Source organism: Nuphar pumila, chromosome 1 (assembly GCF_984573655.1).
Source record: "Nuphar pumila chromosome 1, dmNupPumi1.hap1.1, whole genome shotgun sequence".
Classification (NCBI taxonomy): Eukaryota; Viridiplantae; Streptophyta; class Magnoliopsida; order Nymphaeales; family Nymphaeaceae; genus Nuphar; species Nuphar pumila.
Window position 1 is genome coordinate 131,336,036 of NC_143249.1, and position 72,089 is coordinate 131,408,124.

Consider the following 72,089-nt stretch of genomic DNA (forward strand, 5'->3'; position numbering starts at 1 on the left):
CCTCTTAGGATCCAGAACCCAATTTTATATCGGATCTCAGATCTTAAATCCATTTTTAGATCCAATTTCATTCCCAATTCTAGATTTCGAATCCAATTCCCTTTTCAAATCTCATCTGAATTCCATAAATCCATATCTATTTTAGATTCAGTTTTAAGATCCAATTCCATTTCATTTCCAGATTCCGAATCTAAATCCACTTACAGATCATATATGGATTTCTTGACTTCATTTCTACACCATTTAGATTTCTCAGATCCATTCTAAATTTAAGATTTCCAATTTCAAAATCTAAACTCAATTCCATCTCAAGTATTTCATTTCCTTTCTTAAAATTCAAAATTCAGAATTCATTTCCAGCTTTGAAATTTCATTTTCAAAAGCTTCAAGTCATTCTCAAAATCAAGATCTATTTTTCCCAAACCCTGATTTATTTCAAAGACTTAGAACTTCTCTGATCTATCTCAAGTTCTAAAGTTAGATTCAAACATTTCTTCACTTCTTTTACCAAAGATCATCTCAGAATACTTGGAAATTTCCAAAACATTCTTTTCAAAAGAGCATACATTCTTGCATTGCACAAGTATGATTCATTGTGCATCTAGAGTTAGAATAAATTCTTAGATTATATTTAGGCAAAGCAAAAGGCATAGATTTGATCCTTGGTTCGATTACCCCTGGTAAAGGCGCCAGGAACGGTCGAACCTCGTACCGACGAGCGAATCCCGTCTCTCCATTTTCCCGCAAATTTTCAAAACGGAGGCGAGTTTATTTGCTAAATATTTTCAAATTAAGGTCAAGTGAGACCGCGCAAAAGAGTTCCTCTTCTCTCTCTTTCTTTCTTTCTTTTCTCTTCTCTCTTTCTTTTCTTTCTTTTATTTTCCTCCCTTCAAAAATGAGGAAAATAGAGGTTAGAAAAGGAAAAGAGAAGGAAGAGAGAGAAACCAACAAGAGAGAGGAAAAATTTTGCGATGATCACACTGGCCAAAATCTCAAACGGTCCTACGTATCTCGGACTCAACTTTCCTTTCTTACCGAAACGAAACACACTCTTAGTCGGTGAAACTCTGACAAAAACCATGTCACCAACTTCAAAAGACAACTTGCGTTGCCTCTTATCGGCATAACTCTTCTGTCTGTCTTGTGCTGCCTTCAAACTTTCTCAAATCTTCTGCACCTGCTGAGTGTAGTGCTGAAGAACAATCAGTGATTCTCTCGATCTATCGCTGATATTGTCCCATTAAGACGGTGATCGACAAGGTCTCCCATACAATGCTTCATACGGGGCCATCCCGATACTAGCATGGTAACTATTATTGTATGCGAACTCCACCAAACACAGATGTGAATCCCATTCACCCTTCCAGTCGAGCATACAGGCTCACAACATGTCTTTTAGCGTTCGAATCGTCCATTCGGATTGTCCATCCGTCTGGGGATGAAAAGTTGTATTGAACTTCAACTTCGTCCCCAAAGCAGACTGCAAGTGACCCCATAGTCACGATGTAAACAAAGGATCACAATCGGAAATAATCGATCTCGGCACACCATGCAGTCGCACAATCTCTCTAACATACAAGTCAGCTAGGCTCTCGAGAGATTGATTGATCCTGATAGGCAAGAAATGGGCAGACTTGGTGAGTCTGTCCACGACTACCCAAATCGCATCATGCTTACGTCTCGTCTGTGGTAAACCTACCACAAAATCCATCGTAACATCTTCCCACTTCCATTGAGGAATCTCGATTCTCTGCATGGAACCACTAGGACGCTGGTGTTCCGCTTTGACCTGCTGACAAGTCAAGCATCTTGCAACGTACACTGCTATCTCACGCTTCATGCGATTCCACCAATACTTTCGCTGTAAATCCTTAAACATCTTCGTTCTGCCTGAATGAATCATATATCTTGACATATGCGCTTCATCAAGAATCTCTTTTTTCAGCTCAAGGTCGCTCGGAACCCAAAGACGATCTCTCATACGAATGCTGCCATCATCTGACACACTAAAGAAAGAATTTGTTTGCTCTGTCAAGGCTAGAAACTTACCATACTGGTTGTCAAGCTTCTAAGCATCCACGATCCTCGGCAAAAACTCTGATCGAATGGTCAGACCAAACAATCTGATCGAACCGCCTCCAACTGAAAAAGGCTTCCAAACTACGAAATCCTCAATCAGCTTTTGGCTCCACATGAGACTAGCCAAAACACCACTCGATTTGCGACTAAGCGCATCTGCCACAACGTTCGCCTTACCAGGGTGGTAAGACAACATGAAGTCGTAATCCTTGATGAATTCGAGCCAATGTCATTGTCTCATGTTCAACTCCTTCTGAGAGAACAGATATTTTAGACTCTTGTGGTATGAGAAGACCTCAAACGATTCTCCATACAGATAATGTCGCCACAATTTCAGAGCAAACACGACTGCTGCTAGCTCCAAATCGTGTGTCGGGTAATTCCTATCATAGGTCTTCAACTGTCTAGAAGCATAGGCAATCACCCGATCGTGCTGCATTAGCACGCAACCCAATCCGGTACCAGAGGCATCCGTGTACACCACGAAACCACCTCTACCTGAAGGTAAAGCTAACACCAGCGAGGTCATCAGCTTTGACTTCAAGATCTGGAAACTGTCTTCACAAGCATTGTTCCACTCGAACTTGATACCTTTACGCAAAAGCTTTGTCAAAGGTAAAGCAATCCTTGAAAAGTCTTGGATGAATCATCGATAATAACCTGCCAATCCGAGAAAACTGCGAATCTCTAACACATTCTAAAGCTGCTTCTAGCCTAGAACTGTAAGACCCGTGAAACTTTCTGAGGAATTTACAGTTGCATTAAGTTGATATATATATATTTCGTGTGGTTATGACATTGAATCGCGTGATTAAGTGTAAATTGACTATGCTTTGTATTTCAGCTTTATGCGCGCGACCCAAATATCGTGTAAGTACACTGTGTAAGTAAGAAGAGCCTAATTCTGGACGAATTAACCTCTGAAAAATTAAGGGTAAGTTTGTAATGTATTTGTATGGTTTGCCCCCAAATTTGGGACCTATACGACGAAAAAACCCCGTCAGTGTATGTGAATTACGAGATTTGCTTAACGATAGTACGCGAATCGTAACGAGCATGTTTCTCGCAAACGAAGGGGAATTTCTCAAAGAAGCATTGAACATTCCATGTCAATTAAGATTATGAAAATAAATAAATTATTTATTGAGGTCGAATTTCATTTTTGAAATTATAAAATAACCATTTCCTTTTTAATAGTGCATTTTCGTCTTGGATTTGGATTCGGATCGACTAGAGGAGGTCCAAACCCATGTGGCACCCCCTCTAGTGGATGTTTTTGTCTATGGTGGACCATTGACCAGCTGGGTGGCATTCTTGCAAAAAAGTGCATGGATTTGGAAATAGTGCCACGATTGGCGATAGTCTTATTTCAAAGCTCATGATGAAGCTAAAGGCTCATCATGAGGGGCAATTTTCAAAAAGGGGAGCATGGGGCTGGCGCCCCATGGTCTTTTTGTAATTAATTTGATAGTTTTAAAATGGTGAAAAATGAGTGGCTGGATGGGGCGGCAAGCCTTGGGCAGCCCTTGTAAAATTTTCAAAGATTAAAGGCTTTTATGAAACCCCTCAATGGCGTTTTTGAAAACTTTTCTAAAACTTTTGAAAAGGGAGACATGCATTGGAGGCTTGGGCGGCTATGGGGGGGCGTGGATCACCCCAGCCCTCTATCTCCTCTCTTTTAATCTCCACCATCCATTCTACTTGACCTAAGTATTTAAACTTTCAAAAAGGAAGAGAGAGAAGGCCCTTGGATGATTTTCTCTCTTCTCTCCTCTCTCTTTCTGTGGCGCCCCAAACCCCGACCTTGGAAAAACTTGGAATTTTCAGTAAAAAAATTTTTTTTGAAAGGTTTACGTAGAAAAACCAGCGGAAAGCAGGTGTGGGAAAAACAACAAAGCCGCAAGTCTGGGCGGCCACCACAGATAAGTGCAACAAGTGGAAACAGTGTAACCAACGGTGTGTACAAAAGTGTAACTGTGAAGTAGAAAGGGGGAACACCCCAACAGTTTAAAGAGTTTACAAAATATAAGTACAAAAAGTACAAAACGGGGAATATATCCCAACAAACAACCAGAAACCCAAAAACCACCAGGTACAGGAACTGGAGGTAAAGTGTGTGGGTCCTCCGAGCCTCCATCGTGTATCATCGCATTCGCACTATACCTGTTCATCACCTACATCCCCATAAAACGGGGTCAGTCCTCTCGCGAGGTGGTGAAGAAACAACCACAAGCAGATATATATATATCATGTACACAGGAAAAGCAGGAAAAGCTAACAAGTGTAAGTGCATGTGTCAGGTATGTGTAAAGTGACAAGTACTAGCCAACAAGCTATAGCAACAGGGAAAAACAAGTAGCTAAATCAACGAACTGAACTGTAAGGTGAACTGAGCAGCAAGTAACTGAAGTAACACTGAAGTGACTGTAGCAAGTACTCCAGCAGTAACAAGTGCTGACAACAAGTAGAGTAACAACTGAAGTAAAGTCTACAACACAAGTAAAGCAACATCTACTCTAAGTCAGCTGTTTGGTTAGTTCTTAAGTTCTTCTGATTACTCCTTCGGGTACGCGAAGGAAACCTCGCATTCTGTGAGACATGCACCCGACGTCTGTTATTAAAAGTCTAGTGTGGTAACCGGGGAAGCTACAAACCGAGTCAACCTCATACGAGCAGCACACAGCTAAAAGAAAACACTCGCATAGGCAAGGATTGCAATTCATACTACTGCAGTAGTGAGGTCCTAAAAAGGCAACCTCGACCTCCTTAAATCTGAGTGACTGGAGGCCAAAGAATGCTATAGCTCCTGTCAAAACACGTGTCATAGTAACGACAAGTCACTCAGGGTTGTACCATCCACCCTCTCCCAAGGTGAACCATTTTGTGAATGGGGCGAAGCAGGTTTATCTTTTTTAGGCTCATGTTCATTCATACCTCACAACGAGGAATTTGCCTCGTAGTCCCTGCAGGGTATGCAAAACGAGGACTTGGCCTGCCCATTCACGTGCTCAGCCTCACACAGCCAACGGAGCACACCGCTCGTGAAAACTGTAAGACCCACAAATTTTTATGAAGAATTTACTGCTTAATTAATGTTGATATGTATGCTTATGTGTATTTATGAGATATAGCACATGATTTGATGAGAATTGATTGTGCTTTGTATTTTGGCTTTGTATGCGCGACCCGAAAATCGCGTAGTTTCACTTTGTAAGTAAGAAGTGTCTAATTCTGGATGAATTAGCTTCTAAAATTTTAAGGGTTAATTTATAATATAATTTTATGGTTTGTCCCTGAATTTGGGACTTATACGACATAAAAACCTCGTCAGTGCATGTGAATTATGAGTTTTGACCCAAGTTTGGACCCGAATCGTCATACGCTTAATTCTCGCAATTGGATGAGAATTTTCTTAAAAGGCTTCATGTATTTCGTATTAATTGGTGTTTAGCAGAGCACTAAATGATTTATCAGATTTTATTTAATATTTTAATGCATTAATCAAGCATTGTTTTGAAACATGTACATTGGCGATTTTGGATCTTGGATCCGGGTCACCTAGAGGACCCAAACCCTTTGGGCGCCCCTCAGGGGGGGACGATTTTGTCTATGTTTGACCAACTGGTCAAGGTTTGACCAGCTGGGTGGTACTTTTGAAAAGAATTGCATGAGTTTTGAAATAGAGGCCACGATTGGCCAAAGCTCTTTTCAAAAACCCATAATGAAGCATAGAGATTCATTATGGAGGGCGAGTTTTCCAATAAAGGAGCATGGGGCTGGCGCCCCATGGCTCTTTTGTAATATTTTCAAAGCCATTCAAATAACAAAGGTTGATTGGTTGGGTTGGATGGCAGCCCATGTAATTTTTATAAACATTAAAGGCCTTCTTAAATGGCGTTTTTGAAAGAAAAGTTGGAGATTTCAAAAGATGGACATGCATTGGGCGTGGATTCCTAGGGGAGGGGTGTGGAGCACTCCAGCCCTCCATCTAGGCTGGATCAACCTTATCCGTCCATCCCATTTAGACCTAGTTACTTAACCCTTGAAGAGAGAGAAGAGAGCCCTCTTGGGCAATTTTTCTTGGAGGAGTCTCTCTCTCTTCCCCTTCTTCTTCTTCTTCTCCAAAACTGAGTTTGAGAGTGAGGTTAGGGGTGTGTGTGGTGCAGTTCCAGCCGTGGTACCTTCTCCATTTCCTCCCTTTTCAAAGCCTCGAAGGTGAGACCCTCCTACTCATGTCCACAAGTGTGGTTTTCAATTGAGCATTTGGGTTTTTTTCCATTTGTCGACTTTCTTGAGCTAGTGTATGCATTTTTAAGTTTTTGTTTTGAGCAAGTTACATGTTCATGCATTCTTAGAAGTTTCCCTTTCATACATCAATGTGGGTTTGATTGAGCAAGGGTATGGGGGTGCTTGCATAACGGCATTTTTTGATTTAGCATCGTTGCATGGGTTTTGATGTGTGTTAAAGTAATCGGTACCATGAAATTATTCCAGACTTGGTTGCCTTGGGTTTTCCTCTTCACAGCCATGCATCGTTCATTTTCGTGGGTATGATTCACGGCAACCATGGTTCTGCCTTGTTTATGGCAGTGAACCGTTTTGCCAAGGCATTTTTCCTTTTTGGCATGGAGGCTTGAAGGCCGACCCCTTTCGGTCCAGCAAGCCACACCCAGCTGGGTCGGCCCCTTGAGGGGTTCGGGTGCTGCTAGACTGGGGAAGGCGGGCTGAGCCCTACTCTTCTTCTACCCCTCTAATTCCTGACTAGGCGTCCAGAAAATTCCTAGACGCCTGGTTGTTTTTGGGTGACCCCGAGGCCGACCACAAACGGGCCAGCCTGGGTGCCTTTTTGTTTTCTTCAATTTCGGTTGGCGTGGCCCTTAGCCGAGCCCACCAGCTTGTGCTCGTGTGGGTCAGGCTTGCCTCCGGCCTGACATGGTCTGGACCGTACACGGTCCAGACTTGTCAAACGCCCGCTCCAGATTCATTCAGTTTGGGCGTCAGCCCCTCACGCGCCTCCAGCGTGGGCATTCGGCCCTTGCTGCAGCTGCAGCGATTCGGCTGCAGCTGGGGGCAGGCAGCAGGCCTGCACCCCTTCTCATTTATGGTGCTCGCTGAAGCCAGCTGGGTCTGGACTCACGGTCCAGACCATGCTCAAGTTCGAGCACACCCGAGACAGCAAAGTGTTGTCCTTCATCGGTTGGATCTCGGCACTTGGGACGGCATGTCATGCTGTCTTCACATTTTGGGCCGACTCCGCAAGTGCTGCCCTAGATCGGGCCTGCAATGTGCGTGTTTGGTGCCCCATGGCACCAAGTGATAGTTTGGAGCAGATTCATTTTTGACAACACCAGCCGCAGCTGGACTTCTTTTCGTCTCATCTTTACTTGTTGTAGCACGCATGCGGACTGCAGCCCAAGGAGCTGCAAGTGTGTTTGGAGCGGGGTCCAATACCCCAACAATGTTATGGACATTTGACTCGTTGTGTCAAATGGATTGTGCTCGACGTTGATCAAAGCAATTTTAGATATATGTATTTTCCTCCCATTGTTATGCGATTTAGCTTTATTAGCAACCTCCGAGCTGCAGCCAAAGGAGGGCTGCAAGCATTGGTTAGTGAGGCTTCGGATTGCAGCCTATGCGGCTGCAAGGATGTACGTAGAGCGGGATTCAACACCCCATCAAGTGCACTAAGTGTTTGAACTTTTATACCCCGTGCGATGAGTGTGCGTGGTCTGATGCAAATTATGTAAACATGGTTATTATTGCAGGGGCGTGTTGTGCCCATATATATATGAGTAATGTGTGCCCGCCCTTGTGCACAAAGCTGCTTTGCACAGAACGCGAAAGGTCACCATGATACCTTGTCAATGGCTTTTTATAAATGAGATTTTTCGAAGTCAAGAGGCGGATAGCACCACTCTCGTCACTTGTATTTGACACCTTGGCACTTCATACTTAGTCATTTAAATGTATCATGATGACGCTACGTAAAGTAGTATGCAAACACATACTCGCATATGTACGAAATGAATGTAATCGCTAACTCATGTTAGTGAAATTTGAATGTTTGTCACCTAAGGAAAGTAGGCATAATCGTACTTGTTATGCCTTGGAGTGCACTATGGATATTGCAGTCGTACAAGACTTATGTGATTTAGCCTATGGATATTGCAGTCGTGCAAGACTTACACGACCTTGGAACTCCTTGGCGAGTTGTTAGCGAGATGAGCTCGCTTATGGTTGAAATAAATGGTTTATATACGTTGGCACTTGTTATCGTCGCAAAAATTTTCCCGTCTTCCCTTCCTTGCGGAAGAGAGGGGGAAACGCTTTCGCGATTCAAACTTGACCGGATTTTGAAAATTGTTTTGAAATACTCGCCTCCGTTTTGAAAATTGCAGGAAAATCCATGGGATGGGGCTCGACCTATCTGTACGAGGTTCGACCGTTCCTGCCGCCTTTAACAGGGGTAATCGAACCAAGGACCAAAATTGTGCTTGACTTAGTTAAATCATCAAAATCGTGTTCTATCCTATATGCACAAAGAATTCAGGCATGTGCTATGAAATTTTGGAAAATACAGCTTGGGAAAACATGATGTATGCTTGGAAAATATTTGGAGTTGAAAAGAATCTCTCAGGAAAAGATGAAAGTCAATTTCTCAGGAAACTCTGATGAAAAGACTTGAAATCTTGAGAAAGTTTATAAAGACTTGGGAAAATCATGAATGGTTGAAAATCCTGGGAAAATAGAAGTGATTTTTGAGAAAAAGGTGAACATTTGAAGAGGGAAACACTTCTTAGGAAAACTTGGACTTTGAGAGTTTTCTTAGGAAAATGATGGAAAATTTATAGGAAAATTCATTGGAGAAGGAAATTCAAAACTTGAGAAATTGAAATCCTGGGAATTTTACCCTTGAAATACTTGGAAATCGATTTTGATCTTTGAGAAAGATTGGAAAACTCTTTTGAAGCTCTTAAGAAAATGGCATTTTTAAGGGAAAATCAAGGGAAAACTTTGATTTTGGAAATCCCACTTAGAAGTTTCTTGAGAGACTAGTTTCCATGGAAAACTATGAAAACTTATCTTGGGAAAACCGATTTTGGGAAATCCTCAGAGTTTCTTGAGAAATCGCTTTCTTTGATAATGAAGTTTTCTTAAGAAAATCACGAGAAAACCAATGACTTCATGATGCAAATAATATGAATGAATGAATGCACTTTGAAAGATTTTCTAAGAAATTTGTTGGAAAAATGTGCATTAAGTCAAAATAAATCCTTCACATATCCTGACTGTGGCCATGAATATGTTCAGAGTTTAGTTGATTTAATGCACAATGCTTTGAAAATATTAGAAATATGATGTGCATTTTAAGATAGCCTAAGAGTGTAGGCTCAATGTGACTAGTAGAAAGATGATGGATCTGGGTCTCGTCCATATTCCGACTAGGGCCGTAAATATGGACTCCACCGAGTTCATCAACTCCCTAAGAGTTGGTGCACGTGCCATTCGTGTACATCCATAGTGCTTTTGAAATAAAAATGCATGAATCATATAAGCAGGATATTGCATAAATTTAAACTATATGATATGCATCCTAGTCTAAGCAGGAAATTAAAATCTTATTCCAAAATTTACATTATTACATCACTAAATAAATGAAATAAAAACAACTTGAAGACTTCAGCTCCTTCTTTTGAATGTCCCTGCCAAACTGGAAATGGGGTTAGTGTAGACCTGTAGGTTTTTCCAGAGTATTCCAATAATATCCGGGAATTATTGGATTTATCCAGATATACCTAACCTCATATCTCCTTGCCATAAACATATTAAAATAACATGGATGCAAGAAAATACGAAAATAAGAGTTTTGTCCTTTTGAAATCATGGTGAAATCGACTAAAATACTCCCATAAACTGATGACCTTGAAACAAATATACATATATATATATATAGATATTATTTCAAATAGGGGTAAGGATAAATTGATCATGAAGTCTTATGGAATAGGGTCATGTAGGATAAGGTCCGAAAATCATAAGGGTTTCTAAAATCGAAACTGATAAAATGCTAGTCCATCACCAGAAATCATGAGATTTAAGGGAGCTTCGTTAATGAACAAAGCCACCGATTTTGCTTTGATAGCTTTAAGATTCAAACAAACACTGGAAAAGCATAAATTTGAAAGAAAAAGAAAAAAAATTTAACATGAGTGAGCAATAGAAATATCGGTTTTCCTAGATTGATTGGAAAAGTATTAACTCTTTCAAAATTAGGAAATATTAGCATCATACAACAACATCTGCAATAGGGTTTGTACAAACTGTAGCAAAGGACTAACTCATGTGCAGCCGTATGCACCTGAACTATTGGCACAGCCATATATAGTGACACAGCAACCTACTATCCTAATACATATAAATGGTGTTGGACCTCAACCATCTATGCATAAAAAAAAATAAAAATAAAAAAATATATAAAAAAAGAACAGTTAATGAAGAATCATAAGCACAACCCAAGGGTCATTTCAACTGTAGACACAGCATTTGTCCATCCCAATCCGCATCCATGTCATACCCTCTTCAGGTTTATGCACCCAATGAGCAAATCCATTAGGATTCAATCTTCATCTTTTTGTAATAATAACAAAAACATTCAGCAGCATTCCAACTAAACAGAAATTTACCAAAAAGATCTGATTAATTTGACAAAAAACCATGAGATTTATCAATGGGCTAATATACTGCAGAGAGATACAAAGCAGTCATGCTACCTCACAACAATGTATGCTGTGTGAGTGAGAGACAGGGTTGACAATGGATCCGTAACCATATTACTTGTATACAACAATTTGCTAGCATCTTTATAAGCTGAAACCTGAGACATCGTAAGTTCTGGTAACATGGATCCACCATTTCGAAGACTACCTTTAGTGCTATTGGCAGCAGTTGGGCTGGATAGTGCGGAACTCTGTGATGACATGCGATTAGATGCAGGAACAACCAATGGAAATGGAGGATCACGAGCTGATGGAGGATCCACTCCTGGACCTGACTGACACAGACACACCTATGCAGGCCTTATACATGTACACAATGCTATTGCATGTGAAATCGTCTATGGAAAGGCAGCCTTTTACAGGTTTTAACTTAGATTTTTTTTTTTTTTTTTAGAGAAATCAAGAACCTTCAATCTGATGACACTAAGCTAAAAGACTAAGCACACGAATGAAAAGAGAGCTTGTGGAATTTAAACAACAAACAGAGATACAACGTATTTAAATAAAATATAAAAAAAATAAAATTCTGATAACAAATAACACAGGAGATCTGCTATTCTTATTGATATAGGGCATTGGAATGAGAGGTTCGGTCCATGAAAAGGACGAACCATCTCATCCAATTCATCTGATTGTAAAAGCCCTCCCATTGTCTCTTTTGAAATTGTTTGTAATGCTAAAGTTTAGACTGCTAATGGCCCTTCTCGACACTACCTTTTCTTCCAGCCGACGACAACAAGATCTGCATTAATAGATCTGAACAAAGGGAGGAAACGATATAGACTTACCTTGGGGTCTTCTGGCCGATTGAATCCGTAAATGAGGATCCCAGGGATTGGTCCCTTTCCGTCTGGCTCCTGGTAGATTGTCACTGCAGGCTGGGCGTTCTTATACTGTTCCTTGTAACTTTGTTGGAGGAAAATGGCAGAAAGAACAGATGAGGGGTCAAAGCAGTTTTGTCTGATGGGCACGGAGGAATGGAGGCGATGAGGGAAGCTCCAGAGATGAAAGAGGGTTCAACGATCTGCAATGGGCTTGCTGGAAAGGGGGGTCGAATCTTCAGAGGGGAGCAGAGGGTTTCTGCAAAGAGGACCTCCACAAGTCTTCTCCTGCTAGCCGAGAGGGGACTCCCTGAAGAAGAGGGCGCTGAGGGGTTAGGGAAAGAAATCAAAGGGGCGATGCTGGAGAGTTAGGGGAAAAAGAGAAAAAGTCCGCTTTTCGGGTGGCTTCAGCCCTCTTTTTAAAAAAGAGGTTCCGCCCTTTCAGCCCAAAGCTCGGGCTCCTTCGTGATAAGTTTTAAAAACTGATTTTTGAAACATTTCAAAAATTGTCGCCATTTGGGAGGGGCGGCTCCTTTCTTCCAGCAGATTTTTGAAACTTAGGAAAAATGGTGTCTTGGGTAGGGTTTCACGGTGGCTCCATCTTGGGGCTGAAAAGTAATAAAGTTAAAAAAAAAATGAATTTTGTTGTGGTGGTGCCACCTCTTTTGAGAAAACAAAATTTTGCCTTTCTTGGCAAGAAGCCTTAGTGGGGTGCCACCTACGTGGGCCCACTAAGTATTTTATAAAAATTTAAATCAAAATGAAAGGATTTTATAAATCGGTGCCACTTTCGAGTGGGCACTATTTTGGAAATAAGGGAAATTTCGAGAATTTGAGTGTGACACCACCTCGAGGCAGGTCCCCCGTCCTTTATTTGAAATAAGAGCCAAATGAGATATTTTGGAATTTTCACAATAATAGGCTAGTTTTGGAAAACACGAAGCCAAATTTGGCTTGATTTCAAAAGTTTGAAAGAAAATGGCTCTTCGGGGCGAAATTTTGAAAGAAGTAGGGAAATTCTGAGTCTTTTTGTAAAAATTTGAAATAGGATCTTATGAATTTTGAAATTGTGTCCCCATCTTTCCAACTGGCGAAATTCTGAAATGTCAAAACCATCCAGATTGTTTTCTTGAGAAAAACTTTTCGTAATTCAGGGTCCTGGGGGTAAAATGGGAAGAATTGATAATTTTAAAAACCCAGGGTTTTGAAATCAATTTTGAAAAGTTTTAAAATCAAATCTGGATTGACAATTTCGGAAAATCAGGAGTTCTGGATCTCAAAATGACATGCTGTGCAGTGAAATGATATGAAATGCTCGTGCAATGCTATGCAAAAGACATGTTCTACAAAGTTGCCATTCTGAACTTGAATTTGAAAATTCTGACTTTTGGTTAAGCATGAGATTTTGAGAATTTGCAATTTGAGGATGTCTCTGAGTCTAAATGGAGAAGTCTTGAGACTCGAGAATGGAATTTAGGACTCTCTGCAAGGTTCCATCTTGGAAAATGACCATTTTGCCCTTCCTTGGTCTTGGAGAACCGAAATGTGATGCTTGGTGGAAATGTCAAGAAGGTGAGTGAAAATTTGGGGTGTTTACAGATGCCCCTCTTTGCTACTAAGCCGGCTTGTGGCCGAGCTTAGTGGCAAAGAAAAACACTCCAAATTTGGGCTATACATATAAAAAAAATGCCCCAGTTAGAAGGATCTGACTGGGTGTGAAGAAATTAGCCCGAGGAAGATGGTAGATATGAAGCGAAGAATGGAGAGGAAAGACTCACTCTGTGAGAGCGAAATTCTGGTTTTTATGCCCTTAATCTGGATGGGGCAGAAGTACCTCATATGGAACGAAGCTCAGGTTTGACCCTTAACCTGATTGGGGATGGAATATCTCATAACATGAGATTCAGGTTTGTACCCTTATCCTGATTGGGCGGAAAATGAAATACCTCTTTGATTGAGGCTCAGGTTTGTACCCTTATCCTGATCAGGTGGAAAATGGAAGGAATCCTCGAAAGAAGAGACCACGATGGAACCTTCGGATTTTGCACAATAAATCCGACAGGGGTTTTGCAAAAGGAAGGAAAATGGGGTCCCTAAAGCTTGAAAAGGGGTTGATCTTGGACGTCTCATTGCTGAGACTAAAATCAGCTTTTGAAATTGCCTTTTGCGAGAAAATGATTGGTGGTTCGACCTCGAACCAAAATGGGACTGTCTATGGTGGGACAGTGGGGACACAGGGAAGTGTGCAAATCTGAGAGTTCATACTCTCAAAGAAGGGAAGGAATCAAGTCCTTAAGAGGGATTTAAAATTGGTGTCTAGATGTATCAAAAACAGACATCGAGCTCTCACTTCACGTCAGGATAGCTAGAAAATATTGTCAAAATATTGAGAATTTTGTTTGTTGATTCAAAGTTTTTGAAGATGTTGCACATTATTGCAAAGATATTCCTTACTTTCTACCCAAAGCATTACCTCCAAACAAGGTTCACTTCGTAGAATCGAGACTTGCAATCCAAATTGCTTGCAATTGACCTTCTTCAAGGAAGCTATCAATTTCCTTGATCTGAACAAGAAAGAGAATCTGATATTATGAAAGCAGTTGATGAAAGAGTATTGATAATAGAATTTCACAAATTTAAAGAGGATTCTTGGTAGATCTGGCAGTTTGATATCCTGAGGGCTTCTCTCATGATAATCTTTCTGCACTCTTTTGGCTCTCTTGTGTTTTAGTGGCATTCTCCTTCATTTTGGAGATGTTCTGACTTTTCTCTCTTTTCCTTTTCCTCTCTTTCTCTCTTTTGAAAGGGTACGTCACAAGATCCTTCAACTTGGAGATGTTTCGATCCCTCTTGGATGATGGGTTTGGAGATCTTTAGATGATAGCTGAAATTAAATATCTTTTAGGGATTGTCGAGAGGTTCATCGCATCTGCCTTCATCTCGACAGTGCTTTGGACTTTCCCTGGAAGGATCCGTCACAAACTCCGTCATCTTGGAGATGTTTCGAATCTTCTTTGGCCTCGGGGTCTACTCGCTTAATTCGCCTTCATCTTGACGACAAGTGAGAGATCCCTTTTGCGGATATTTAATTGCAGCTTAGGTGATTATGAGGAGACAGGGTTTTGATGAATACTCTCTTTTTCTAGTGCTCAGGATATTTTCACTGCCTCGTCTTTTCAAGAATAGTCTTTAAAGATGTGCCATTGACTGCGATCAATATCAATCATTTATGGCTTTGCAATAACACTGGATCTTCTTTGCTGGTCATATCGAGGACTTATCCTTCATCCTTTTGGTTGGCCAATAGGAAGAATTTGAAGTTTGAATCTTTTTTCGCAAAAGCTTCACTCTCTTGGAAGTAATGCTGAAGGTAGACTGAGGTAAAGATTTGTATAAAGATTCTGAAATCAACAATTAATTGATTGACAAATTGACAAAATTTTCTTGAAATCCTTGGTGAAAGTGAGTATTTGAAGTCCGGCTCAACACATCCGTGACGAAAATTCTCCTCTCTTTTTCCCCAAAAAGAGAGACTCAAACTTAGCCCTTACCTGAATGGGAAATGGGAAATACTCCTCTCTTCCCTGAAGAGGAGGTGTTTGCAAAACAGACTTTCGAAGAGAAATTAAGCTTTCGTCAAAGCTCCCTAATATTAGGCTTCTCTTATGGAAAGGGGCCCGATAATAGTGAGGTCTGAAAATTGGGTCATGAAAGGAACGAGTCCATCACACTCTCCCTGCAAAGAGGGTCCTTCATGATGAAAGTGGCCTAGTATGAAATTGGGGGGTCACAAGAAAAACGAGTCTCCGTCGAGCCTCTCCCTTAAAAAGGGTTCCTCGTGTGAAATTGGAAATCGTTTTGCAAACGGTTCACAAAGACGCGAGTCCCTTCAAACTGTAACGCCCCGGATTTCCAAAACAAAGCTAAGTTAAAATTTTCATGAATTTCTTTTTTTTTTTTCATTGCAGCGGAACTTAGAAAAGCTTTTAGCAGCGGAATAAGACGATAATGAGTCGTCAGTTTTAGAAAACCCCGAGCACGTTGCAGGTATGTGGCCAAGCAACTCATTGACCACCAAAGTGTTCCATTTTATCGAAAACCCCTTGTTTATTACAACATCACTGCTTGGAAAAGCAGTATAGGTTCAATAAAAGGAAGCAGTACAACTCTGTCTAGAGAAACCCTGGAACTTGATGCCGCCTTGCTCCGCATATCGCCACGCAGGTTCAACACCTGAAATCCCCATTAAACGGGGTCAGAACCACTGATGGTCTGGTAAGTAGGCAAACGCCTATCTATTCAACTCAAGTAAATGCATAGACCACTCAGGGTCGCAGTTCGTAATACGACGCTCAAGCCTCCATGACTTAGCGTATATCGCACAAGCCTCATCAGGGCTATGAGTTGAACATCCATGCAAGTCGTCATGACTTCACATAAGCCTCTTCAGGGCTGTGAGTTAGAATAACCTCTTAAGTCTCTACGACTTAGCCTTGACTTCCTCAGAGTCACGAATGGATGTCTAGCTCAAGCCTTTATGCTTGGCACATCCGTATCCTACGAATCTAAGGACAGCTCTCCGAGCTTCTCTTAGTCGTACGGATATCAATGGGGTTCTTTCCCAATCGGTCCAGTAGTATACCGACCATGACACCTTCACAAAGGTTATGCAGGACTGACTCAACAACGTCATCCACTCATACATTCAAAGTAGCGCTGTACCTAAGCTAATGCTTTGTTTCGATAATTGCACCTCCCCCTGGGCTTAGGGGACTCATATCTGGGCGACAACGCGACGATCTGGGGGTTGATTATTCTATGTATTTTAGATACCCCAGAGGCCTGTTGACCCCATCCCCCTAGTAGGACGGTACAACATACCGGAAGAGATCCTTACTAGGTATCCGAATGCATTCTACTACTGCAGTAGTTGGGTTCAATCCTTAGATATTTAAGGATAACCACGACCTCCATACCTCTGAGTGACGAAGGCCATCAATGAACTCTATCAGGTTCGGGTGAAATATATGTCACTCAAGGCTGCGCCATCACCGTCTTCCTCGGTGAGAAATTCTGAAAGGGGCCTGCCGGTCTTACAATTACTTGACGAACATTGCATGCCTATAGGGCAGCCTTTGAGAAGTATGTACCCGACCCCAATCAACCACACGGTTTTCACCGTGGAACAAAGGTTTTATTCATGTGCATTCTTAACTCTGCTCTCGGCACTTCGGCCTTGACGAGCACTTCACCTCTTTCGGTGGAAACAACACACTCCGGCTCAGCGGCCCTTACGAGTCTGGTTGTCTGATAATTCTCAATGAGCATGCACATGACTCGATCTCTACGGATCGGCTACTCGGCGTATTTTTACGCAACGAGCTCAGGACCTCGTCAAGGCGCTACCACTACTTTGGCGCAACGGCTCTTACAAGTATGATGCCCTTGCAGGTGTCAGGGAGACGAGTCATTCTGACATCGTTCCAACAAAGGACATCATTGTGCCACTTAACTGGTTTTGGCAGCTCTTCTGCCAACCATTCTGTCAACACCTTCTCTGCTCTACCGGCAGTGGTGCGACGAACCTTTCTACATTGTAGAAGGCGTTTCATAACTGGGTAGCACTTCTGCTACGTTCTTTCTGAGCCATTCTTAGCTCCTTCAGGAATTTCAGCAGCACTTCCTCTCTTTTACGGAGAAAGCATGCGTTTCTTTTATCCATTTCAGCGGCATCTCCCCTCTTTAGTGGGAAATCGCTACGCTTAACTCGGGAAATGGATGCGCACCGTTGTGCGTACTTTGCATCCATCAAGGTTGCAGGAACCTTGGGCCATAGCTAGGCCATACGTAATTGATTTAGTCTTTACGTAAAGAGCATTTTGCCAAAAGGCGAAGCCTTTCCAATAGGGGCTTCATTCGTCAAGCAGAATCTTGTACGAGGAGCGGTAAGGGAATCGCATGGGCGATTTTGGAGTTGATCTCCGTTTGAACGCTCACTTACGCGCCATATATGTAATATAAGCAGAAGCCTGTGCTTTATACAGCGGCGGCGTAAAGAAATGCATATACTATTGTTCAGGGTGTGTAACTGAACGAAATATTCTACATATATAACAAAGCAGAAGCCTTGGCATCGTTCGACGCGACGGCGTAAGTAAAGACATTGCAGAAAGCAGGAGCCTTGGCATCGTTCGACGCGACGGCGTAAGTAAATGCATAATCGGAAGTGCAGTAATCGGAAGTACAGAAAGCAGGGAGCCTTGGCATCATACGACGCGACGGCAAAGGTAAATTACATGGCCTGTGCGATATAAGACGCGTCGGCAGTATCAGCAGATATACACCTAGATCTGTATCCAACGATAGTTACGAGGCGAGCGAGTGAACACCGAAGTGTCCTAGAGGGCTCAACCAAGAACTAGGGTGAGATACTATTTTGAAGAACGCATATACTGCGTATTCGAACATATATATCCGACGATAGTTACGAGGCGAGCGCGTGAACACCGAAGTGTCCTAGAGGGCTCAACCAAGAACTAAAGCAAGATACTACTTCAGAAAGTATATTCTATATACAAACAGTCAAATACTTGAGAGAGATGGATCAACGAAGCGAACTTACTTCAAATCGTGGAAGAAACGGCTCCGGGTTGCTTCTTTGGCTTCGAGCCTTCCTTCGAGAGGTCAGACTAAGTCAGATGAAGCTGACTTAGTTGAGAAAGAGGTAGAGCAGGTCAAGCTACTCAACCTAAGTGGTTTGAACCTAACAGGGTTCAATCCAAGTCAACTAGGTTCAGCAGGTTCGAACTCGGCTCAAGTAGGCTAAGTCTGGGTTCAGAAACCCAAACCGGAATTAGGACTAAAAAGGACTTTGACTTTGACTTTAAACCCAACTAGGTTCAAGTCAAGTCAACTGGGTTTGGACCAGGTCAAGTGGGTTCAGACCCAGGTCAGGTGGGTTAGGACCAGGTCAGGCAGGCTCAGGCTAAGTCAGGCAGGCTCAGACCAGGTCAGGTGGGCTCAGGTGGGCTAGGCTAGGTAGGGGAGGTTTAGGAGAGAGAGAGAAGGCAAGAGAGAGAGGGGGGGTCGAAATTATGAGAAGAGAGAGAGTGGGGAGGGCTATTTATAGCCCAAACCCACCTCCTCTTGGGTTTTTCCATGCCCAAACTACCCCCTTGGCTTCTTTTTAATTCCAAGAGGTTCCTTGGTGTGGGGCCCACTTGGATATTCCATGGGATATTTTTGTGGGTCCCACCAGATATTTTCTGAGGAATATTTCTGTGGGTCCCACCAATATTTCCGTGGGTCCCGCAAGAATTTCGGGTTTTCGGCGATTTTTTTCCGAAAAATTCTGAGTACGCCATTCTCTTCGTATTGACGTAACTAAGAAAGTTGGCTCGTACGAATCTATTGATTTCGTTTAGTTAGGAAGTTATGGCTTCCCGAGTGTTTGAGCATATATTCGCGATTCGACGAATATCCTAAGTATAACTGGTTCGTACAAATCGATCTGATTTGTATTTCGGGTTCAGATGTTATTTTTACTTGAAAATGCCTCGTGAATTTCTTCAGAAAGATACTGAAAAATTGCGGGTCTTACATCATTACCCCCTTAAAGGAATTTCATCCGCGAAATTCAGTTAAGTGTATTAAGTGCGTAACTCGGGATATTTCTCCCATATGTTAGATTCATAATGTTATTCACTTAGTTCAACATCATATTTATTTCAATCATAACCTCATATCATGATTCTCGATCAATTGAGGTATGCTTCTCATATCTGAGTTCAAATTATGCTACAACCACGATAGTTTTGTTGAATCAATGTTCTTCCAACCGGCTATCAATATAGCCATCTTGTGTAACTATTCCATACACATAGATCATTCTTCTAGAGATTAACCATATTGGAATAAGTCCCCTGTCAGACTACCTGGTATTGGAAACGTACCTCCTCACAGATTCGCCCTCGTCAGACTCACCTGATATTGGATCAGTACACCCTCACAGAATCATACTAGCTAAGCTACTGATTTTGGAACATATACACTCGCACGGAGCTGTATACCCTCACAGGCTCACTCTGGCTAGACGATCTGATCTTGAATATGTAAAACCTCACAGGACTCTCTTCTTGGGAACAATTCCTCGATGGTTTATTTTATTAAGTAACTTTTAACGTTCTAATTACGCAAACTTAATTTTTCAATCATGGGGTCTATAGCCATAAATTTTGGGCATAAGCACTTAAGATTTTTATTTGACAAATCCAAAATTACTTTACAGAGCAAGGATACATATCTATCCAGATGACCGTACACAAGGTCATAAGCCACTTGTCTCAAGCATTCATTGGATCTTGTCTTTCAATTGCTTCTTACCCAACACAACTCTATCTATCAAGGTATTCAGATTCCTTGATACGATCGTTATCCGTGAGTTGTTCGGCTGTCACCGCATAGACACGACCTGCCACAGGTTTCTGCTCTATCCTGGGTAGTGGCAGTCGTTGTTGTTGTATTTGTTGAGAGGGTCCTCCAGATCCCATATTTCTTCGTTGAAGATCTGAGGCCTTCTTGCGGCATTCTGTTACACGATGCCCTGGTTTGCCGCAATACAGGCAACCCCCTGTATCGCGAGGACAAACCCCTCCGGGGTGATCTGAGCTACACCTCGGGCATCGAAAATTAGACTGTCGGTAGGGCTGATTGGCTTCTACCATCTGTAATGGCCGCTCGGCCGGTGGAGTAAAGTTGTTCTCCTGAAAATCCCTCTTATAAAAAGTTGGTCGTGATTCTTGGCCACCGGGGAACGTCCTCTTGTTGTTCCCATTACTTGCTACCGGTCGCTTTACTATGACCCCTTTGCATCGCTGCCAGTCTGCACTAATCTTTGAAGCTGCTGCCATAGCGGCTTGAAATGTTTGGGGCATGCTAGTTATGACTCGAGATCGTAGCCCTTCCCGAAATCCATTGATATATTTATCGGCCCTCTCTTGGTCAGTATCGAATAACCGAGAGCAGTACCGCTCAAGGTTCTGAAACTTGGTAGTATAGTCGATAAGACTCATACCACCCTGCTCTAGTTCCAGAAACTCCATCTTTTTCTTATTTCTGGAGTGCAACGGGAAGTAGTTATCCAAGAAAGTTCTCCGAAAGTCAGTCCAAGGAATGACTTCGACTTGTGAGAACTGGATAAGCTTAGTGGTATCCCACCACTTTCGTGCATTATCCTTCAGCCTATATGTGCCGAAGTTAGTCTTTCTATCCTCTGGTACTCCCAATACCAGGAATGCCCGCTCTGTTTCCTCGATCCAGCTTTCTGCAAGCTCTGGATCGGCACTGCCAACGAAAACAGGTGGGTCGAGTTTGAGGAACCTTTCATATGTTATTCCTCCAAGGTTCTCATTGCGAGGTGGGGCTGGTGCTTGCCTTGATTCACGAATGGCAGACACAAGCCTGTTGAGTGTCTCCAGCAGGAAGCCCTGCGTATGGGACTCCTCGCTCGGCATGGTTCTCCTCGTCCTAGGAGCCATTTTATCTATTCACACAAATACACCCAAATTAGAGAAAGTATAAGATTTATACTTACAGTGCGATACCGCAAACATGACGGATCTTGAACCAGGTTTCTCAGACTCATGCTCTGATACCAATTCTGTAACGCCCCGGATTTCCAAAACAAAGCTAAGTTAAAATTTTCATGAATTTCTTTTTTTTTTTCATTGCAGCGGAACTTAGAAAAGCTTTTAGCAGCGGAATAAGACGATAATGAGTCGTCAGTTTTAGAAAACCCCGAGCACGTTGCAGGTATGTAGCCAAGCAACTCATTGACCACCAAAGTGTTCCATTTTATCGAAAACCCCTTGTTTATTACAACATCACTGCTTGGAAAAGCAGTATAGGTTCAATAAAAGGAAGCAGTACAACTCTGTCTAGAGAAACCCTGGAACTTGATGCCGCCTTGCTCCGCATATCGCCACGCAGGTTCAACACCTGAAATCCCCATTAAACGGGGTCAGAACCACTGATGGTCTGGTAAGTAGGCAAACGCCTATCTATTCAACTCAAGTAAATGCATAGACCACTCAGGGTCGCAGTTCGTAATACGACGCTCAAGCCTCCATGACTTAGCGTATATCGCACAAGCCTCATCAGGGCTATGAGTTGAACATCCATGCAAGTCGTCATGACTTCACATAAGCCTCTTCAGGGCTGTGAGTTAGAATAACCTCTTAAGTCTCTACGACTTAGCCTTGACTTCCTCAGAGTCACGAATGGATGTCTAGCTCAAGCCTTTATGCTTGGCACATCCGTATCCTACGAATCTAAGGACAGCTCTCCGAGCTTCTCTTAGTCGTACGGATATCAATGGGGTTCTTTCCCAATCGGTCCAGTAGTATACCGACCATGACACCTTCACAAAGGTTATGCAGGACTGACTCAACAACGTCATCCACTCATACATTCAAAGTAGCGCTGTACCTAAGCTAATGCTTTGTTTCGATAATTGCACCTCCCCCTGGGCTTAGGAGACTCATATCTGGGCGACAACGCGACGATCTGGGGGTTGATTATTCTATGTATTTTAGATACCCCAGAGGCCTGTTGACCCCATCCCCCTAGTAGGACGGTACAACATACCGGAAGAGATCCTTACTAGGTATCCGAATGCATTCTGCTACTGCAGTAGTTGGGTTCAATCCTTAGATATTTAAGGATAACCACGACCTCCATACCTCTGAGTGACGAAGGCCATCAATGAACTCTATCAGGTTCGGGTGAAATATATGTCACTCAAGGCTGCGCCATCACCGTCTTCCTCGGTGAGAAATTCTGAAAGGGGCCTGCCGGTCTTACAATTACTTGACGAACATTGCATGCCTATAGGGCAGCCTTTGAGAAGTATGTACCCGACCCCAATCAACCACACGGTTTTCACCGTGGAACAAAGGTTTTATTCATATGCATGCTTAACTCTGCTCTCGGCACTTCGGCCTTGACGAGCACTTCACCTCTTTCGGTGGAAACAACACACTCCGGCTCAGCGGCCCTTACGAGTCTGGTTGTCTGATAATTCTCAATGAGCATGCACATGACTCGATCTCTACGGATCGGCTACTCGGCGTATTTTTACGCAACGAGCTCAGGACCTCGTCAAGGCGCTACCACTACTTTGGCGCAACGGCTCTTACAAGTATGATGCCCTTGTAGGTGTCAGGGAGACGAGTCATTCTGACATCGTTCCAACAAAGGACATCATTGTGCCACTTAACTGGTTTTGGCAGCTCTTCTGCCAACCATTCTGTCAACACCTTCTCTGCTCTACCGGCAGTGGTGCGACGAACCTTTCTACATTGTAGAAGGCGTTTCATAACTGGGTAGCACTTCTGCTACGTTCTTTCTGAGCCATTCTTAGCTCCTTCAGGAATTTCAGCAGCACTTCCTCTCTTTTACGGAGAAAGCGTGCGTTTCTTTTATCCATTTCAGCGGCATCTCCCCTCTTTAGTGGGAAATCGCTACGCTTAACTCGGGAAATGGATGCGCACCGTTGTGCGTACTTTGCATCCATCAAGGTTGCAGGAACCTTGGGCCATAGCTAGGCCATACGTAATTGATTTAGTCTTTACGTAAAGAGCATTTTGCCAAAAGGCGAAGCCTTTCCAATAGGGGCTTCATTCGTCAAGCAGAATCTTGTACGAGGAGCGGTAAGGGAATCGCATGGGCGATTTTGGAGTTGATCTCCGTTTGAACGCTCACTTACGCGCCATATATGTAATATAAGCAGAAGCCTGGGCTTTATACAGCGGCGGCGTAAAGAAATGCATATACTATTGTTCAGGGTGTGTAACTGAACGAAATATTCTACATATATAACAAAGCAGAAGCCTTGGCATCGTTCGACGCGACGGCGTAAGTAAAGACATTGCAGAAAGCAGGAGCCTTGGCATCGTTCGACGCGACGGCGTAAGTAAATGCATAATCGGAAGTGCAGTAATCGGAAGTACAGAAAGCAGGGAGCCTTGGCATCATACGACGCGACGGCAAAGGTAAATTACATGGCCTGTGCGATATAAGACGCGTCGGCAGTATCAGCAGATATACACCTAGATCTGTATCCAACGATAGTTACGAGGCGAGCGAGTGAACACCGAAGTGTCCTAGAGGGCTCAACCAAGAACTAGGGTGAGATACTATTTTGAAGAACGCATATACTGCGTATTCGAACATATATATCCGACGATAGTTACGAGGCGAGCGCGTGAACACCGAAGTGTCCTAGAGGGCTCAACCAAGAACTAAAGCAAGATACTACTTCAGAAAGTATATTCTATATACAAACAGTCAAATACTTGAGAGAGATGGATCAACGAAGCGAACTTACTTCAAATCGTGGAAGAAACGGCTCCGGGTTGCTTCTTTGGCTTCGAGCCTTCCTTCGAGAGGTCAGACTAAGTCAGATGAAGCTGACTTAGTTGAGAAAGAGGTAGAGCAGGTCAAGCTACTCAACCTAAGTGGTTTGAACCTAACAGGGTTCAATCCAAGTCAACTGGGTTCAGCAGGTTCGAACTCGGCTCAAGTAGGCTAAGTCTGGGTTCAGAAACCCAAACCGGAATTAGGACTAAAAAGGACTTTGACTTTGACTTTAAACCCAACTAGGTTCAAGTCAAGTCAACTGGGTTTGGACCAGGTCAAGTGGGTTCAGACCCAGGTCAGGTGGGTTAGGACCAGGTCAGGCAGGCTCAGGCTAAGTCAGGCAGGCTCAGACCAGGTCAGGTGGGCTAGGCTAGGTAGGGGAGGTTTAGGAGAGAGAGAGAAGGCAAGAGAGAGAGGGGGGGTCGAAATTATGAGAAGAGAGAGAGTGGGGAGGGCTATTTATAGCCCAAACCCACCTCCTCTTGGGTTTTTCCATGCCCAAACTACCCCCTTGGCTTCTTTTTAATTCCAAGAGGTTCCTTGGTGTGGGGCCCACTTGGATATTCCATGGGATATTTTTGTGGGTCCCACCAGATATTTTCTGAGGAATATTTCTGTGGGTCCCACCAATATTTTCGTGGGTCCCGCAAGAATTTCGGGTTTTCGGCGATTTTTTTCCGAAAAATTCTGAGTACGCCATTCTCTTCGTATTGACGTAACTAAGAAAGTTGGCTCGTACGAATCTATTGATTTCGTTTAGTTAGGAAGTTATGGCTTCCCGAGTGTTTGAGCATATATTCGCGATTCGACGAATATCCTAAGTATAACTGGTTCGTACAAATCGATCTGATTTGTATTTCGGGTTCAGATGTTATTTTTACTTGAAAATGCCTCGTGAATTTCTTCAGAAAGATACTGAAAAATTGCGGGTCTTACACAAACTCTCTCTGAAAAGGGGCTAAGTGAACGAATTGGATAGCATGCGAAAAGAACGAGCTCCCTCGAACTCTCCCTAAAAAGGGTCTCTCGCAAGAGAAAATGATTGAAATTGGATATTGAGATTGATTGACCCAAAGGTCGAAATTGGAAATTGGGAAATTGGTTGCTGGAAATTGAATGACCCGAAGGTCGAAATTGGATGACCTGATGGTCGAAATTGAGAATTGGTTGACCAAAAGGTCGAAATTGTGTGACTCGAAAGTCGAAATTGAGAATTGAGTGACCCGAAGGTCGGAATTTAGAAATTGAGTGACCCGAAGGTCGAAATTTGGAAATTGAGTGACCCGAAGGTCAAAGATTGGAAATTGATTGACTCGAAGGTCGAAAATTGGAAATTGGGAATTGGGAATTGAAATTGAGAATGGGAATTTAGGTGACCCAGAGGTCGGAATTGGAGAATTGCCTGATTCGAAGATTTAAATTGTAATTTGGAGAGCAAAATATCAAATTTGAGCAATTGACAGACCCTGAGGCTCAACAAAGGAGAATGATGAGTTCGAGTCAGAATTCGAATAAAATACAGAGATCACGAGTCAGAACCCGGATCAACAAAAGAAAATGAAGAGCTCGAGTGATGTAATGAGATCACGAGTCGGAACCCTGATCAACAGAGAAATAACAAGCTCGAATATGAGCTTGACTGAATAAAGAGATCTCGAGTCGGAACCCGGATTAACAAAAGAAAATAAAGAGCTCGAATCAGAGTTCGAATGAATAGAGAGATCTCGAGTCGGAACCCGGATCGATAAAGAAAATAAAGAGCTTTAGTCAAGGCTCGAGTAAATAGATCTCGAGTCGGAACCTGGATCAACAAGGAAAAAAATAAAGAGCTCAAGTCAGAGCTTGAGTGATGTAGAGAGATCACGAGTCGGAACCTGGATCAACAAAAGAAAATGAAGAGCTTGAGTCATGGCTCAAGTGAGATAATGAGATCACGAATCGGAACCCGGATCAACAAAGAAAATGAAGAGCTCGAATGAATAGAGAGATCTCGAGTCGAAACCCGGATCAACAAAAGAAAATGAAGAGCTCGCATCTGAGCTCAAATAAGGTAATGAGATCACGAGTCGGAACCCGGATCAACAAAGGAAAATGAAGAGCTCGGATCAGAGCTCGAGTAGGATAAAGAGATCACGAGTCGGAACCTGGATCAACAAAGAAAATGATTTGAATAAAAAACCTGAGTCAGAACTCGGTTTTGGGATTTTGAAAATATACCAGTTTGAATACTGGATTTTGAAATAATACCAGTTCGAGCGCTGGGTTTTGGTTCAGTATGGGTGATGACCTCTCAATTTTGAATCATTAGGAATTGTGATGGGACTGTTTGTTGAAATCCCAATACTGACCAGATCGTTGTTCATGCAGTTGAATGCAAATGAATATGAATTGATGCATATGAATGCATAAGTGCGTGAAATGAGGAATTTGTTTATCCTGCCTGCATACAGAACAAAATTTTAAAAATGCCCCAGTGTAACTAAGAAAGAAAGTTTGATCATTATTTGAAGAAAAGAGGAAGGATTACAAGAGGAGAATAAATGTTTCAAGTATAAAACTTTTTCAAGTGTCGAGCATTAATAGGATCTGGCAATTCTACCCCATCGGCATTGATGAGCCGATATGAGTTGCGGGGTAATGCTTCTTTGACAACATAGGGACCTTCCCAATTTGGCGACCATTTGCCGCCGGGACGATGCTTGAGATAAGCTGTGGATCGAAGTACTAAATCATTGACTTTGAATCTTCTTTCGATAACAGACTTCGCATACTGCCTGGCTACTCTCTGGCGATAGGATTGAGCATGTTCTGCTGCTTTCAGCCTTCTCTCATCGAGCAAGTCTAACTGTACCAGTCGCTGCTGCTGATATTGATCAAGAGGTAATTGCAGAAGTGATGCGAATTTTAAAGCGGGCTTCTGAACATGTAGCAGAAACACTACTTCTGTTCCATAGACCAGTTCTGATGGAGTAGCATTGGTTGGTGTACGAATAGTGGTCCTGTAGGCCCATAGTGCATCATGGATCTTCTCATGCCAGTCACGGCCTGTTTCCACAGTTCGCTCCAAAATACGAATTAAAATCTTGTTGGTGGCCTCTGCCTGACCATTCCCTTGAGGATAATATGGAGCGGAAAAATGGTGATAGATCTTGAATTTTGAGCAGAATGTCTTCATCTTTTCGTTCTTGAAATGACTGCCGTTGTCTGACACAATGTCATGCGGGATGCCGAAACGGCAAAGGATGTTCTTGTGAATAAAAGAGACCACGTGTCGGCCTTCTACTGTGCGGAGACTGATGGCTTCTACCCACTTGGTGAAGTATTCTGTTGCGGCAAGGAAATATTTGTGGCCATTTGAAGCTGAAGGAGTGATGGGACCTACGACATCGAAGGCCCACATGGAGAATGGCCATGGAGAAACAACAGAGTGTAAATAAGTTGCTGGAGCATGTATGGAAGGTGCATGTATCTGACATTGTACACACTTCTTCACATAATGATAACAGTCTTGTTGCATAGTCTTCCAATAGTACCCTGCTCTTATGATTTGCTTGACAAGGGTTTGGTAGCCGACGTGGCCGCCACAAATGCCTTCATGTGCTTCTCGCACGACTTCTTTGGCTTCGTCTTCATCTAAACATCTGGAATACTCTGAACTGAATCCACGACGATAGAGGACATTGGCCAAAATGAAGTATCGAGTAGACATACGCTGGATTGCTCGTTGCTCTTTCTTTGAGAGTTCTGGAGGAAATTCGCCAGTTTCTATGAAAGTTTTGATGTTGTAATACCAAGGCTTCTTCTTTTGCTCAGCCTGGTTTACCTGTTCCGCTGGAATGAAAGCAGGTTGGTCAAGTCTGCCAATTTCAAAAGAGCGACAAGATTCTCCATTTCTGAATGCCATAATGGAGCCTAAACTGGCTAGACTATCGGCCACTTGATTGAAATCTCTCTTGATATGGAAGAGCTGAAATTCTTCAAACTGGCTGACAAGAGCTGAAATAATTTTCTGATAGGGAAATAACTTCTGATCTTTGACCTGCCATTCGGCTCGAACTTGATTAACAACGAGTAATGAGTCGCCATAGGCATGCACTCTCTTAACATTGAAATCTAGTAGAATCTTTAGACCTTGAATCAGGGCTTCATATTCAGCCATATTGTGGGTACATTGAAAATCTAACTTGAGGGAAAATGGAATCATCTCCTTCTCAGGAGTGATTAATAAAATTCCGATACCTATTCCGGCCATGTTCTTAGAACCATCGAAAAATAAATTCCAGACTGGAAATTGCTGGAGATTGCAAATCTGCTCATCAGGGAAGTCATCTTCGGCTTTCACTTCTTCTGCCAGAGGAAAATCCGTCAATTGATCTGCAATTGCTTGGCCTTTGATCGATTGTTGCGAGACATATTCTAAGTCATACTGCATCAATAAGACTTGCCATTTTGCGACTCGTCCGCTTAGGAAAGGTTGCTCCAAGATGTACTTGAGAAGATTGAGTTTAGACAAGATTTTGACTTCAGATGCTAGCAGGTAGTGTCTTAGCTTCTGACACATCCATACCAGAGCTAGGCAGGTCTTCTCTATATGAGAGTATCTTTTTTCATAGTCTATGAAAGTCTTACTTACATAATAGATGGCGTGCTCTATCAGGCTGCCTTCTTTGTATTGTGCCAAGAATCCGCCACATGCGACTTGATTGACTGAGATATATAATAAAAGAGGTTTTCCCAATTCTGGCGGTTTCAGGATTGGAGGATTGAGAAGATATTTCTTGATTCGATCGAACGATTGCTGACACTCTGGTCCCCATTCGAACTTAACTCCTTTTCTGAGCAAGTGGTTGAAAGGTTCGCATCTCATCGCCAAGTTGGAAATAAATCGCCGGATCGATTGCATGCGTCCCTGAAGGCTACGCAACTCTTTGAGATTTTTTGGGGGTGGCATATCAATGATAGCTTTGGCTTTGGCCGGGTCAACTTCAATTCCCTTTTTGCTGACCAGAAAACCCAACAGTTTGCCTGATTCGACTCCAAAGACACATTTTTGCGGGTTAAGCCTTAACTTGTAAAGAATGAGTCTCTTAAAGACTTGATCAAGCGCTTCGAGGTGATCTTCTCCCTCCTTAGATTTCACGAGGATATCATCAACATATGCATCCATGATTTTGCGCATCTGATCGTGAAAAATAACGGCCATTGCCCGTTGATATGTTGCTCCAGCATTCTTGAGCCCAAAAGGCATAACTGTATAGCAAAAAGTGCCCCAAGGCGTAGTAAAGGAAGTTTTTGATTGGTCGCGGGTGGCCAACTTAATCTGATTGTAGCCGGAATATCCATCCATAAATGAGAACATAGCATGTCCTGCCGTGCTGTCGACTAGAAGATCAATGCTTGGAAGTGGATAGTCATCCTTCGGAGTTGCCTTATTGAGGTCTCTGAAGTCTATGCAAATTCTCACTTTGCCACTTTTCTTTGGGACAACGACGATATTGGCTAACCAATCTGGGTAGTCAATAGCTCGAATAAATCCTCCTTTGAGCAAATCTTCAAGTCCTTCTTTGACTTGTTGTTCTATTCTGGGATCCATTTTTCTCAGCTTCTGCTTAACTGGTTTAGCCTCCGGCTTTAAGACAAGACGGTGTTCGACTAATTTTGGGTTTAAGCCTGGCATATCTTCATATGTCCATGCGAACACTTCTTCATGCTGTTTGAGAAAATTAGTAAGTCTTTCCTTCTCTTCTGGGCTTAGACTGGTTCCGATCTGGAGAATTTTGGGATCTTCCTCTGAACCGATATTGACATCTTCAGTAGGATCTTGTACTAGAGGAGATGGTTCGTCCTGCTTCTGGACAGCGGCGAACTCTGGTAATTCCTGAAGAGACTGATCATATTCTGCATAATCATCTGACTGCTTTGCAATCTGGCCATCTTCGGTGCTTGCTTTGACTCTGTGAATTGTTGATGACTTCTGAAAAGCCTTGGGATTGAGAACGAGCTTCTTAATTGTCCGAGAAGTCATTCTAAAATTTTGGATAAGAAGTTTGGTTCAGATAAAATTGGCTTATAGCGAGACAAGCAGTCATTTGAAGAGAACCATGCATAAAATTCAATTATAAAATGAAGAGATAGACAGAAAGGGAATAAATGGCATCCAGATAGGCAAAGAAACTTGGAATTTTATTGATTGAATTGATCAATGATATTTGATAAAATGAGACATTTATTTTGGAAAGAATGGAAAGAAATAACAAATGGTCTTTATTGTGCCCCTTTGACAAAAATTGTCTTCTTTGGCGAGCTTCCGCTGGAGAACCCCAGTCCTGCTCTGTGGGGACGATGCTTCTGGATTAATGGCTCGATGCGGCCATCCTCATTTTTGCCGAGTCCCTTGAAGGGTTGATAACCATGTTTCAGGAGCAAATCGAATCCCTTTCTTGACTTCATGAATTGAGGAAACAAGGGATGATCCTTAATGGTGCTGTAGTCGATTCGGCCTCCAACCTTAAAGAAATGAGGACCTCTCCATCGGGTCATGGCTACGGTGTGCAGAGATAGCTCTGATGATGCCTGAAGTATTTCTCGATTCTCTCCAAGATTGATCTCTTCACTTTCCCTGATGCTGGGAATATCCGCATTGAATGATGGCCGAGGAATCATGGGCTGTGGGAGCCTTTCTTCTGGGTCTTCTCCCAGTATTGTGGTAATCATTCCACCTTTTGACCACTTCACACATTGATGTAGGGTGGAAGGCACTGCATTTGCATTGTGAATCCACGTCCTTCCGAGCAGCAAGTTGTAGGTTGGTGGTACATTAACCACGTGAAAGAGGACGGAGTGCACTGAATAGTTGATAAACACTTCCAGAAATATCTTGCCCTTGGCCGTTTGACCATGATTGTCAAACCCATAGATAGTGATGGGATCTGGAATGTATTCTTCGTCCTTGATCCCTAATGCCTTCGCTGTCATCTCGGGATAAATATTGAGGCTACTGCCTCCATCGACCAGCACATGTGGTACTGTCATTCCTCTGACTCGAACGACAATGTACAAGGCATTATTATGAAATGAATGAGGCTTTGGAAGGTCCTCATCTGAGAAGGTAATTGGTGCATTGGTCATGGCGAAGTTCACAATTTGTGCCATGTCTTCAGGAGAGGTACTGGTTTTGACTTTGATCTTTCTGAGCAGATCATCCAGTACTCGTTGATGCTTGCTAGAGTTCTTGGCCAAGTCAAAGATGGAGACATTGGATAGAGCGGTCAGAGGCTTCTGACTTGAATTCTCCGGCCTGGGTTTGATGATTTGCTTGAAGAAGTCAGGAGTTCCCTTTGACTTGGAGGCTGACTTTGCAGGTGCTTCAGAGACTTTCATCTTGCCGAATGCTGAGATTAAGTCCATCTTCTTAGAATCAGGAGCTGCTTGTCGTAGCACTGACACCTGATGCTGAACCTGGAGATCTTGCGCAGAACACGGTTTGATGTGCTCATGCGGTAAGAATGGTTGTGCCGACACTACAGTTGTGGTGTGTGGAGGAAATGGCTGATTTAGAATATCCATCTTCTCTTCTTCTTCTCCTTCCACTAAAAGATTTTTTTCGATGAGATCTTGCACGATGTTTTTGAGAACGAAGCAATTCTCAGTGTTGTGTCCCACTGTTCTGTGGAACTTGCAGAACTGATCTTTCCATTTCCCCATGGGTACAGGGGGATCCACCAATCTGGGTAACTTAACCATTTGTTTTGACAGCATATACTCGAGCACATCCTCGAGTGTTTGGTCAAGAGGAGTAAATTTTTCTGTCGTAACTCCATCCTTCATGCTTAGTTTTCTCAAATAGTTTTGGCCCTTGATCCTGCTGAGGAGGCTTGCTGTACTGAGGAGCAGGCTTTCCTTTCTGGTCTTTGTTGTTTGAACTGCCTGAGCCGTAGCAGTAATTTTTCTTCTGCCCTTTGTACTGATTCCGACTGCTGTTGTTGTTGTTGTTGGCAGAATAGGTGAAGTGAGCTTTCTTCTTCTACTCACCTTGGGGGTTATTCTTGGAAAAGGTGAAGCCTTCATAGACTCCATTTTCCACACTTAGTTCGAGCCATTCGGCTCGTTCAGTCAACTCAATGAAGGTCCTGGATGGTGCTGTGGAGATCAATCCTCTTAACGGCTGCGAAAAATTGTTGAGGATTAGGGACAATGCATGCCTTTCCGAGATAGGATCTCTCATCTTATTACAGGCTGATCTCCATCTGTGAATGAAGTCCCGTGCTTTTTCATTCTCATTCTGCCTTAAATTGCAGAGATGACTCAATGTAGGCAGCGCTTCTGTGTTGAATAAGAAGCGTTCAATGAATAGATTCACAACTTTGTCGAACTCCTTGAGCTCGATGGGGTTGATATGCTCAGCATACCACTTGGCTGCAACTCCTTCCAAGCTGCGGGGGAAGCATAGAAACAATGCTCGGTTATCCCTTTTGAACCTCGAGCATTCAGCAAAGAAAGTGGCGAGATGCGCTTTTGGGTCGCCAGAACCATCGAACTTGATGAATTTACGGGGGAGATTCTCCAGATCATCATCCCCTTCTAAGCCGTCATAAAAGTCCTCACTGGTGAAGACTTTCTTGCCCTTGTCGCGGGCTTGCAGATCCTTGACAACTCGGGCCATTTCTTTAAACTGCGCTTGCAAAGGCTCTTCTTTATCTCTGCTCTTTGATCTGCGGCTTTTACTTTGGCCACGCTTCTGAAATGCCGGAGGCACCTCATATTCTTCATCTGTATTTTCAGTTGAGTCTGATTCATCTAAAATCTCTTCTGGCTGAATCTGCTTCTTGGGAGCCTTCTTACCCCTGCGACCATGGAACCTTTCTCTGAATGGATTTCTTTCTGAGCTGGTCCCGGGCTGCTCATTCATCATTTTGTTCATCATTTGTCTGAACATGACATACATTTGAGGGTCTATGCCATCATCTTCTTGCTGCTGCTCTCGACTCTTCTCGGATCGGGGGGAACCCATTTCTTCTTCCGAGGCTGACGAGTACTGCGGTCTTGCTGTCCTTTTGTCTGATCTTGTTTGCACCATCAAATGTTGTGGATGCTTTCTGAAGGGCAAAGACCTGATTAGATTATGAAGATATTAGCTTTTGGAAGAAATATTTGCTGAAAATATGGTAGACAATTTGGAAAAGATGTCCCATTACTAGGGACTGAGTCATCGTGTGAATCACGACAATTGTGTTGCCATTCCTTCTGTAAAAGAAATAAACAACGAAAATATGCCTTGTTACCTAGGCGAGGTCGTCAAACCACAATAGAAGGAAAGAGAATTTTATTAAAATGAGAAGAATAAGATTTTATTGATCTTGACAAAGAGGTGGGGGACAAACAATTTGCCACCATTCACGATAGTCGGCAGACACTCTAGGACCTGGAAAGATTTTAAGAGAGACAAAGGACTCCCAGCCGTAGCGGGCAGAATGATATGCCCCGGACCATTGTGCGGAAGTGAGATCAAACTCTGCCATAACTCCTGATAACAAGCGGGCTTCAACGTACTGCTGCCTTTGAGAGAACTGCCGAACACATCTCTCTGGTTGGTAATAAGTGCAGAAGAAAGGTCCCAGCAACTTGAATCGCTTGCCATAAGCGTAGGTATATCTGGGAGGAGATATTTGCCGATCAAAATAGTCCCAAACAACGTCATCCTTTTGAATGTTGTTGATCATAGACCGGTACTGCGCCACTGGAAGGAGTTCTTGACCATTGTATCTGAAAGAGCTTGCTCAGGCTAGAACATGCTGGAAAAACCAGGACTGAAGTTCGTAGATGCATCCTTCAACTAAAATGGACTCTCCAAGTGAGAATCGAGTCAGACCTCGATATAGGAAGGCGAGCGCTGCCATGGCTATAGAGAGGCGATTGGTTTGCCGACTTCCCCATCTTCTCATAAGTTGGATTATCCTGATGTCCATGTAGTTTTGTCCATCTGGGAAGAGGGATAATCCTACAGTGCATAGAACCATTGCATTCTGAATCCTTTCTTTGGCTGTTCTTGATAGCGAGCTGACTTCGACGAAGGTCCCGTACTGGCGGTACAACTCAAGTAGGTCAACATATTCATTTCCTTCCAACTGGATCAGAGGCCAAGATCGGTGGCCTGTCATACGAGCTAAAGAGTCTCGGGGGTCCAAACCCTTGACATTGATAAGGAATTGATGCTCTAATGGGTCTCCTGGTTGACCGGCTGGTTCTGGCAACCCCATGATTTCTGAAAATTCATCCATTAAAACGGTCATTTCTCCCCATGGGAACCAGAAGGTACACGTTCAAGGATTCCATCGCTCCGCCATTGCATGGATCAGGTTGCCATTGATGGTCTGCTTTCCGACTGCTGACGCCAGTTCTAATCCGCACTCGCTCAAATGGTCCGGGAACATTCGGGAAAAGCTCTTTAGCCAGGAATAATACCACCGGGGAATGAAAGTTCCGGTGCTAAGGGCTCGATGTTCAGGACGACCTTGTCGCACCTCGAAGAAGATGTGACCTTCAGGAAAGATAGGATCAACTTGACTAGATGCCATCGAACTGAAAACAGAGAAAGACTCAGAATGAGACTTAGGAAAATGTGAGAAATTTTGAAAAAATTTTGCAGGCAGGATAAAAATGCAGCTAGAAATTCGAGATCCAGTAGAAGGTAGAATGTAAAATCGCCTGGAGTTTTGAAAGAAATTGGATATTTGATAAAATCATCCAGAGTTTGAGAAAAAGACCTTGTGGAAAATAAGGATATTTGGAAAAAGACCTAATGAGTTGAAAAACATTGAGAAACATAAAGAATCATACATACAATCACATCCTGCACAAACATTTATGCACATTCAGCACTCCCTAAAAGGCTGACTCTAGATGCATCAATTTTGAAAAGAGCTGTAGGACCTTAATCCTAACTCTAAGTTCAGATCATCTTTGTCCAATCCAGTTATGCCGATATACTCGAACCGAAATTCGAGGTACGTGGCATATGATTTCAACTCCGGATCTAAGGTAAGGTTTTCCAACATCCTTGAGCGCCTACCGATATACTTCGGACTGTACGTGGTAGGGGGGTGTTAACCCAAATAGTTGGCCCAGTTGTGAGGCTCTGTCCCGAACTATGGTTCTGGAAGAGAGCCCAGCAACGTGAAGACCGGGTAATGATAGGTTATTGAGGTTTTGAAAAAAATGATCACATGCAAGAAATAGAGGGCTCTAAATCCTAGAGAGATAGATTTTGAAAACTTTGAAGAAGCATACATTGTTTGCATTCAGATCCTAAATTGAGGAGAGTTGTGTTTAGACCTAAGTCTATGTGAGCATGAAATTTTCTCCTCAATCTGGTCCTACCAAACCATGCCTAAGCTATATGCAGTCAATGTCAGCTAGGTCAGAAGCTAGTCTCCTAGGTTCGCATGATAGCAAAAAGTAAAGAGCTGACATTTTGTGAACACAGTTTTGATAATTAAACTAAGTCAAGCATAATTTAGGTCAGACGAGGACAGGTCTCATCACGGTCGCCAAACCTGTTATCGTCGCAAAAATTTTCCCGTCTTCCCTTCCTTGCGGAAGAGAGGGGGAAACGCTTTCGCGATTCAAACTTGACCGGATTTTGGAAATTGTTTTGAAATACTCGCCTCCGTTTTGAAAATTGCGGGAAAATCCATGGGATGGGGCTCGACCTATCGGTACGAGGTTCGACCATTCCTGCGTCCTTTAACAGAGGTAATCGAACCAAGGACCAAAATTGTGCTTGACTTAGTTAAATCATCAAAATCGTGTTATATCCTATATGCACAAAGAATTCAGGCATGTGCTATGAAATTTTGGAAAATGCAGCTTGGGAAAACATGATGTATGCTTGGAAAATATTTGGAGTTGAAAAGAATCTCTCAGGAAAAAGATGAAAGTCAATTTCTCAGGAAACTCTGATGAAAAGACTTGAAATCTTGAGAAAGTTTATAAAGACTTGGGAAAATCATGAATGGTTGAAAATCCTGGGAAAATAGAAGTGATTTTTGAGAAAAAGGTGAACATTTGAAGAGGGAAACACTTAGGAAAACTTGGACTTTGAGAGTTTTCTTAGGAAAATGATGGAAAATTTATAGGAAAATTCATTGGAGAAGGAAATTCAAAACTTGGGAAATTGAAATCCTGGGAATTTTACCCTTGAAATACTTGGAAATCGATTTTGATCTTTGAGAAAGATTGGAAAACTCTTTTGAAGCTCTTAAGAAAATGGCATTTTTAAGGGAAAATCAAGGGAAAACTTTGATTTTGGAAATCCCACTTAGAAGTTTCTTGAGAGACTAGTTTCCATGGAAAACTATGAAAACTTATCTTGGGAAAACCGATTTTGGGAAATCCTCAGAGTTTCTTGAGAAATCGCTTTCTTTGATAATGAAGTTTTCTTAAGAAAATCACGAGAAAACCAATGACTTCATGATGCAAATAATATGAATGAATGAATGCACTTTGAAAGATTTTCTAAGAAATTTGTTGGAAAAATGTGCATTAAGTCAAAATAAATCCTTCACATATCCTGACTGTGGCCATGAATATGTTCAGAGTTTAGTTGATTTAATGCACAATGCTTTGAAAATATTAGAAATATGATGTGCATTTTGAGATAGCCTAAGAGTGTAGGCTCAATGTGACTAGTAGAAAGATGATGGATCTGGGTCTCGTCCATATTCCGACTAGGGCCGTAAATATGGACTCCACCGAGTTCATCAACTCCCTAAGAGTTGGTGCACGTGCCATTCGTGTACATCCATAGTGCTTTTGAAATAAAAATGCATGAATCATATAAGCAGGATATTGCATAAATTTAAACTATATGATATGCATCCTAGTCTAAGCAGGAAATTAAAATCTTATTCCAAAATTTACATTATTACATCACTAAATAAATGAAATAAAAACAACTTGAAGACTTCAGCTCCTTCTTTTGAATGTCCCTGCCAAACTGGAAATGGGGTTAGTGTAGACCTGTAGGTTTTTCCAGAGTATTCCAATAATATCCGAGAATTATTGGATTTATCCAGATATACCTAACCTCATATCTCCTTGCCATAAACATATTAAAATAACATGGATGCAAGAAAATATGAAAATAAGAGTTTTGTCCTTTTGAAATCATGGTGAAATCGACTAAAATACTCCCATAAACTGATGACCTTGAAACAAATATACATATATATATATATATATAGATATTATTTCAAATAGGGGTAAGGATAAATTGATCATGAAGTCTTATGGAATAGGGTCATGTAGGATAAGGTCCGAAAATCATAAGGGTTTCTAAAATCGAAACTGATAAAATGCTAGTCCATCACCAGAAATCATGAGATTTAAGGGAGCTTCGTTAATGAACAAAGCCACCGATTTTGCTTTGATAGCTTTAAGATTCAAACAAACACTGGAAAAGCATAAATTTGAAAGAAAAAGAAAAAAAATTTAACATGAGTGAGCAATAGAAATATCGGTTTTCCTAGATTGATTGGAAAAGTATTAACTCTTTCAAAATTAGGAAATATTAGCATCATACAACAACATCTGCAATAGGGTTTGTACAAACTGTAGCAAAGGACTAACTCATGTGCAGCCGTATGCACCTGAACTATTGGCACAGCCATATATAGTGACACAGCAACCTACTATCCTAATACATATAAATGGTGTTGGACCTCAACCATCTATGCATAAAAAAAATAAAAATAAAAAAATATATAAAAAAAGAACAGTTAATGAAGAATCATAAGCACAGCCCAAGGGTCATTTCAACTGTAGACACAGCATTTGTCCATCCCAATCCGCATCCATGTCATACCCTCTTCAGGTTTATGCACCCAATGAGCAAATCCATTAGGATTCAATCTTCATCTTTTTGTAATAATAACAAAAACATTCAGCAGCATTCCAACTAAACAGAAATTTACCAAAAAGATCTGATTAATTTGACAAAAAACCATGAGATTTATCAATGGGCTAATATACTGCAGAGAGATACAAAGCAGTCATGCTACCTCACAACAGTGTATGGCTGTGTGAGTGAGAGACAGGGTTGACAATGGATCCGTAACCATATTACTTGTATACAACAATTTGCTAGCATCTTTATAAGCTGAAACCAGAGACATCGTAAGTTCTGGTAACATGGATCCACCATTTCGAAGACTACCTTTAGTGCTATTGGCAGCAGTTGGGCTGGATAGTGCGGAACTCTGTGATGACATGCGATTAGATGCAGGAACAACCAATGGAAATGGAGGATCACGAGCTGATGGAGGATCCACTCCTGGACCTGACTGACACAGACACACCTATGCAGGCCTTATACATGTACACAATGCTATTGCATGTGAAATCGTCTATGGAAAGGCAGCCTTTTACAGGTTTTAACTTAGATTTTTTTTTTTTTTTTAGAGAAATCAAGAACCTTCAATCTGATGACACTAAGCTAAAAGACTAAGCACACGAATGAAAAGAGAGCTTGTGGAATTTAAACAACAAACAGAGATACAACGTATTTAAATAAAATATTAAAAAAATAAAATTCTGATAACAAATAACACAGGAGATCTGCTATTCTTATTGATATAGGGCATTGGAATGAGAGGTTCGGTCCATGAAAAGGACGAACCATCTCATCCAATTCATCTGATTGTAAAAGCCCTCCCATTGTCTCTTTTGAAATCGTTTGTAATGCTAAATTTTAGACTGCTAATGGCCCTTCTCGACACTACCTTTTCTTCCAGCCGACGACAACAAGATCTGCATTAATAGATCTGAACAAAGGGAGGAAATGATATAGACTTACCTTGGGGTCTCCTGGCCGATTGAATCCGTAAATGAGGATCCCAGGGATTGGTCCCTTTCCGTCTGGCTCCTGGTAGATTGTCACTGCAGGCTGGGCGTTCTTATACTGTTCATTGTAACTTTGTTGGAGGAAAATGGCAGAAAGAACAGATGAGGGGTTAAAGCAGTTTTGTCTGATGGGCAGGGAGGAAAGGAGGCGATGAGGGAAGCTCCAGAGATGAAAGAGGGTTCAACGATCTGCAATGGGCTCGCTGGAAAGGGGGGTCGAATCTTCAGAGGGGAGCAGAGGGTTTCTGCAAAGAGGACCTCCACAAGTCTTCTCCTGCTAGCCAAGAGGGGACTCCCTGAAGAAGAGGGCGCTGAGGGGTTAGGGAAAGAAATCAAAGGGGCGATGCTGGAGAGTTAGGGGAAAAAGAGAAAGAGTCCTCTTTTCGGGTGGCTTCAGCCCTCTTTTTAAAAAAGAGGTTTCGCCCTTTCAGCCCAAAGCTCGGGCTCCTTCGTGATAAGTTTTAAAAACTGATTTTTGAAACATTTCAAAAATTGTCGCCATTTGGGAGGGGCGGCTCCTTTCTTCCAGCAGATTTTTGAAACTTAGGAAAAATGGTGTCTTGGGTTGGGTTTCACGGTGGCTCCATCTTGGGGCTGAAAAGTAATAAAGTTAAAAAAAAAATGAATTTTGTTGTGGTGGTGCCACCTCTTTTGAGAAAACAAAATTTTGCCTTTCTTGGCAAGAAGCCTTAGTGGGGTGCCACCTACGTGGGCCCACTAAGTATTTTATAAAAATTTAAATCAAAATAAAAGGATTTTATAAATCGGTGCCACTTTCGAGTGGGCACTATTTTGGAAATAAGGGAAATTTTGAGAATTTGAGTGTGACACCACCTCGAGGCAGGTCCCCCGTCCTTTATTTGAAATAAGAGCCAAATGAGATATTTTGGAATTTTCACAATAATAGGCTAGTTTTGGAAAACACGAAGCCAAATTTGTCTTTATTTGAAAAGTTTGAAAGAAAATGGCTCTTCGGGGCGAAATTTTGAAAGAAGTAGGGAAATTCTGAGTCTTTTTGTAAAAATTTGAAATAGGATCTTATGAATTTTGAAATTGTGTCCCCCTCTATCCAACTGGCGAAATTCTGAAATGTCAAAATCATCCAGATTGTTTTCTTGAGAAAAACTTTTCGTAATTCAGGGTCCTGGGGGTAAAATGGGAAGAATTGATAATTTTAAAAACCTAGGGTTTTGAAATCAATTTTGAAAAGTTTTAAAATCAAATCTGGATTGACAATTTCGGAAAATCAGGAGTTCTGGATCTCAAAATGATATGTTGTGCAGTGAAATGATATGAAATGCTCGTGCAATGCTATGCAAAAGACATGTTCTACAAAGTTGCCATTCTGAACTTGAATTTGAAAATTTTGACTTTTGGTTAAGCATGAGATTTTGAGAATTTGCAATTTGAGGGTGTCTTTGAGTCTAAATGGAGAAGTCTTGAGACTCGAGAATGGAATTTAGGACTCTCTGCAAGGTTCCATCTTGGAAAATGACCATTTTGCCCTTCCTTGGTTCTGGAGAACCGAAATGTGATGCTTGGTGGAAATGTCAAGAAGGTGAGTGAAAATTTGGGGTGTTTACAGCACTGTTATAAGTTACGTCTCCTATGACAAATGTTTCTAACTGTCTCATCATAATGTGAGATGTTTGTTATTGTCACTTGACTAGTCCTTGCATGTATGACATAATGCACATACTTGTCCACTTGTACTTGTGTGCAGTTCACGATGACACATCCACTTGCATAGCACAGCCTATTGTTAGCACTTTATGTTCTGTGATGCATACCTTACTATTCGATATGAACTGTGACATGAATAGTCGTAGTTAATCACTCATGCTTTGCCTACTTGCACTGATTCATGCTAGTTGCAGTCCTTCGTAGATCCATGTGTAGTTTATACTTGTTCATGCTGTATTTGCTCAAGTAATGTAAGATTAGCCTGCTATGTATGTTTTGAATAGCTTGCTTTCAAATTCCACACTTTGGTATTGTGGTTTGGTTTGTCTCACCAGCTCGAAAGAGTACTGACCCCGTTTTATGGGGATGCAGGTTTTACTTAGGCATGCGATGGAGCTCGGTGTGCGGCAGTGGACTCTGAACCCACACTTCAGAACCTCGCCTGTTGGACCCTGGCAGTTTGGTTTTGTATAAGAGAATAAGTTGTAAATTTGTAAAATGATTAATAAGAGTTGTTTCATATACTATTGTTCCACTTTCGTAGCGGCCACCCAGAGTTTTCCGCTTGTTTCTTTCTCCTTTTGGTTTCTTCCGCGTTTGCGTCTTGGTTTTAAAGGAAAAAAAAAGAGTTTACTCAAAAATCCAAAGGATTTTCAAGTCGGGAAATTTTGGGGCGCTACAGTTTTGGTATCAGAGTCAAGGCCATAGTCTTGCTATCAATGGCATTTTGGTCATTTGACCTCAATTTCGAAATTCTAAGCCCTAATTTTCATATTTTTTATCATGTCATATCATATTTGAGTTAATTTATCCTTATTTGTATTTCAAAAGTTGTATTTCACAAAATATCTTTCTGAAAACCCTGATTTCAAGGCCATAGTCTTGCTATCAGGGATATGTTGGTCATTTTGACCCCAATTTCAAATTTTCAAATCTTATTTCCATTATTTATTCAATTTTATTTCCTATTTTATTAAGTTTATATCAGGGAATCATAGAAAAGGCTTATGTCTAGCAAAATCCAGCAATTTTCAGATATTATTGGATAAATCTAGAAAAGCCAACATATTTTCATTAACCAGTTTTTCTAGTTTTGCAGGGACATTGAAGACTTTAATTTCAGTCATTTAAATTCAATTAGTGATGTAAATTAAATGTAATATTTGGAATAAGATTTACATTTTCTACTTAGATTAGGATTTGCATTGCATATAGTTTTAAACTTTGATATATAACTGCAATGTATGCCCAATTCATGCATATTTTTACCAATTCACTATGGTCTACACGAATGACACGTGCACTTGCTCTTATGGAGTTGACAAACTTGGTGGAATTTGTATTTATGGCCATAGTCATAATACGAATGATACCCAAATTTGTGATCTTCATATTAGCCACATTCAGCCTACACTCTTAGGCTAACTTCAAAATGCACTGCATTTCTCAAAAATACAAAAAGGATTTTCTCAATTCCTCAAAATCAAGTCTTTCAAATCCATATTCATTCATTTCATTCATTTGCAAATTCCAATTTCAATTCAAAGAAATCAATTTCTTCAAAATTTCCTAAGTCTTATTCAAAAATCGATTTTCTCAAAATATTGATTTGCCAATGATATTTCAAGTATTTCCCAAGTTCCAAATTCGATTTTCTAAGTTATATTTTCAATTTCAAAATTTGAATTCAAAGCAATCAAGTTTTCCAAAGCTATTTCACATTTCTTAAAATCGATTTTCACAAAAACCTCTAGATTCTTCAGAAATCGATTTTCACTTTCTCAAATACAGTATCTCAATCATGATGCACGATTTTCAAAGAGTTTATTTTCCAAAAATTTCCAAGTATTCCAATATTCAAAGCAAACATCATTTTTTCAAATATGCATTTTTAGAAATTCATAGCACATGCCTGATTCTTTGTGCATTTAGTAAATAGAATGTGATTTATACAAGTTGAGCAAAGCTAAGCACACAATTGATCCTTGGTTCAATTACCCCTGGTAAAGGCGCCAGGAACGGTTGAACCTCGTACCGACAGGCGAGTCCCATTCTTCGGAATTATCCCGCATTTTAAAACGGAGGTGAGTTATTTTCAAAAACTTTTTCAAAGGTCAGTTTGACTCGCAAAAAGTAAAAATTTTGCGATGATAACAGGTTTGGCGACCGTGATGGGACCTGTCTTCGCCTAATCAATTGTGTGCTTAACTTAGTTCAAATTGTCAAAATCGTATTCCATGGAATGTCAGCTTTTATTTCATGATATCATGTGAACCTAGGAGCCTAGACTCAAACCCAGCGGACATGAATTGCATATAGATTAAGTATGGTTTGGTAGGACCATATTGAGGAGGAAATTTTCATGCTCACATAGACTTAGGTCTAATACAACCCTCCTCAATCTAGGAATTGTATGAAAACAATGTTTGCTTCTTTAAAATTTTTAAAATCTCTATCTCTTTAGGTTTTAGAGCCTTCTGATTTGCTTGCATGTGCTCATGTTTTCAAAAACCACCCCACCTATATCTACCCGGTCTTCACGTTGCTGGGCTTTCTTCCAGAACCATAGTTCGGGACAAAGCCTCACAACTGGGCCACCTATTTGGGTGAAAACCCCCCTGCCATGTACCAAGGGCCATAGTCCAACGTATATCGGCAGGTGCTCAAGGATGTTGGAAAACTTGAACCTAGAACCGGAGAAATTGATTTTATGCCACGTGCATCAAGCCTTGGCTTGAGTATATAGGCATAGCATGATTGGACACAGATGATCTGAACCTTAGAGTTAGGATTAAGATCCTATAACTATTTCAAAACTTGGGCATATAGAGTCAGCTTTTAGGAAGTGATGTATGTGCATACTTGTTTGTGCAGGATGTAATTGAATGTGTTATAGTCATTTCCTTGTTATTTTCCATATTTTCCCAATTTTCCAAAATACTGGACGGTTTTTCAGAAATCCCCAATCCATTTCCATATATTGTCCATGTTTTAAACCTTGGACGATTTTTCAAATACTTCATTTTCCATTTTATGAAGTATTTCTTCATATTTCATCAAACCCTGGACGATTTTCCAAATTTCCCTTAAATTCCTTCAAAACTCCAGGTGATTTTTCATCCTTTCTTTCTTCTGGATCTCGAATTCCCTGCTTTATTTTTATCCTGCCTGCATTTTTTTCAAAATCCTCATATTTCCCCAAGTCTTATTCTAATTTTCTATGTCTTCCAGTCTGATGGCATCCAGTCAGCTTAATTCAGTCTTCCCTAAGGGTCACATCTCCTACGAGGTGCGATAAAGTCTTTCCGAGCATCGATTCCTCAACACCGGATCCTTCTTTCCCCGGTGGTACTATTCATGGTCCAAGAACTTCTCTCGTATGTTTCTGGACCACTTGGACGATTGTGGGTTAGAACTGGCGCCCGCAGTGGGAAAGCAGACAGTCAACGGCAATTTGATCCATGCACTAGCAGAACGGTGGAATCCGAGCACTTCTACTTTCTGCTTCCCATGGGGAGAAATGATGTTGCCGATAGATGAATTTTCAGAGATTATGGGATTACCCGAGCCAGCCGGTCAGCCTGAAGATCCGTTGGAAAAACAATTCTTAATCAATGTCAAGGGACTGGACCCTAAAGATGCTTTAGCTCGCATGACAGGACGCAAGTCCTGGCCCTTGATCGAAGATGATAGAAATGAATATGTGAGCTTGATTGAGATCTATTGACAATATAGAACATTTGCGGAGGTCAGCTCCTTGTCTCGAACAGCTCGAGAAAGAATTCAGCATGCGATGGTCTTATGCACTGTGGGATTAGCTCTCTTTTCAGATGGACAAAATTACATGGATATCAGGATAGTTCAACTTCTACGAAGGTGGGGAAGTCGACAGACGCCTCTCCATAGCCATGGCCGCACTCGCTTTTCTATACCGAGGGTTGACCCGTTTCACACTCGAAGAATTAATTCTAGTTGAAGGGTGCACCTATGCATTGCAATCTTGGTTCCTCCGACATGTGCCAGCCCGAGCCAGTTCATTCAGATACAATGGTGAAAAGCTTCTGCCAGTTGCGCGATACCGATTCTTGATCGATAACTGGTTGATATTTTGAAATGATCTTTTTAAAACAATTATTTTCAATAAAACTTTGGAAAATCGTCAACCAAAAGTATAAAAACCGACTTTCCACAAAGTGGTAAGTACGGGTCGAATCCTCAGGGTACGGGAAGTAATCAGAGTATTTCTTAAACTTTAATTTATTAGTTACAAATATCAATATACAATTACACAACTAATTAAATTACAATAAAAACAACTTGAAATAGCACTCCAGTCTTCAGTTGCACGCCAGGGGGTATTTTGGTCTTTTCACCAATTAAACGATATTTGCACTTGAACAAAGAATCCTGGACAAAATGAAGATGCTTTTCAATCTAAAATGCAGAAAAATAAAAAGCTAGTCTTCTATTCTAACAATGAAAACGATAAATAAAACTAAGTCTAATTTTACGAAATTAATAAAACAAATACTAATTATCAGACAATAATTAAATAAAATACTAAACTAATTCTAAAATTAGTTAAATTAATTCTACTAATGCTGTATCATGATTATGCAGCTCCTAAAATACAGAAACTACTGAAAACAGGTCTAAAATGCCGAAACTAAGGAAATTACGAAAATGCCCCTAACTAGTGTAAAATAGATTTCTGATAGACTGTCAGAAAACCACTGTTTGACAGGGCAAACAAGGTCCGATTTTCCCAAAACTTGTTCTGTTCTGTAACTAACAGATTAAATAATCTGACAATTTTTACAGAATGAAAAAACAATATCTGGAACTCCAGATATAAGCGTTTCAAAACTGGGAAAAATCAAGATATCGAAAGTCCTGTAATTTAAAAACCAGAAAAAGTGGTTTTCGCAAAACACTTATAAATCAGACCAAACCAACTCAGATCGAGCTGAAATTTGGTCTGCAGTTAGCTAACACGTTGATAAAGTGAATAGAAAAAGAATTTTCTAAAAACTCGGAATTTTTGCACATGAAATTACGACAGTGCGATGCAGCAAAAATCAGTCTTTTCTTTCAATGCACTATTCACTTTATGAATCTATTTAAACACTATAAAATGCAAATCAAACCTAATGCAATCTAAATGACACTGAATGACAGTGTATATGCAGATGAGTATTACAATTATGCTAAATGCATGACGAACGAAATACGATAAGCAAATTATGACTAAAGCTACGTTAACTAACGATGCAAATGCAACTATGCTACTCAAGGAAATACAATCCGAACTACTATGTTAAATAATAACTAACTACAAGTAAAACAATCACAAAACATAGCTCACACACACGAAACAAGTACAATATACGCACACCCACTTCTACACTATAACTACATCAAATAACTAAACTAATTAGTCTAAAAAGAAAAAAATAAAGTACACTTAAATGAAATTAGTCTACTAAAGAACAAAGGCTGCGGGTTTAGGATAAGGTTAGGGTTAGGTTTTGTGAACACCCCAAATTTTTCAAAATCTTTTAAATATTCCCTTTTTGCCCCTAAATTCATCTTTGAGCAAATGAAGCATTTTAAATCTAAATTCCAGTTCATTTCTCAAGCTTTATTGAAATTAAATTCATTTTACATGTTTAAATTGATTTCGGATCTGGATCCATTGTCTAGATCCAAATATAAATCTCATTATCCAAATTTTAAAATAAAATTACAGAAAATACCAAAAATAGCTCGGACAATCCATCCGACATCCATTTGGATCCATCACGTATATTTATCGATTCGAGTTTCAAAAACTCGAACATTTTCTCAAAACTCGGGACCAAACCCATTCTGCTAGAAAAATTTCCACGAAATGGTCTGAAATTCTTAGAAAAATACTTTTTGTGAGTATTTCTCAGAAAAATACAAAAAAATTAGTGTTTAATCTTTGTTTTCGCGTAAAAAACTTAATTTTTGTTCCAAAAATACAAAATGGAAAAGCGATACAAAAATCCAAGAAAATTGAGGAAAGCAAATGGTTTTAAAACTTGGAAAAATTGAAGTCTGCTGAAAACCTCTCTTAAAACCTCTTTTTGAAAAACCAAAAGCCACTTTTTAGAAAAAGCCTGCAAAGGGAACCTCTATTGGGAAATTTGAAAATCTTTCTTAACAACCATCTCCCACGCATTCCTCCCTTTTACTCCTACCCTCCATCTTCAACAATTTCTCCTCCGGACAGCCTTCCATCTTCAACAAACAGCCCAGCGACTCTCTTTAAAGGAGAGGCATCCCAGCCTCTGAAAGGAGGGGGGAAAGAAAAAAAGAAAAGAACGACATCCAATTTTCCATTGAGGTTTTCCTTTGAAAGATCCATCATTTCTTTGATCGAGTTTCCCTCTCCGCCCTTCTTCAAGGTTCCTGCAAAAACCAGTCCTTCGTAGAATCACGGTAAGCTCTTTTCCCTTTTGATTCTCTCTCTAGATCTAAGTGCTCTTGCCCATTTGCCCCTTTAAGCACCCTCGGTAGCATCTGATTTGCTTATAGCAAATCACCCTACCTGTGTGCAATATAAACTGGAACGATAGTGTTCCAACATCTTGATTTCATGTTTATCATTTCCCGTTTCCATCTTGATTATCATTGATTTTCGAATTCTCTGTTCTTATTTTGATCATCTGTTCATATTCCAATCTCATATCTCTTTTAGTTTTGATTTGCATTTTTATCTTTATTTTTCCTTTTCTATTTTTTTTTTTTTTATCTATGACGTTCCCTCTCATAAATGCATTCACATTTCATTTTCTTGAGCGTTTATATGCTTCGATCCATTACAAGTATTATCTCCCTTGGTACGCTTGAGCCAATTGAAAGATCGTTGAACACTAGCATTTCATGATCCTTCATGTCCGTTGTAAAACACTGTGTTCAGTTGATCCCCATCACCCAGGTGTTTTGATCTATTCTATGAAGTGGGTATTGATGAGTTCTACACGATCAAGTCCACTCCATTGTTATTATTATTTTTTTTGGGTTCATGATGTTGGAGTCATAAATTCTGTTTCAATACTTTGGAAGCATGTTGGTATGTTGTTGAATCCAGGCAATGTTCTTACAAAGAGAAGGGAAGATAGTAAAAGAAAAAGCTAATTTGTTTTCTTCTAGTTGGTGATTAATTGATATTTTGATGGTTTGTTGCTTTTACTTTCCTTTTGAAAGATGTGGTTCTTTGGGAATCATCAGAGTTTGTTTGTTAGAAGTGAAGGTGAGAATGATGGTCAAGAATGGGACTTTGCAGTGGTATGATGATACCTTTGGTTTCTGACTTGTGCAATCAAAGCAGAGCCCATGTAATGAGGGTTGCTAAAAAAAAAAGGGTAAGAAATGATTGAAAAGTTGTATGCTCTTCTATTGATCTGTCATGTGGTGAGAAGTATTAAACATGAATCTTTGTATTTGATACTCTCTGCCAGGCTTTTGATGTGTAAGTTAAGTTTCCAATTCCTAATACAACCTTTGCTACACATTTCCTGATAGATTGGCTTTGTTCATCACAAGAGATGTGACCTGTGCATTACTTGATCTTCATTCTAGGCCCAACATTTGCAATGGTTTTCTTTTCATTGATTAAATGTATATACCTGTGCTCTGTAGCACAATATTTTGTTCTCTATGCACAACACTGTGCACAACACCTGTTGCACTTTTGCATCCATACCTAGTTGTGCCTGTACATTTCTTTTCTTTTACATAGCACCTATTTACTTTTACTGTTATTTTCCACTTGTTTTAGATAAAAATTGGAACAACAAGCCACCCACCATGTTGTCGTAACCTTCAGCATCCACTTACCTACTGTCAAAATTCTTCCACTGCTGCAAATTGCACTATTCACAATCCCCCTCACAGCACTTCAGGGCACCCTCTCAGTTACTTCACCAACTCCATCCCCATTGGCTGCTGTCATAAATGCAGTACACCTGCAGCCATCTCCTCACCATCACCAGCCCCTGTGGCTTTTCCTATGCACAACCAACATCATCTCCACTCTCAGCATATGTGATCTCCATTTCACAATTGTGCACATCCACATCCATTGCACCCACTGTTACCCTACTGCTGCACCAACATCTCCTGCATATACATCATTCACTCCATCTTCCCCATGGACAACATTTTCAACTCCACCTTCTCACAACATGTCACAACCAACCACCACATGGATGGCCTGTATTAAAGTTTGAGGACGTTTCCTTGAGTGTCAAGCAGAAATTAAGAGTTTTGTTGAGCCAATCAAGCCTCTTTCTTCTAATAACGATGGGACATATGTCATTGGTGGAGGGTCTTCTGAAGCCATTTACCTATGGGAGGTCGCAAGTGGTAGACTTCTTAGAAAGTGGGCTGCTCATTATAAAGAAGTTACTTGCTTGATTTTTGCTGATGATGAATCATTTATTATTTCTGGTTCTGAAGATGGATCAGTGAAAGTTTGGTTCTTGTTTAGGATATTTGATTATAGTGGTCAGCTGCGACAGGATCACCCATATGAGCATAGGTTTCATGGACATTCTTTGCCAGTTACTGATGTAGTCTGTGGTTATGGTGGTTGTAATGCAATAGTTATGTCTTCTTCAGAAGATTGTACTTGCAAGGTCAGGTCTAGAGTTTGCCATTGGGGGTTCTATTGAAAACCATTTCTTTCCCTGCTAAAATAGCAGCAGTTGCGCTGGATCCTAAGGAATATGTGTTTTATGCTGCTTGCAGTGATGCAAACATATATATTGCTGCACTTAAGTCTGGAAACAGCTCTGGTGGCTCTTATGGGAGGGATATCATTGGTGCATTATCCGATCATAGTGAAGCTGTCACATGCTTGGCATTGAGCACGGATGGAGTTACCTTAGTTTCTGGATCAAAGGATAGAACAATTCAAATTTGGCACCCCATAACTAGACAGGTTCTTCGCATTATTAAAGGCTCTGTTAGCAACATCCTAGTAATCAAACAGCCAAGTGCATTGAGCAGTACTTTGGCTCCCAAGCGCAGAGCTTTGCCGCCACTATTGCAGAGATATGTAACTGCTGAGGTGGGATATCCTGATGGCAGCTATGAAACTGGTCCTGTGGTTTCACTACAGCATCAATATATTGAGTCATTAGATAGCCGGCTCTTCACTACTCTTCATGTGCTAAAGAATCAAATTAAAGAATTTGAGAAACATGATTCGTTAGCCAAAGTTCAAAGAGATCTGGAAAAGCTAAAGTCAGACTATAGCAGATCCCGGCAAATGATCAAGAGTTGGAAAAACATGTATGAAGATTTGCACTGTTTCTGTATAGATGAGTTGATGGATGCTGATCAAGCGAGATACAATGACTACTGAAAGGTCTGTTCTGCAAAAGATGGACAGATCTTAAGCCATTTGCCATTCCACAATTTTGCTGGTAGTAACAGCCCCACTTCAACTTCCAGTTATCACCTGTTGCATCAACCTCTCATTACTCACCTTTCTAAAGCACAATCACCTTTAGCATCTGCCCTTTTCCCTATCTCTTGTGTATATCACCTTAGCCATACCTTTTTCATTCATCATCCTACAACAAATACCCTTCACCTAATCAGCACTATTCTTCACTGCATTCTACCAGGTCACTATGCCTTCTCCACGATATTGTTTGTTATACTTCCATTATACATATTGTCTACATAGCTTCTTTGTTTTCACTGTTATAAACTCATATCGTACACACTATGGCACCATCACATACTGCCCCATTGCACAGTATCTCTGTGGCCTCCACTTTCATCAGTGTCTACTACATCTTGTCATAACAGAACTTATAGTGGCACCTCACTGCACCTCACCTCCTGGCATCCACTTCACCTACACTCTATCTTTCACCCACAATCCTTATCCATAGTAGTTGGTCCTGTTCCACCATTCAATATAATGTTCCTGTGTATGTGCATCTTATCATACATATTTTACAAATTCTCCCAGCATATCCTCACCAACTTAGGTACTTCCATTACAAGTTAGATGCAATCATGTGCATTTGCCTTTAGGTATATATATCTCACTTTTTTTTATTATTGCACATTCTCACATGCACTTTTTATAGACCTTCTCATATATATGCCAAGCTTCATGTAAAGTTCTTCATTCCCTTATATACCTTCTGCATCTTGCTTTATGCTAACCTTGTTTTGCAGGGATATACGGAAAATGTTGATTCCCTCTCTTAGATTAAGACTTTATTTTAATAATTGTAATAGTTAGATCTTAAATGAGAATTTACATTTCCTGCTCTAGATAGAATGAATGAGCATTGTAAATATCGTGAATTGCTTGTTTTCATGCATTTTTGTCTTTATTTCTCAAAATCTCACAATGGTGAAACACGAATAGCACGTGCATCATTTCGTAAGAGGTAAATTAATCTTAAGTTGATGATTTACATAAACGGCCATAGTCGGGATGTAAACAAGACTTAGGATTTCTATCTTTTACGAAATAACACCAGATCCACACTGGATCTGTGTGAACACCCCAAATTTTTTTCAAAGTTTTGTAAAAATGACCCTTTTTGCCCCTGACTCTATTTTCTTAGAAAATCAAAGTGATTTCAAAGCTAAAACTCAGTCTTTCTTCAGATTTTTGGATTAAATTCCACATTGATATATTCAAATTCAGCTCCGGGTCTGAACTCAGTATTTTAAATCCAAATCTGAGCCCCGTTGTCCGATCTCCAAAATAAAATCACAAAAATACCAAAAAAATAATTTTGAAAGGCTCGGGCGGCTCATCTGACACTCTGTTGGATCCTCGGCCCTATATTTCTCAGTTTGAGGTTGTAAACCTCGAATATTTCTCAAAAATTCGGACACAAATCTATTTTCTGAAGAAATTTTCTCAAAATAGCTCTGAAAAATTCCCTTTTGTAAATATTTTACAAAAACACAAAAAAATTAGTTTTAAATATTTGGTTTCTCGTAAAGCTTTAGGATTTTATTCTAAAAATACAAAAAAAATGAAAAAACAATACAAAAACCAAAAAAATGAGAAAAATTACAAGAAAAACAAAGGATTTTAAGCCTTCTGAAGCCATTTTGCCGAAAAACTCATTTTCAAAACCATTTTTACAATTTTTTTTAAAAGGAGTCCTCTTATTGGAAAATGAGGAAATCTACAACGGAATCCTCCCGCGCATGCTCTCTCCTAATTTACCACCGTTGATCTTCCAACACCCTCCTCTCTCCTCAACCTTCAATCCGAAACGACCTCCATTCTGGAATTCTCCATTTCCCCTTTAAAAAAGAGCCCTCCAAGCTTCTGGAGGGCATCCATTTTTTTTATCTGCGTTCACGCATCCATCAATCTCATCGCTTACAATCTGTGAACTTCTTTTGATCGACATTTCCTCTGAAGGGGATATCGATCAATTTCATTCATTCCCAGCATTTTTCCATCCCATTATCGAAGTTTCCTGAAAAATTCATTGTTCCCCAACATCATCCACGATCGCCATTCATCTTTCGACTAACAACCAACGGTTTCCCTTCGGAGGCATCAAGTTTTCCATGACCGCTTCATTCTCTTCTCTGCCTTAGATTCTTCTTCAGCTGAGCACTGTAGAACAATTCCTCTCCGAGAGTATTTCCTCTGCAAGAGATCAAAGGAATCCTGAGTCATTCTTCCAAAACAGGTAAGAACCCCCCTCTTTCCCCTGTAGCTTTTGATTTCCCTTTGATTTTCTTTTTCTTTGTGTTTCGGCCCCTTTAGCACACCATCGATGGTGTTAAAGTTGCCAATAGCAACCTCAACCCATCTCTGTGCAACAGCAAAGGAATTTTATAAATTCCAACAGTTTGTTTTTTTTCTTCCTCTTTTTTTTTTTTGTTTGTCCCTTCTGTTCGTTTTATAATTTACCTGTTTCCTCCTGTTTACGATTTAGATTTGATACCCTTATGCGATCTGTTTGATCTTCATTTTTTTATCCCTGCAATGTATTGTGTATTCAATTCCTATATTTTTATTTTATTTTTTTACTTTTGGCTGCCATTTGGTTCTCTGATTTTCTTTCCTCTTTGATGATCACGATCGGCTGCCATGGTTAATTCTTAGCTCTCGATGCCCTATTTTAAATATCAGATTTACTTTTACGGCGCCTTCTGAGTGAATTTGGTCATCCTGTATACTATCTTCCCCATTTGCTGTGAATGTATAGTTGCGTTGCTACATGATCGATCTACAACAGGGTTTATTTAGGCTTTCAAACTTGGTGAAACCATGTCAGCTACCTGTTTGATGTTCTTTTTTTTTTTTTTTTTTTGCCATTCCACAAATCACCTATCTTAATGTCCAGCGACTTTGAGCTGTAACTGGGCTCCAAGGCACAATATCTCCAAAACAGGTGACGATCTTACGGCTTTGTGTTCACTTGGGACATGCCGACACCTGCAACAGTTTGAATCTCGATGTAGATCTGAATATACACCATTGCTGGCAATCTCTTTAAAATTTTCCAGATACTAACTTCTCATCTCTATGAAGAGGAAGATGCTTTTGATGATCCCATTGGATTCCTTGTGAGCCACCAGCACTGGAAGCCTTATCATGTAATATATTTTGGTAGGCTCGATCTCTCTGCATAAAGGCTAGCGTTCACTTTATCCAAGGAAAGGGTGATCATCGAAAAAGAAGGGGTTCTTTTGGAAGTCATGATTCAGATCTGGTATCTTTGTCAGGTTTTATAATCATCCATTTGAAAGTAAGAGATGCCCATAGGTCTCCGGGAAATTTCTGATGAAGAATTTTTTTTTTACATCTGTGGTTGAGACTCAGGAATGTTTTCATATCTGCTTAGTATTTTCTTGAAGTCTTGAATGATGAAATCCGGCATGCAAAATATGATAAGGGATATTTTCCTTAAAAGATTTCATGAATAAGATCCAGGAAGGATAAATTATGATGTTTGATAAGCGGATAGGCATCATTTGCAGTTCCCCTTTGTTTGCTGAATTTGAGCTTCACGTTTTTGACATCTTTGACACTAAGCATGAATATTTGTCATAACATAAACTTGATTTCTTTTTTTTTAGCTCTGCCTTGTAAACTTTCTTCTCATTAATGGTCATTTTTGTTATTTCAAGAACAAAAGTCATTAATTTTTCATATGAAATTCATGCATAGGTATGTTTAGCACCTTTGTCCTGTTAGAATTCAAGGAACAAGACTGATGGTTCACATTATATATCATCTGTAAGGTATGCATTTTACTGTAGGCATATAGGCAATAGGCATCCAGAAATTATGTATCCAGGTTCCATCCACCGATGAAACACCATGCCTAAATCCAATAGAATAGGGGTTGTATTGCATTTCTTTTTCTTTTTTTACCAGATGGGCCCTCATTTGTTGTGTGGCCCATTGGTTCCAATCCGGTTTTTGGTTTTATAGCAGGATGCATTGAGGCATTAGTTCAAGAATAGGCCTCGGTTTACTGTAGGATCTATCCTTTGCTAATTTGCTTTGTAATCATTTTCACTTGATATGTTCACCATTATACATTATTGTTGTGCCCATTACATTCACTTTGCCATTACCTGTTCATATCTTCTGTTACCTGTACCATCTTCTACTTATCACATTTGCTAATATCTGCCCACACGCACTTCATTTCCTGTATTAAGCACTGTGTACATGCTGCCTCAACCCCTTTGCCACCCTCATATACAGCGGCACCTTGCTTATTATCCTTTTTGCTTCATATGCCTGTGAGTACCCTTCATCTAGTAGCATTTTTTATTTATTTATTATACATGTCAAATTATTGTTGATATCTTCTACTCCATCACCTGTGACATCTACCTACTGTGAATCACGCTACTTACACCTCCTGTATGTCTCCACCATACAACACTGATAGATCCACATTCACCTATACAACCATTTATGCACTGAAAAGCACCTGCTATGAGCACTTTGATATGATCAAAGCAGTAGGATCAGAGGATGTTTCCCGCCAAGTCAAAAGGATATCTTCCCATATGTTTCTGGATTCGGCTTAAATGATGATTAGGTGGGTCAAGATTCCAGGTCCTTTGAAACTCAGCCTCAAGTGGGGCATCACCCCCTGTCTTATTTTGATCATGTTACAGTTGATCTTAGTATGGCGTTCACAACACTACATGTTGTATAGTATGCATTCCCCTTGATGGGGTGGTGTGGAAAAACCCTGTGACCACATGGGTCTGATATAAGGCCTTCTTACCTTCCTAAGTTGTCCAGGTTTAGCTAATAACAGAGAATGTGGTAAAACACCACGCAAGCATCTTCACGCTCAATCACCATGGCTCATGCTGGTTATGCCTCTTGTAACCGCACGGCTATACAGCCCCTGCATGCTTCGCTTATTTAAACGCCTACACCCACTATGCACAGACTCATCATCATTGGTGTTTGACAGTCATTTTTCCCTCCCTATATGTATACCACATGCACACCCTGTTATTTCCCCTGCAGCATCCACTCCAAAGGTTGCATTAATTTTGCAACCCACTACCAGCATCCACTCTATTTTGGTAGCTGCCCACTGTTTCACAATTGTTGTTGCACTTCTTTGTTGTATATATATTTTAGCATCTCCATATACATCCATTCTGGTCTATATTTGTGCATGTCCAAATATAAAAAAAAACAAAAAAAAAATGTCCCATCTTATCCATATCCCATCTATCAATGTAAGCATGTTTCTCATTAGGCTTAAGCATCACCTTTTTGGGTATGTATATGACAGTTTCCATGATTATATGTATATCTCTTCATTAGTGGAAACCTAATCATATGTATATTGGGTCCAGCACGACATCTTCTATGTGTTTTCTCTATTTTACAGTTTGCTTTGTGCTAATTCCGTTTTTGCAGGAAATATGTGGATAAAGTTATCATTTGAAGTTGCAAAATTAAAATCACATATTGTAATAGCTAGATTTGAATGAGAATTTACATTTCCTGCTTTAGGTAGAATGAATGAGCATTATAAAATGCCATGAATTGCCTATTTCATGCATTTTTTTCTTTATTTCTCAAAATTCCCACATTGGTGAAACACGAATGGCACGTGCACCATTTCGTAAGAGGTAAGTTAATTCTAAGTTGACGATTTGCATCAACGGCCATAGTCGGGGTGTAAACAAAACTTAGAATTTTTATCTTTTACAAAATAACACTGGATCCACACTGGATCCATTTTTCAAAATTCATCATATTTTCCTAAAATATTTTCTTCTTTTATCAGAATTTAACCTAAAATTAACTCAAAATATATACCAATAGCCATAGTCAGGGTATATTGAGGGATAATTTCATTTTAAATTCTATAAAAGCACCAAAAAGGTATTTCATCCTTCATTTGAATCTAGATATGACTATTATATAATACATTCAATGACCATAGTCAGGAGTGTATTATATCATTAATCTTATTTAAATTCATTTGAAGAATGAAATATAATTTTCAAATCCAATTTCAAACTTATTCAAATTCATTCATCATATAGGATAGAATTGCATCATATTTTTAAAATTTCCTTTTCAAAAATTCCAAGTGATTCTTCTTCTTCATTTCTCAGATTAAATCTTATTCAAATCCAATTCTATCTCATTTTAAGATTCAAAAATTCAATTTCAAAGTCCAATCTGACTTTGAAATTCAAAAATCATTTTTCAAACTTCAAATTTTCAACTCAAATTTCCAATTCAATTTCAAAGTTCAAATTAACTTTGAAATTTCTGATTCATCTTCAAATTCAAATCAAGTTTATCTTCTTATCTTCAAATTCAAAGTTTGAGATTGATTTTGAATCTTGACTCTTCTTAAATTTTAAATTCAATCTGGGTTTTCAAAACCCGGATCCATCTTTAAAAATCCTATTTGGACTTTTCAAAACCCAAATTCAAAGACAAATCCTAGTCTCAATTTGGATCCAGATTTCCAAGTATAAACTCCATTCCACTTTGGATCTCAGATTACAGATCCAAATTCCATTTAGGATCCAGATCATCATTCCACTTTGGATCTCAGATTACAGATCCAAATTCCATTTCTAGGATCCAGAATCCAATCTACTATTGGATCTCAGATTTCAGATCCAAATTCCATTTCTAGGATCCAGAATCCAATCTACTATTGGATCCCAGATCCAGATCCAAATTCCATTCTAGGATCCAGAACACAATTCTACTTTGGATGTCTGACTTCAGATCCAAATCCTTCTTAGGATCCAGAACCCAATTCTACTTTGGATCTCAGACTTCAGATCCAATTCCATTTTATGATCCAGAGCCCAATTCTACTTTGGATCTCAGACTTCAGATCCAATTCCATTTAAGATCAGAATCCAATTTCATCCCAGAATTCAGATCCAATTCCCACTTCGGATTCTAAATCCAGAATTCGATTTTAAAACTCAACTCTAATTTAGAATCCATACTTTGAATTTAAATTCCATTCTGAATTCCAGATTTCAAACCAACTTCCATTCTCAACTTCTCAAACCAATTCCATTTCATTCCAGATTTCAAATTAAGCTTCCGTTTCAGATCCTAAGTTCGAAATTCAGATTTAAACTCTATTCAGAGTCCAGATCTTAGATTCAGATTTCATCTTGAAATTCCAACTTTTACAAATCCCATTCCTCAATTCCCTTAGATTTCCCACATTTCCTTCTAAATTCAAAACTTCAAAATTGGAATTCAATTCCATTTCAAATATTCATCCAAGTTCAAAATTCTAAATTTAAAATCCATTTGTGACTTTGAAACTTCAAAATCAATTTCCAAATTCCAGAATTATTTTTTTCAAGCTCTTGATTATTCTAAAAAACTTAGAACTTTAAATCTTAGGTTCTAAGTTAGGAATCATTTTCCTCACTTTATCAGATTCACTTGGAAATTCTTCAAAATATTTTCAAAAAGAGCATACATCTTTGCATTTGCACAAGCATGATTCATTGTGCATTTAGACTTAGGATAAAAACTTAGATAATTTCTTAGTAAAGCAAAAGGCATTAATTCGACCCTTGATTCGATTACCCCTGGTAAAGGCGCCAGGAACGGTTGAACCTCGTACCGACGAGCGGATCCAGTCTCCCAGTTTTTCCGCAAATATTTCAAAAACGGAGGCGAGTTATTTCAAATATTTTCAAAATTAAGGTCAAGTGAGACCCGCAAAAGAGTTCCTCTTCTCTTCTCTTCCTTCTTTTCTCTTCTCTCTTTCTTTCCGTTCTTTTATCTTTTCTCCCTTCAAAAAGGAGGAAAATAAGAGGTTGGAAAGGAAAAGAGAAGGAAGAGAGAGAATATTACGAGAGAAAAAATTTTGCGATGATCACAGGTTTGGCGACCGTGATGGGACTCGTCCTCGTCCGGTCGAATTTAATGCCTTTTCTTCTTTGCTTTGATATTATCTAAGTCTTTATTTCTTCAAATGTCAGCTTCATTTCCATGCAAACCTTAGGAGCCTAGACTCTGTCCTAAAGCTGACATCTTTGCATATAGGATTTAAGCATGGTTTGGTAGGACCATATTGAGGAGATTATATCCATGTTCACATTAGACTTAGGTCTGAAATACAACTCTCCTCAATTTTTAGGGATTGAATGCAAAACAATGTATGCAAGTGTATGCTTCTCTTCATTTTTAATCTATCTCTTTAGGACTTGCATTAGAGCCATCTGATTTATTTTGCATGTTGAACATGTTTTCAAAAATATCCCCTACCTATATTGTCCCGGTCTTCACGTTGCTGGGCTGTCTCACTGAACCATAGTTCGGGAGAGAGCCTCACAACTGGACCACTTATTTGGGTTCGCGCCCCCCTACCACGTACCTAAGGGCCATAGTCCGAGGTATATCGGTAGGTCCTCAAGGATGCTGGGAAGCCATTACCTTAGAACCGGAGAAATATTTCTATGCCACGTACTTTGAGCTTCGGCTTGGGTATATCGGCGTATCTTGATTGGAATCAGATGATCTGAACCCTAGAGTTAGGATTAAGGTCCTACAAGCCATTTCAAATATTGCATTTAGAGTCAACCTTTAGGGAGTGTTGTATGCGCATCTTTGTTTGTGCAGCTTTAGTTGTATGATAATTTTTCTTATTCTTTCATATATATGTAGCAAACCCTTTTTAAAACCCTGGGTGTATTATTTAAAACTTCTCCTTATTTTCGAAAACCCCAGGTGTATATTCTTCTCTACCTACATTTCTTTTCTCTTTTAGATCAAATTTCCTTCAAAACCCTGGAAAATTCCTTTAAAATTTCCTCAACATTTTCAAAATATTCCAGGTTTGATTCTTCGAAGAGTCTATCCGTAAGTCCTGCATTTTATCTAATTCTCCTTATCTTCTTTACCCCAGTATCATTTCGATGACATCCGATTCTCTTGATGCTGTCTTTCCCCGAGATCATGTCTTCTATCAGATTCAGGATGGATCTCCGGATCAACGGGTCATCCAGTCTCGTACTTTCTTCCCTCGGTGGTATTATTCTTGGTTCGCCACCTTCTCGCGTATGTTCCCAGACCACTTGGATGATTGTGGGTTGGAGATGGCATCGGCAGCAGGCAAGCGAACCATCAATGGAGCTCTGATTCAGGCTATAGCAGAACAGTGGAACCCACGTACTTGCACATTTTGGTTTCCTTGGGGAGAGATGACTCTTCTGATGGACGAGTTCATAGATATTATGGGATTGCCCGAACCAACTGGTCAGCCAGATGATCCTGTCGAGCAGCAGTTTTTGATCAACATCAAAGGGGTAGATGTTCGAGAAGCCTTGGCCAGAGCAACCGGGAGCAGATCTTGGCCTCTTATTGAGATCAGTGGGGATCAATTCATCGACCTATTCGGACTCTATCGCAAATATGGGGCCTACGAGGAGGTTGACACTTTGTCCCGAGCAGCAAAAGACAGAATTCAGCATGCCATGATCCTGTGCACAGTGGGGTTAGCTTTCTTCCAAGACGGTCAGAATTTCATAGATATCAGAGTTGCTCAGCTCTTTCGGAGATGGGGAAGCAAGCAGACCCGCCAACTTTCAGTCTCCATGGCCGTATTAGCCTTCCTTTACAGAGGCTTGGCTCGATTTGCCCTCGGAGAGACCATTCTGGTAGAAGGATGCACTTACGCCCTGCAGTCATGGTTTTTGCGACACGTTCCCTCGAAGGCCAGTTCTTTCAGGTTCAACAGTAAGCAGCCAAAGACAGTCATCCAATGCCGAGCTCTGATCGAGAAGCTGCATCAGGAGGAGATTACCTGGGATTTCTTTGACAGAAAAGAGACTGTTCCTCGATATACCTATGCTCGAGACAAGCGCTACAAGTTGATGGGACCTTTCTTTTGTGTTGATTATCAGCCGGAACGATGTCTGAGGCAGTTTTCGCAGCGGTAGGTTCGTGCCAACACCCGTTTCCCGACAGGAAACATGCCAGAATTCAACCTGCAGTCGGATCAGTGGTCTGGGGCATATCATGTCGCTAAATATACTTGGAACTCCTTTATTTCTCTGTCTATATTTCCTGGACCAAATGTATCATCTGAATATCAAGAGTGGTGGCAAACTGTCTGCCCACCTTCTCTCTGTCTTTGAATGATAAAAATATCAATAAAAATTTTACTTTTTGGCCAAAAAATGTTGTTTTTTGTATTTTTTGTTTATAGTCACAAATTTTGGATGACGACCTAAATCCCGGGTAAAAGGGATATTCTTTTCGCATTTCTTCAATATATCTTATCATGGTTGACGACCTCCCCTAGGTAATAAGGCATATTCCTCGGTTATCATCAAAATGGTAACACAATTATCACAAATCATGTGATGACCCAATCCCGGGTAATGGGATAATCTCTTAAAATTGTCTACCAAATCCCTTCATTTCTTGCTTTTTCCCAAAGAAATTGTGATTTTCAAAAGCTTCTCCATACTCTAACCATTCCCATATTCTACAGGAAAGCTTTGGCATCCGAAAATGGTTCAGACAAGGGCTGATAAGAGGGCTGCTCAACAGCACAGTGACAGCGAGCCGGAGGAGATGAATTCTCCCCGATTATCCAAAAAGCATGACTCTGGAGATGAGAGTGATGTTGATCCGGCCATGTACCGGGTTTTTCAGAAAATGATGACTAAAATGATGGCCGAGCAGGCTAAGGCGGTTCCCAAGAAGGCAGCTTCCAAGACCAAAGCTAAGAAGAAGCCCATAAAAAAGCCAGTCAAGATCAGCAAGCAGAAAGTACAGCGTGACAGTACTTCTGAAGACTCCGAGTCAGCAGAAGAGATCTCCGAGGAAGAAGAGCAGCTGATCTACATCCCAAAACATCTGTGACAATCCAAGAAGCCGGTGGAAGAGCCAGTGTCAGTGAACAAGCCCAAATATGGGGTCCCTGCAGAGGACTCGATCCAGGCACTGACCAAGATAGTCAAAGACCTGCAAGTCCGGGATAAAGGAAAAAGGTCATACACCAGACAGGATTTTTACCTCGGCTTGGAAGGGGACATAAATCTGGAGAACCTCCCCCGGAAATTCATTAAATTTGATGGATCCAGAGATCCCAAGGCCCATCTTGCCATGTTCTTTGCGGAATGCGTCCGATTCAGCGAAGACAACCGTGCCCTTTTTCTCTGTTTTCCCCGCAGTCTGGAGGGGATAGCTGCCAAATGGTACGCCGAGCACGTCAATCCCATTGAGCTAAGGGATTTTGACAAAGTCGTCAATATGTTTGTTGAACGCTTTCTGTTCAACACGGAGGCCCTACCCACTCTGAACCACTTGTGCAACCTAAAGCAGGAACCTAATGAAAAGGCCAAGGATTTCATTCACAAGTGGAGGAGCCTTTGCAACAAAATGAGAAACCCTATTTCCGAGGAGCATGCCCTCCAAGTCATTCTCAATAACTTTTCCCAACCCCTGAAAAGCCTCCTTTTTCCTTACCCATCCAAATCCTTTATCGAACTAACAGAGCGAGCGGAATGGTTCGAGATGGGGGTGGAAAACGGGATGTATGAGGGTGTTGCTTTAGCCAAAAATGTGCAGGATCCAAAGAAGAAGGCACACTTCACTTACTCAGCCGAGGTTCCCGGGGATGATCAGGGCAGTAGCAGCAAGCAGGGCAGTGGCAGTGGCACGAAGCCCGAGCAGAATAGAGGCAGAAAGGGCAAATTCTTCAAGAACAATGATAAACCTCTCCCGACCGGTCCTCAACAAAAGGGGGACCTTCAAGAAAAACCTAAGCACATAAACTGGAGCAGGGATCGAAAATTCACTCCCCTCGACCAGCCACTAGAGAAAATTCTGGAATACATGCTGTCTCACGGGATGGTGAAACTTCCCAAGGTTGCAGATCCGCCAGTGCTCATGGGTAGATTTAAGGAACAGTATTGCAAGTTCCACAGGGCTATGGGACACGATACTGAATACTGCTTCGTCCTGAAACATCTGATCCAAGACTGCATTGATAAAAGCATCCTCATCGAGGATGAAGAAGAGGGCAAAATGGACATCCTGTCCGCCCCATTCCCAAAGCATTCAGCATCAACTATTTCGGAAGTTTCTTTTCTCCCACAAAGTCACATACGTCCTTGTTCCAGCAAGGAGATAAGTTTGCAGCATCAGGTAATGGTTCTACGTCAGGACCAGCCTGCATTCCAGAGAGGGGATATCCTCTCATTTTTTAATCTAAGAAACATGTCAGTTGAAAGTGGGAAAACACAAGTTTTTCCAAGAAGATTTCTGAGAAAGGAAGCCTGCACAGAGGAAGCAGAAACCTCAGAAGCAGCAGAAGAGCGGGCCAAAAGCCTTCAGAAGCCTATCATAGCGCTCTCCAACATCTCCATTTTTGAGTTGACTCACGACTCTCCCCAGCACAAGGAAAAACTAGATGATCTATTGAGGAAGATCAAGGTGAAACCGGGCACCACGCCCGAAGATATGGTGCAAATAGTAAATCAAGAAATGACAAATGCGCCCATTACCTTTTCAGATGAAGACCTGCCAAAGCCTCACTCATTCCACAATAACGCACTGTATATTGTGGTCAGGACAAGGGGCATGACTGTCCCACATGTACTTGTTGATGGGGCAGCAGCCTGAATATTTGCCCAGAAATGACAGTGAAAGCGTTGGGATTGAAAGAAGAAGAATATGTGCCTGATCCCATCACTATCTACGACTTTGATAATCATGGGCAGACTGCAAAAGGCAAAATCTTTTTAGAGATTTTCATCAACTACTCAGTGCATACGGTGCTATTCATTGTCGTCAATGTGCCACCGACTTACAATCTGTTGTTGGGACGAACATGGATCCACAATGCCAATGCCGTTCCATCGACTCTCCACCAGTGCATTAAGTGGTCCAAGGGTGGAATGATCACTACCATTTTGGGCGAAGATCCTGAAGAAAGGCTGCCACAGCCTATGATTCCTCGTCCAACATTCACAGCTGATATTCCAAGCATCCGAGAAGCGGATGAGATCAATCTCAGTGACAGTCTAGAGATGCTGAAACTGAAAGATGTCATGGAAGAGGAAAATGTTGCAGCTACGGTCCAATGGCAGGGACCTTGTTTCTTCAAGCTAGGAGGACGCATTAATTACACCTCCTTCAAATATCATCCCTTATTTTTTTGGTTTTCCAAAGCAAAAAAGGGATTCGATCTTCTGATCAAACATGGATATCAGCCATTCCGAGGCATGGGGAAAGATGAAGATGGCATGATAGAGCCCATCATTCCAGTTCAGCATGCAGACAGTTCAGGGTTAGGATTCACCGGCCAGGATTCCAGCAACAAGACAGTTTTTGTCAGAGAAAGCCAATGAAGAGATGATGCCTCAGTTTTCCTGCTTTTCTATTCTCATTTCTTTGTTTAAATCTTGTAGGGACAATACAGTCCCATCTTTTGTCAGTGTCTTGTAAATACTTTGCTTCAATCAATGAAAGATCAATCTTTTCCTCATATTCGGGCATCTATCATTCCTTCTTATATTTTGTCTGTCATTATTCTTTACTTTATACAAAAATTTGATTTGGCTCATACTTCCTCTTAAATGAAACCTTTCTTACATTTTCAGGACCATTAACTCCTGAATCAATGGCAAAATTTGTTATCAATCCCAAGTATCTAAAATTGGCAAGGTTTTCTGAGATGAAAGACAGAGCAGAGGTCAGTCAGGCAGCGGAGCAGACTGAAGAGCCGACCGAATTTGATTCCACCATTCAGGAATTGCCAGAATTTGCTCACATTCAGAAGCAGGATGAACCATCATCTTTAGTTCAAGATCCAACTGAGGATATCAACATTGGATAGGAAGATGATCCGAAAATTCTCCAAATCGGCTCGAGTCTAAAAATAGAAGAGAAAGCAAGACTCGTCCAATTCCTTAAGCAGCATCAGGAAGTATTTGCTTGGACTTACGAAGATATGCCAGGATTGGATATCAAGCTGGTTGAGCATCGACTCAAATTGAAACCAGAGGCCAGACCAATCAAACAGAAATTGAGGAAGTTAGACCCTCGAATTGAGCAGCAAGTCAAGGAAGGACTTGAAGATTTATTAAAAGCAGGCTTCATCCGGGCCATTGATTATCCAGATTGGTTGGCAAATATCGTAGCGGTCCCTAAAAAGAACGAAAAAGTTCGGATCTGCATCGATTTCAGGGATCTCAATAAGACTACCCCGAAAGATGATTATCCACTTCCTAATATTGACCTGTTGATCGATAGCACAGCAGGTCATGCCATGTTTTCTTTCATGGATGGGTATTCAGGTTATAATCAGATCAAGCTGGCCATTCGTGATCAGTCCAAGACTTCATTTACTACACCATGGGGAACCTTCTGCTATACAGTCATGCCATTTGGGCTCAAAAATGCCGGGGCAACTTATCAGAGGGCAATGGCCGTCATTTTCCACGATCAAATGCACAAGAATATGGATGCATATGTGGATGACATTTTGGTTAAGTCTAAAGAAGAAGAGGATCACCTTGATGCTCTTAGTCAAGTTTTTGAAAGACTCATTCTTTACAAATTAAGACTTAACCCTCAGAAATGTATTTTTGGAGTGGAGTCCAGCAAATTACTCGGTTTTATTATCAGCAAGAAAGGAATCGAGGTGGATCCGGCCAAGGCAAAAGCCATTATTGACATGCCGCCTCCAACTAATCTCAGGGAACTGCGAAGCCTTCAAGGGCGTATTCAGTCTATTCGCAGGTTCATCTCCAATTTGGCTATGAGATGTGAGCCTTTTAACCATTTGCTAAGAAAAGGAGTTAAATTTGAATGGGGATCAGAATGCCAACTCTCGTTTGAGCGCATCAAGCAGTATCTCCTCAATCCACCAGTGTTGAAGCCGCCAAAGCTGGGGAAACCTCTCTTGCTATATATTTCAGTCAATCAGAATGCCTGTGGTGGATTCCTCGCTCAGTATGAAGAAGGCAGCTTGATAGAGCACGCCATCTACTATGTTAGCAAAACATTCATTGATTATGAAAAGAAGTATTCTCAGATGGAGAAAACTTGTCTAGCTCTGGTCTGGATGTGCCAGAAATTGAGACATTACCTATTGGCTTCTGAAATCAAATTTCTGTCAAAACTTAATCCGCTCAGATATATTCTTGAGCAACCGTTTCTCACTGGACGGATTGCGAAGTGGCAAGTCCTTCTGATGCAATATGACTTAGAGTATGTTTCTCAAAAGTCAATTAAAGGTCAAGCGATCGCAGATCAGTTGGCAAATTTCCCTTTGACGGAAGAAATTAAAGCAGAGGATGATTTTCCTGATGAGCACATCTGTAATATCCAACAACCCCCAGTTTGGAACATGTTCTTCGATGGCTCTAAAAACATGTCTGGCATAGGGATTGGAGTCTTGTTAATCACTCCAGAAAAAGAAATGATCCCTTATTCTCTCAAACTTAATTTCCAATGCACTCATAATATGGCCGAGTATGAAGCTTTAATACAAGGCCTCAAAATTCTGCAAAGTTTCAATATCAAGAGAGTACATGCCTTTGGCGATTCACTACTTGTTGTCAGTCAAGTTAACACTGAATGGCAAGTGAAAGATTCCAAGTTAATTCCATATCAGAAGATCGTCCTAGCTCTTGTGGACAACTTCGAGGAATTTCAGCTCAATCACATAAGAAGAGAGCACAATCAGATAGCTGATGGTTTAGCCAGTCTGGGCTCCATTCTATCCTTTAAAGGTGGTGAATCATGTCGTTCTTTTGAAGTTGGCAGACTTGAGCAACCTGCTTTCGCATCAATTATGCAAGTAAACCAGGTCGATCAGAAGGAGAAGCCTTGGTACCAAAATATCAAAAATTTCATCAAAACTGGCGAATTTCCACCAGAAATGCCTAAAAGGGAGCAACGTGCAATTCAGTGCATGTCTACCCGTTATTTCATTCTTGCCGATGTCCTCTACCGCCGTGGGTTCAGTTCTGAGTATTCAAGGTGCTTAGACAAAGAAGAAGCTATGGAAGTCATCCAAGAGGCACATGAAGGGATTTGCGGTGGTCATGTCGGCTATCAAACTCTCGTCAAACAGATCATTCGAGCAGGGTACTACTGGAATACCATGCAGCAGGACTGTCATAGATTTGTAAAGAAGTGCGTCAAATGCCAACTGCACGCGTCTTACATTCATGCTCCGGCCACGTATCTGCAATCAGTCGTTTCTCCTTGGCCATTTTCTATGTGGGCATTCGACATCGTCGGCCCAATCACTCCATCTGCTTCCAACGGCCACAAATACTTTCTGGCTGCGACAGAGTATTTCACGAAATGGGTTGAAGCTGTTACTCTACGCACAGTAGAAGGCCGCCATGTGGTTTCTTTTATTCACAAGAGCATTCTTTGCCGCTTCGGCATACCACATGACATTGTTTCAGACAATGGAACCCATTTAAAAAATGAGAGGATGAAAATATTTTGTTCTAAATTCAGAATTTCCCATCACTTCTCAGCACCTTATTATCCTCAAGGGAACGGCCAAGCAGAGGCTACCAATAAAATCTTGATCCGTATTCTGGAAAGGACTGTGAAGACAGGTCGAGATTGGCATGAGAAAATTCATGACGCACTTTGGGCATATCGGACCACCATTCGGACTCCGATTAATGCCACTCCTTCAGAACTTGTTTACGGAACTGAAGTGGTGTTACCTCTCCATATCCAGAAGCCCGCTCTCAAATTCGCTTCTCTCACAGAATTGCCACTCAATCAGTATCAACAGCAGAGACTGGTGCAGCTGGATCTGCTAGATGAAAAGAGGCTCAAAGCAGCAGAGCAGGCTCAAGCTTATCGGCAAAGGATAGCTCGACACTATGCCAAGTCTGTCATTGAGAGAAAATTTCGAGTTAACGATTTGGTGCTCAGATCGACAGCTCATCTCAAGCATCGACCATGGGGCAAGTGGTCACCCAATTGGGAAGGCCCTTATGTGGTTAAGGAAGCATTACCTCGCAATTCATATCGTCTAATCAACGCAGATGGAGTAAAAATGCCAGACCCCATCAACGCTCTGCATCTGAAGAAATTTTATACTTAGAATGTTCATTCTAAAGCCTTTGTACTCTTCAAAGAGCCATTTCAATAAAATAAGGATCTTCTATCAATTCTTACATTCTCCTCCATGATACTGGGGCATTTTTATTTTTGATCTATAATCATCTTCTTTCATCATATGCAGGCAGGATTAGACAAAAGCTCTTTTCCTCGAATTTTGTTAATTCTCATCTTATGATCTTTATTTTCATTACATTTGATTTACTTTTTGGTTTGAGCAGATCTTCTTCAAGCTATTGCTCATTTATGTCAAGTTTTAAACAAATTTCCGTCAATCTTATTAAAATTTTCATCTACCTTTACCTTTAAAATATACCCCTTTCAGGTTAAGGGATAAACCTGATGCCTCCTTTCAATGAGGTATTCTTTTTTTATTATTTCCCCCGTTCAGGATAAGGGGATAAATCCTGAATTATCTTCTAAAAAAAAAACTCATTTTGAAAATCTAGCTCATCTTCAAAACCCAGTTTTCGCACTGGTTATTTCTCGAACTTTTCAGTCATATATTGAGTTCATTTGGAAAATCCGGTTCTCACACCGGTAACCTTCTAAAAACAGTCTTCTGACCAAAGACCTTTCTCCTTCTAAATTCAAGTTCTGACTTAAATCTCCTAAAACTTCATGTATTTTCAAAAGATTCAGCATCTCGCTGGTCATGCATTTCCAAAAGATCCAACACCAGTTGGTCATGTATTTCCAAAAGATCCAACATCCCATTGGTCATGTATTTCCAAAGGATCCAGCATCTCGCTGGTCATGTATTCCCAAAGGATCCAGCATCTCGCTGGTCATGTATTTCCAAAAAGATCCAACACTCGTTGGTCATGTATTTCCAAAAGATCCAGCTTCCGTTGGTCGTGTATTCCAAAATATCAAAACCTTAGGGTGAGACTCCTCAGCTCTATCATTTCCAAACCTTCAAGTTCTCCAATCTCACAATTCTATCAGTTTCCCAACCTTTGGTTGTAATATCCTCAAAATCTTATCATTTTCTCAACCCTCGGGTCATAATCTCCCAAATTCAATCACTTTCAACTCATCAGATTAAATACTTCATTTTTGAAATCCAGTTTTCATAACTGGTCAGGATTTAAAATCCAGTTTTTATAACTGGTCGGGATTTGAAATCCAGTTTTCATAACTGGTCGGGATTTGAAATCTAGTGTTTTCACTGGTCGGGATTTGAAATCCAGTTTTTATAACTGGTCGGGATTTGAAATCCAGTTGTCATAACTGATCGGGTTTTGAAATCCAGTATTTTTCACTGGTCGGGATTTGAAATCCAGTGTTTTCACTGGTCGAGATTATAAAAAAAAAAAAAATCCAGATTCTCATAAACTGGTCGGGATTTCCAAAAACCTAATGTATTTCATTAGTTCAGTTTTCTAAAGTCTGATTTCTTGCACCATTTCTCTAAATTACAGCTAAATGTCTCATCAAAATCTATATTGAGTGATTATTTCACAAGAAATTCGTGAAAACTTTGCCAGTTTGCTAAAAGCATTAGTTGATTCTAAAAGTCTGATTACACAAAAAGAATTTCCTCAGATTACCTCTACTATTTCCTTCCAAAAGGTGAAACTTTTTGCGAAAAAGAGGTAAAATTCAAATCTTTTCCTGTTGATCAACTAAAAGGATGTAAGAAATATCCTCAATATGATCAATGAAAGAAATCTTCAATGACGTTGAAAAGCCATAAGCGAAATGATATTGATCTTGGCTATGGCGCATGCTTTAAAATGACTTTCTGGCAATCAGGCAGTGGAAATATCTTGAGCTATAAAAAGAATCCACTCAATCTATGTCTTCACATTCATTTAAAAGTTGCAATCAAATATCTGCAAAAGGGATCTCTCAATTGTCGTCAAGATGAAGGTGAATTAAGCAAGTGGATCCCCGGGGCCAAAGAAGATTTGAAACATCTCCAAGATGACGGAGTTTGTGACAGATCCTTCCAGGGAAAGTTCGGATCACTGTCGAGATGAAGGCAGATGCGATGAACCTACCGACAAACCCTAAAAGATATTTGATTTCTGCTATCATCAAAAAGACCTTTTGAGCCAATGTCATCATATATAATCCCCGAGAAAAAGAAGGATCGGAGCATCTCCAAGATGAAGGAGTTTGTGACGTACCCTTCCCTGAAAAAGAGAGAAAAGTCAGAACATCCAAATGAAGGATGATGTGAAAAACCGAGAAAGCCCAATGACTCAAAAAGAGTGCAAAAAGATCATCGTGGGAAAACACCCAGATATCAAACTGCCAAAGTTGCCAGGAATCATTTTTCTCATGCAAAATTCTTTTATCAATATCTCTTCATTTCCTGCTTTTATGAAATTAAGAATATTTCTTCTATTCTCATATCAGGGAAATGGATAGCTTCCTTGAAGAAAATCATCAGCACTAATCTTTTGAATTTGACTCTTAAAACTGAGGAGTTAACCTCATTGGAGGAAATACTCTAGGTAAAAGAGAGAATATCTTTCGCACATACATGCACATTTTCAAGCATCTGAATCTACTATGATTTTATCTTATTGGCAAAATTTTCTAGTTGTTCCAAGAATAAAGTAAATATTCAATATCCATTTTGATGCAACCTAGCGTTGTTTATATTTTCTAAAAGAGTTGCCTCCGAACGAAGTATCTCTTCCTGTCCCACCACGGTTTTCTCATTTGAGAATTCCGTATGGACGCCCCACTCAGGATAAGGGTAAAACCTGAACCATTTGCGAAAGATTCTTTGATTTCAAAAGCTATTTCAGTCTCAGCAATGAGACGCCCAATTTCTTCCCCTTTTTTTTCAAAGCTTTAGGGACTCTATATTTCCTCCTTTCGCAAAAAAAATCCCTCTCGGATTTGTTCGTCCAAATTCCGAAGGTCCCATCGTGCTTTCTCCATTTTTGAGAAACCTGTATGGTAGATTTCCCCCACTCATGATAAGGGTAAAACCTGAACCATTTGCGAAAGATTTTTTGATTTCAAAAGCTATTTCAGTCTCAGCAATGAGACGCCCAATTTCTTTCCCTTTTTTTTTCAAAGCTTTAGGGACTCTATATTTCCTCCTTTCGCAAAAAAAAAAAAATCCCTCTCGGATTTGTTCGTCCAAATTTCGAAGGTCCCATCGTGCTTTCTCCATTTTTGAGAAACCTGTATGGTAGATTTCCCCCACTCAGGATAAGGGTTAAACCTGAACCATTTGCGAAAGATTCTTTGATTTCAAAAGCTATTTCAGTCTCAACAATGAGACGCCCAATTTTTTCCTCTTTTCAAAGCTTTAGGGACTCTATATTTTCTCCTTTCGCAAAAATCCCTCTCGGATTTGTTCGTCCAAATTCTGAAGGTTCCATCGTGCTTTCTCCATTTTTGAGAAACCTGTATGGTAGATTTCCCCCACTCAGGATAAGGGTTAAACCTGAACCATTTGCGAAAGATTCTTTGATTTCAAAAGCTATTTCAGTCTCAGCAATGAGACGCCCAATTTCTTCCCCTTTTTTCAAAGCTTTAGGGACTCTATATTTTCTCCTTTCGCAAAAACCCCTCTCGGATTTGTTCATCCAAATTCCGAAGGTCCCATCGTGCTTTCTCCATTTTTGAGAAACCCATATGGTAGATTTCCTATCCAGATTAAGAGTTAACCCGGAACCTCGCTTTGCGAGGTATCTTCCTTGCAGGTTTGGGTTAAACCTGAGTCACATTCCAATGAGATTCCTCGTTTTTGACGAGATGTTTTCTTCCAGTCCCACCATGGTTCTTCCCATCAAGGTACTCATGTATTCCTTTCCTCATTTCCAAATTCATTTTTGATATATCTTCGTCCCATCCAGGTTAAGGGCTAAACCTGAATCATTCCGAAAAGAGTATCTTGTCTCACCCATGAGACCTGATCAAAATTTTCATTTCCCACCATTTCAGAATTTCCATCTAAAGTCCCATCACGATTTCCTCATTTTCTACTCAATCATTTCATCTTCGAGGATTTCGTCTCCCCAAAACCATTCAGGATAAGGTTTCAAAGCCTGAAAAACCATATTTTCAAAATAATTCTTCCACACCGAGTTCAGACCTGCTGACTGGGGCATTTTCAAAATTTGGAGTGTTGTCTTTGCCACTAAGCTCGGATCTCAACCGGCTTAGTAGCAAAGAGGGGCATCTGTGAACACCCCAAATTTTTTTCAAAGTTTTGTAAAAATGACCCTTTTTGCCCCTGACTCTATTTTCTTAGAAAATCAAAGTGATTTCAAAGCAAAAACTCAGTCTTTCTTCAGATTTTTGGATTAAATTCCACATTGATATATTCAAATTCAGCTCCGGGTCTGAACTCAGTACTTTAAATCCAAATCTGAGCCCCGTTGTCCGATCTCCAAAATAAAATCACAAAAATACCAAAAAAATAATTTTGAAAGGCTCGGGCGGCTCATCTGACACTCTGTTGGATCCTCGGCCCTATATTTCTCAGTTCGAGGTTGTAAACCTCGAATATTTCTCAAAAATTCGGACACAAATCTATTTTCTGAAGAAATTTTCTCAAAATAGCTCTGAAAAATTCCCTTTTGTAAATATTTTACAAAAACACAAAAAAATTAGTTTTAAATATTTGGTTTCTCGTAAAGCTTTAGGATTTTATTCTAAAAATACAAAAAAAATGAAAAAACAACACAAAAACCAAAAAAATGAGAAAAATTACAAGAAAAACAAAGGATTTTAAGCCTTCTGAAGCCATTTTGCCGAAAAACTCATTTTCAAAACCATTTTTACAATTTTTTTTAA

The 72,089-nt window shown here is 40.6% G+C and overlaps 1 protein-coding gene across 1 annotated transcript; it reads left to right on the forward strand.

The window, feature by feature from the left end:
• Window positions 1-39,146: 39,146 nt before the first annotated feature.
• Window positions 39,147-50,075, forward strand: LOC149849164 (protein ROOT INITIATION DEFECTIVE 3-like). The gene is made up of 3 exons (XM_090007458.1): window positions 39,147-39,348; window positions 48,962-49,300; window positions 49,408-50,075. The coding sequence occupies exons 1-3, from the start codon at window positions 39,147-39,149 to the stop codon at window positions 50,073-50,075; spliced, it is 1,209 nt and encodes a 402-aa protein (XP_089863584.1).
• Window positions 50,076-72,089: the final 22,014 nt, after the last annotated feature.

Coding starts and splice junctions, on each gene's coding strand:
- LOC149849164 (XM_090007458.1), top strand. CDS start 39,147: ATGAGGGAAGCTCCAGAGATGAAAGAGGGTTCAACGATCTGCAATGGG. Junction 39,349..48,961: donor CAAAGGGGCGATGCTGGAGA/GTTAGGGGAAAA, acceptor AGTGTCAAGCAG/AAATTAAGAGTTTTGTTGAG. Junction 49,301..49,407: donor AGTCTGTGGTTATGGTGGTT/GTAATGCAATAG, acceptor CTGCTAAAATAG/CAGCAGTTGCGCTGGATCCT.